The sequence below is a fragment of the Solea solea genome, chromosome 14, assembly GCF_958295425.1.
Source record: "Solea solea chromosome 14, fSolSol10.1, whole genome shotgun sequence".
Lineage (NCBI taxonomy): Eukaryota > Metazoa > Chordata > Actinopteri > Pleuronectiformes > Soleidae > Solea > Solea solea.
Window position 1 is genome coordinate 4003328 of NC_081147.1, and position 72089 is coordinate 4075416.

Below are 72089 nucleotides of genomic sequence, written 5' to 3' on the forward strand. Positions count from 1 at the left end.
TCAATACACGAGTGACTCCATATCCAGAAGAGATCAGTGAGGTGTTTGTGGTTGATACGACAGATACAACTTTGACTGTGAGGACTTTGGCGACTGTGCTCAAAGCTGCCATTTCCAACAAAAATAAGCAGGCAGCTTTCAGCTACATCTACTGTTTTACGTTTTTTAACCTTAATTTTGTCACTTTATTATCTCCATAGGTACAGACCCCCGGAGGCGAGCGTTTGACATTTAGAACAGAATTCTATTAGGATGGGATTTGACTTTAAAATGTGTTTCGAGCACATCTGCAGTGACTCTACTTTTTTAATGAAAGTTTGACGCACTTGGCTCTGCTGGTGTCTACATTTATTCGCTCTCATTTGTAAGACACTGTTGTTTAAAGCTGTGAATATGCAGCGTAACAAGTGCAGCAACATGCTGTTCAATGTGATAATCTAGCTCACAGTGAAAGTGATTCCTCTACACGTAGGACTTCCATTAATGCATCATTCTAATGACTATACTTAGATGTGTCTCTGTGCACTTTCTAAAGCCAGTGTGATCCTTCTCGATTTGCATTTTCCATTATTTCCCCTGTCTGATGCTTTTAAAGTGTTACACACTAGTCCACCATGTAAATTGCTTAAGCTCCCAAGATGAAAGCCTGGAGCAGATCCTTGCTAGCGAGGCTACACTGATAGTCATGTTTTTCCTGCATTAAAATCTAGTAAGACACTGTTGCTGCTTATAAAATGAAAAGCATGCCAGGCCTTTTCTGTAGATATCAAGGTAAGACTTGCTGCGCCTCTGTGGCTGTCAGTGGACTTTACAGAACCAAAGCAGAGATGGCTGCAATGGTAACGTCTCTGCCTGTGAAATAATCCCCAAAGATGTTTTTTGTATCCTTGCTCAATGTAGGATTTCTTCATTACATCTGATACAAGTAGTGAAAGCTAAATCCCTGCTATACTGGACTTTCAAAAGAATAAAATAGAGGAATGAGTTCATGTTGGAACATATGGGACGTTTCCACCGTCTCGGCACGGCACGGTTAATTGCGTTTCCACTAGCATAGTACCAGGTACTTTTTTTTAGTGCCTGCTCTGGCGAGGTTACAAGCGAGCTGAGGCGATACTATGCGTGATGTCGCCAGACTGCCGGCCACTGATTGGTTGGAGTGCCTATTTTTGTAGTCTAAATTGTATTAAATGGCCACCAAGGGACTTTCACTGGTTTGTATGACTATGTATGTAAGTCTATGAGAAAATGAGTCAACAGGTGATTTGATTAATAACAGTAAATATTTTCCTGAGGAATTCAAGGCACATATAGTTTCTCTCTGTCCCTTTCTCTCCTCCTCTCTTTCTGCCAGTCTCTCCTTCACCTAGGCTTCCTTAAAGATGCTTATAATGATTGGTTTCCACCTGTACTGCTGGAGGGAGGAGAGTTGATTGGTTCCTGGTCATTTGGGCAGCCACTCATCCACTAGGAGTTGATTATATAAGGAAGGCCTGAAGAGTCTTTTGTTTGACTTCCTGCAGCATTTAGACCACTTGGAGTCAATTCTGCTTCTGAGGTACTGTACGTGGTGGGAGGAAGGATGTAGGCCAGCCCGGGATACACTCTACCTCCACACTAGATAGCAGAACAGATGTTAGAAACACTAGGCAAGTGGTGGGTGCCACCCTGTGTATGTGTTTTAGAGTAGGACTAGACGGTTTTCTTTTTAGTTAGTCTTGATTAGTGAGTAGTGAGGGCTAGGCTTCATTTTTGGTTTGTTTTGTTTTCTTTGGCACCTCACCTTAGTTGTGTCCTGCCCCGCAGAGGTATTCTTTTTAGTTGTTTACAAATAAAACCTCCCTTTTTTGAAACCCTGACTCATTCCAGCTCCCGATTTGTGTTACTTTAAAAACCACCTGAAGGGTTGTAACACCCTGTGATTGACAGGTAGTACGTCCAATTGGTTTGTGGTTGCAGATGGACTGGAGGTGGACGCAAGGCTTGCTCCAAATATTCATGAAACTATTCCGATTTATTTTAAATGTTCATACCTTTTAAAATATATGATGTTTTCTATGTTTTCTTATTTACTCAGTGTCTTCCTCTTTATCCTCCACATGGTGGTTGAGGGGGGCAAATCCCAGCTGACATTATGTCGAACCCTGGACAATTCCACTCTCTCATTCATACCATGGTCAGTGACCAATTACCCTTATTCTAATCTGCATGTTTAACACGAAGGGAGAACATGTAAACGCCACACAGAAAGGGCCACAGTCAAACCGGGATTCAAACCAGTTACCTCAATGCTACGAGGCAACAAGGCTAGCCATTAGGTTAGGCTGCTATAGACCTGAACTGCTGCGGGAACTCCTGTGGTGCTCTCTCACACTCATAGGGTATGAATATGACATTATTGCATGTCATTAACTTTGTTCTTTTTCTCCCTAGTTAGTGCCTTTCCTTCCTGTCCCTCTCTCCCTCTGGGCTGCAGGATCCTCATCCAGTAGCAAGGCTATTATTATTATTATTATTATTATTATTATTATTGTCATGATTATCATTAGCAGTAGTAGTATGCTATGATTAAAATTGATAACAGTATAATATCCTTTCATTCATGGCATTGTAGTACTATTAAAATGTCACAACCCATTCAGAACTGTCCCGTCTAAACCTATAACTTGATACAAGGGTTATATATCATCCCTCTTCTGTCTCTACCTCGCCTCCCTCAAGCACAGTGATGTCGTGGAGGGGATTTGGGAGTCACCAAAGAGTTGATCAACAGCAAGGGAAACATCAATCTTAAGTTTGGAAAGGTTACTGAACAATTTGGTTGAGAAATGGAGCTCTTGCTGGTTACCCAGTCCATCGCTCTCTGACGCCTCAGCCTGAAAGGTGGGGGTGTTTGTAAATTATGAGGAGGGTCTGGTCTCCTTTTATGACGTAGATTGTGCAGGTCTTGTTTCTTCCACCGCTACTTCAGCCCATACGCTACACATGGTGGGGAACTTGGACTGTAGTGGTGTAATGGTGTATTGGTTTGAGTTTGTGGATTGTACAACAGGCTGGAAATGATTAGAGGAAGAAGAAGAAGAAGAAGAAAAAATAAGAAGGTAACATTCAGTTTGCTATTATCATTGGAACTGGGAGGCTGCACTGCAGTTATCTCAGCAGTGGAGATGTTAGCTTTGCTACAGTAGTCAAACATAGTCAAACATGCTTTGCTGCCTCATTTTAGAAGAATGTTGCTCCATGGGGTTACTAGTGTGCATATTTAATGGTCCCTGCATTTTCATTCAATTTGGCAGAATTTGCCCACCTTTTCAAGTGCCTGTGCACAGCGATGACATAGGAGTACAGTGCAAGGTAATTGCCTGACACTGGGGGTTGATTTGAGGATGGATGAGAGGCAGAAAATAGGACTATCATTTTTTGATTCCCATCCATTCTAGGGCAAGAAGTTATAAAAATTAAAACATTAATTACCAACCAGGAACCATGCAAATAATTTTCAGATAACCAGCTTGTCTTTAATCAACATTAATAATTATTAATTTCTTCTTAGACCCTGACAGATCTTAGACATTACCCTTTTTTAACTTGGCCCAAACCATTTAAAACCAATGAAAGTATCACCAGCTTGATAAATACACTGTAAAACAATCAAAACTAGTTCCGGCAGGTGGGTCATGCGTCCATGCAGTATACTCTTGTCCTAATCTTCTGATGCTGATTAAGAAAATATGATTTCAGGATCTTCACACACTATTGCTAACGATGAAGCGCCAGGGAAGCGGTTTTCTGATAAGCAAAACATACGTATATGCATGCATAGTACTATGCAGGATCCCTGTAACCTTTTGCTTTTATCTGCATAAATATGCATACAATGATGTTTTTTTTTTTTGCATTTTACTTGGATCAGTACAGATATATGGCGTACTCATGGAGATTTTATTACCAAATAAATTGTGGAACGGTATGATAACATCCAACAGGAGTCAGTGATTCAGCTCAGTGAGAGCATTGCTTTCAGCTCCTTTACTGCCATATTGACTTGGCCATAAACTGACCATAAATCCATAGGCATTTAATAATGAGCCCATGTCATCCGCTGACAGAAGCATATGTCTTTGTCTATAGCTCAGGGAAACCAATATGTTTGTTAATGGTAAATACAATCACAAGTATTAGGATGGGCAAGTGCAAGTCATTCTGCTTTGATGCTGACGGTGATAAATTTAACTTTGAGTTGACAATTATTCACAGGTCATAGCATTATAAACCAGTGGCCCCCGCAGCCCCCCCCCCCCCATCCTTTTTTTAAATGTTTTGTCTACAACATGCGCACAATGCACGTAAACATTGTGTTTCTTTCTATTTTCTGAAAAAATGCTTTTTAATGACAGCACTAAACTTAAAAAAAAAGGAAATTCAAACCCATGACCAGTGAAAGGCAATTTCATAACACTGGGACTTGTTGGCAGGCAACAAAGCCCAGCTTGCTGATTGAAAAGTCTCATCAGCAATATGGGAAGTGTCACTGCATTTACAAGAGGAGCCAAGAAGAGAAAAATCCTCCTCGTTGCTTATAATACAGCTTTTATAGCTTCACTCAGTGTGGGTGTTAACACAAAATCCACCAAAGATTCTGAAAGATGTTGACCTTCAGCCCATTTGACATCAAATTGGATGGGTGAGCGCAAATGCATAAGACACGCTCACTGTAACATGGTTGAATTCAGATTAATGGCAAGTGGCTTGGATATTCCAGTGTGAATGTGTGAGGCTTCCAGCAGGCAAAGGTGGAGTGGAAAATGGAGGTTCACAGGGCAGCGCTGAACAGGGGAAGATGGTGGTGACAGGGGCGAGGCAGGGCTCTGAGGGTGAGGAGCAGGTGGGTATGCACAGGAGGACGCAGAGGCACAAGGAAACGACCCAATGTTGTGCTGCATTGATGCGCTGATCCACTTTTATATACTGTGTATATATACATATACGTATACTTGTTTCACTTAACTTTTTTAAAAAATGTTGTATGCTTGTTACGCAACAATGACACCAGAACAAATTCCTTGTATGTGCAAATCATACTTGGCAATAAAGCTCTTCTGATTCTGATTCTGATTGCATGTGTATACGAGATATCAGGTAATCATGCAGCTGGCAGAGAGTGAGGAAGAGAGAGATGCTCACAGACAGGTTTGATGCATAAGGAAGCAAGAGCTGCAGTAGTTGGAACTGAAAAATGGTTTATTGTTGTTTTATCTGCAGGTTATTAAAGTAGTACGGTACTGCTCGCAGCTCCATGTCCTCAGATCCTCTCATTACAAACACTATGAGGGTCAGCAGAAAAGTTCATAGGCTGACTAAGAAGGAGTCATGCCAGGGCAATGAAACTTGGCATGCATTAAATTCAACCTTTTTGTGATACTGCATTGTTTCCTTCCAGATAAACCCACATTTGACAGCTGATCGACTTTGAAAATTGGTACGCGAGAGATTTTGTGAACTTGGACAAAACTTGGCAACAAACATCTGCAGAAATCAAGGTTAGCCCCCAAGGACAACAGTACGCAGGTGAATTCTCGAGGGGTAGGGAGAGGTTTTGATGATGACTCATGGTTCAGACGTGCCATGACCTAAGTAAACATAGACCGTGTTCACCATTTAGTGATGGATGACAGACATTTCACTGTTAATCAGATGGAAAGTGCTGTAAGCATCACCTGTGAAGGAGTAGAGAAGGTTCTGCACTACAAACTTGGCATGTCGAAGGTTTCCGTTCAGCGGGCGCCACAGCTTTTGACCCTTGATCATAAGCACACCAGGCTGGTCATGTCACAGTATAACTTGGCACGTTTGGAAGCAGAACAAGCTGGCTTTGTAGGACATTTCCTCAACCAGAGAAAAAGAAACAGTCCATGCGGTGGAAATATCTGCTGTTGAGAATTTTTTTGACTATCAGGAGGACTGCCACTATTCAAAAAGTGCTATTCAAAGAGCATCCAAGAGCTGCAACACTGATGGAAGAAGTGTGTAGACTGTCAGGGCGATTATGTTGAAAAATAAACCACATCAGGCACAGCCTGTTCTCACTGTTGCCCTCAGGAAAGAGGTACAGGTCCATCCAAGCCCGTACCTCTAGGTTTGCGAACACCTTTTATCCAAGTGCAATAAGAGTGCTTAACACTAAGTAACTCTTCCAAACTGTGCAATATTCTTACACTTCGTACCCGTGCAATATGCACACCCCACATACATCCACTCTACTGTACAATGTACAATGTACTGTATCATATACTGCATATTTCCCTTACTGGCTCCCACTGTAAATACTTGAATACTTTTTTTTTTTACATATCCTTCTAATTTTGTCGAAGGTGTTGGTGCCCTGTTTTGTGCTTCTTCTCTACTCTTATCTTTTCACTTGCACTACTAGAACTGTCCTTTAATCTCGTTGTACACTGTATAATGACAATAAAGGTGATTCTGATTCTGATTTCAATTCTGGCTCAGTACATGTCAGATTTTATGGCTCATATTTTTACTTCTCCCTCAGGTCTCTTGATTTCTAGTGCACTGAAAGGTTATTATGTAATTATTGATCAATAACACACACTGTCTACACTACCTTTTAGGTAATCTGGATTGATACTACAAACCAGTGGCAACAGGTTGAATTGATCTCAAACTGGCCTAGCAAGGATAAATCGAAACGTGGAACATTGGTAAAGACACAACAGACAACTTTCATGTCCCGAGGGGTTCCTGTGAAGTTTTCCTGTTGTGCAAACCTGCTTGAAAAGTCACAATAGACACTGGGTGGATGCTATTCTCTTCGTTGTGTTGTTTAAGGAATATTGCAGCTACTTTGTGATGTAAATCAGGTTTGTCTCTGCCAGAAAAACAAAATCAAAGCAAGACTTCTAGGGGACTGATAAATGCAGAAGGTGTCGTTTGTCTGTCTGTCGCCATTACACTGTAAAATATCTTAAATGCTATTTATGAAATGGTTTTTGAAGTTGTAAACATAAACAACATGAAATAGTATATGACAGGAACCAGGGAGAGCAGTCATCGTTTTCTTCTATCCCTCAATTTTATTCTTCATATTAAAAGCACACCTTTACCAAAACGGTATTTGTTATTGTTTAACTGATTGGGTATTGAATACTGTATTTTCCTTTCACTCAGTTTTAATGACAGATTTGAGGCAAGTGTCTATTTTATCTTTTAGGCAAACATGCAAATACATAGAAGAAAACAAAACATAATACAAAGCCATTGCTATAACATGTGTTGCCTTTATCTTGGAGAGTTGTATCCTCATTTGTGAATGTTACCCAGGAAGAGGAGAGAAAAACAAAAACACTCACTCTCAGATAAGGCGCAGCAAGTGGATCAACAACATCTCATCAAATCTTTTAGAATTGAATATGAATTGAAATGAAGAGACATGTTTGTGTGAAAAGGAAACTTTTTCATCACATTTTTAAGCCGGGATAAGCAAATATTGTTGGTGGTATTGAACATGAGAGAAAACATACTTTTTTTTTTTTTCCCAGGGAAATGGGAGGTACTGTATATGCAAGTACTGGCAGCTCTGAAAAGTAACTGCTGACAAAGCAACATAAAAAAAAGAAGAATAAAAACAACATGACAATATCAGTGAATCATCTCAGAGATGGAGAGATTGTCTGATTGAGTGTTAGTCAATGTTCTGTATCTGTTGACAGGAGCTTGTGACTGAGGTTTGCAATTCCAGAACGTTACTTTTTTAACCTCTGATAAACCTGCCTACTGCAGCTTTACATACCCAGTATGTAAACATTAATGACATCTAATATTATAATATGGAACTACGTACCACTACGACTGGATGTATACTCATCACATGAACATTTCAGACAAAATGGAATTATTGCACTGGTCCATCCAATACCCAACTTTTAAAATGCATAAAATTGTACCACATTGGATTTCTAAGTGGATCCAAGCTATGCACATGCAAACATGCCTATGGCCTGAGGAAGTTGGTAGAAGACAACAGTGCAAAACAACACGGCAAAGTCCACATTGTGCATTTTTCACAGCTGAAGTTAATGGATAGTAGGAAGACTCAAGAATGGTGCTTAACATGCTAACAACTAACAATTGACTATATGCATCATTTCCTGGTTTCGGGTGCCAGCCAAATATACAATGATGTTGTACAGCTGGTGTCTGCAGAAGTTATCAAAAGCATTTAGCAATGAATTATCTAATTTAGCGGAGGCTGTGCACATGAAGGACGCGGCAGTGCTTTGCCGTCGTCTCCTCAGAACACTTTAGATTAAACATCCTTTTCATTTTAGGCCATGTTGAATCACTCCAAACAAATAGTGATTGCTTAAACGACTATTAAAAGACAACGTTAACGTTTTGAGGACGGTGTAACTCAATGTCACAAGAATAATTTTATACACACAATTACCAATAATAAATAAAGACAGGGGTGGAAATGTACTATGTAAATCTCTCCACCTTTCATAGTCTCCTGCTGCATGTTGAAACCTACAATATGTGGTCATATATTTAGTAAACTGATTCTAAAGATTCAGCACAACTAAAATAACTAACTCTTCTTTAATTGGTTAAGTTTGGATTCATATGGGCACAGCTGGTCACCACCATTTGTCCTCTTCTTCTTTGTTTGGCTTCTCTCATGGAAACCAAAAACATTACGTACTTATTTAACATACTCGTGGGAAATATAGTGAACTTTTGCCTTTAAACCTGCCTAATTGTTAGACACTAGACATTTACCAGTCATAAGTACTTGCCTAAAATTCAAGTTTTTTGTGTTTTTTAATTTAAAGCGAAAATATGCACAGGTTCGGTTTTTGGTCACGGACACACTAGATACTAGGGATACTAGCAGCAGAAACATGTGTTTCCAATATGTTCCCTGGCCACACAAAAAGACAAAACAAACACAACTCTGTCCCCGGTGTCTTCTACAGCACCACCATCTGCTCATTCCATGCCACTTCATTGTCAGACTGCCGCTGATCCCAGTCATCCGTCACGTAACAGAAGGGCTGAGCAAAGCAGGCCTCTGATGAAACACTGGGACGTGCAAGTTTCTCTGAGGAATTTGCAAGGTAGCAAATTATGGGTCTGACAGCTGATGTGATTTTAAATGCTGGGGAAGAATCTAATTCCTTCAGGAAGGAATCGGCCTGAATAATGAACGCTACACTGCGGCGTGACAACACACACAATGTGAAGTCAAGCTCAAAGTGTTCGCGCTGACCTTTTTCCCTTTCTCATATATGTCACGACTCAAGAGCTTGTCTCCATTACAGTCCCTTTAACATCAGTTAATCAGTCGAGCTTTTATTCCCTCTGACAATGAAGGTCGTCCAAAGCTTTAGAATATTGAGCATTTATTTCACGAGACAGCTGGCTGCGTCTCAGGGTGTATCTACAGCAGGCGGACTAAATAAAATCTGACAGTGTGTTTTTTTTTTTTCGAAACCCAAACATTGGCTTTTGCTGCCAAACCACGACATTTGCCTTGTGATTGTAAAAAGCGCTGCTGTTTGGGTCTTAATGAGAGTTTAATGGTATGGTATCACTCCTAGCATGCCGTGACACAAACAGAGCAGTACTGGCAGAGCCCCCTGTCAATGTTAGTTGGTGAGTTGCTTGTTAAAGTTGACTCAAACTGACAGGAAGCCCCACTTTCTCTGGTAACTACTAATAAATGTCCAGATGTTTGATGACCATAGTCCTTCTTTCTGCAGTATTAATGCAGTATTTTGTCCACTTTTGTGTCAGTCAGCTGGAGAATAATATGGGTGAGATGGCAGAGAAAAGTGCCCACAAATGAGGACAACAGGTCTTAGTTAAAGGCGACATAGACCGGAAGCTCCAATTAACGCTGCATTTGTGTGTGTATCTAACCCCAAAGTTTCAGAACAAACAGTTCAGCCACTGCTGAGAAAATAGTGTTGTATTGTTTTCCTGGGCTCTGCGAAGCGGATCGGCACTTCCGTATGTTGATGTTGTCATCAGTAAACCTCACCACTCCTCTCACCACCGTAGCGCCTCCTGGTGCGGGCACTAGTCCGGGCACATCCGGTTGCGTACATTCAACCGCAGAAGAAGAACTACTCTCGTTGTAGCTGCTGACATGCAGAGCATCCACCGTGCCAGAGGGGGAGCTGTGTATCTGAGAGCTGGCCTACCAATTACATCACTTCCAGGTACCTGGCCAATCACAGGACAGTGGGAACGCTCTCGTTGGCTGGCCAATCACAACACAGTCCACGTTCTGGGGGTGTGATTTTGGTCTGAAACAGCGCGGCTGACGAGAGCGTCAGTGAGGAGATATTTTAATTGGCTCGTTTGCAGCGACTAGGAGGTTTTTAACCATGAAAACAAGTTAATATATGTAAGTAGACCTCCATAACTAACATATATGTGCGATACAAGCATTCAATGTCACCTTTAATTATGATGAAATATAAGGTGCATGAAACCCAAAATGTAATCTCAGGAGGTGAAATCTGGTAAAACTGGTCAATGAAAATCCATCATACATAACCTACTTTTGGGTTTGGGTACATCAAAATAAAATTAAATATCGATCATTTAGCATTGAAGGGCAACTAAACCCCCTCTTCAGAGGCTAGCTCTGTCCAATGTCTGATTTTAATCAAATACATTAGTAAAAACCCATGTACACTGGTTTACACCAGAGGTTTTTATAATTTTTTTTAATGTTTTTATCTTTAAATATATGTAAGTTTTCTCTTCAGAACTTATGGACTCATCATCATTGATCTGTAATCAACAGCTTTGAGGACAAATAACTTGAAAATGAAATGTGGAGGTAACTTTGCAGGGACTTGAACTTGCACTGAACTGTACACTTTAAAACTTATTATTATGCACACATATACACTCGCTACGTCTCCGCCTAAAGCTCGAGCTCAACACCAAAACAAACAAGCTGTTTTGTGACTCGATCCCTCCCCTCCGACAACTCCATATTTACTTCACGCGGTGACAGAGTGTGACAGTGTCCTTGGACGAGAATTGGAGCTGGTGGCCGGGTGCCTCAGCCCACAGAGTGAAGAGATTAGCCTAGATTTCTTTAAACAAAAGAACCAAGACTGAAGCGTGAAAGAAAAGAGCAATGTCTGGGAAAAAAAAAAGGAGTACAGAAGTTTTGAGAGGCAGATTTTAGGCTTTATTCACCTAATTTTTATTCCTCATGCTCATTATGTTGTAAGTGAGCGAACCTCAAAGTGCTTTGCAGATTAGCCCAACTTCTCTTTGAAAAGAGAATAGAGGGGTTGCAAAAAAAGAGGGAAACAAAGTGTACTTTGGAGACTAACTGCCTCTTTTAAGTCCTTGTATTTTAGTAACACACAGACGATACATTAAAATTAAGTATAACCCAACAATGTCCTTATGTTACCTCACAGCTGCAGTGCATTTCATAGTACAATAAAAACTTGAAAGCACAGTCATTGGTATTGATCCTTAATTTCTGCTGTTGAGTGAATAATGGACTACGGCTGAAAAAAGAAGAAAACAGTTTGGAGCCACCAAACAAAAGAAAAAAAAAACATATGGCTGCTTAAGCTTTAAGAAATTGACAATTTGACAGTTTATATCACTATTATTATTAGACTATTAGAGCAAACTCTTTCTAAATCACCTACTATTCCCACCAATTTTCAAAATAAGATATTTTACATGACAGCAAACAGGAGTTGTTGGTGAATGCCTCATTCATATTTACTGAAGTGACACATTCTTACCAGTTCTTACATATTGTACACTGTAAAAAATAAGCACAGTATCATAGCGATTCCTTGTTTCAGTTTTACATAATTGACACATTCCCTTGTTTCAGGCTGGTTCTCTGGAACCAGAGTAAGTGGCATTGTCACACTTATCATTTTAAACGGCGATGTAACCAAATCTTAAACCACGCAGGAGTGAAAAAAATTAATCTGAATGAAATGTGAATTTCTTTCGACATCTGGATTCAAATAACATAATGAAATAAACAGAATTTGTCTGTCTAGCACAGGTGGGTTTGAATCCAGAACTGTGGTCTAAAGTGCAACTCCTTACCAGCTGAGCAAATAGGGGGCCAATAAATAACACATTATAAAGTCTGAGCTGCAGGCCGTACAAAATCTGACCGAGGCCCGTGATTGGACTTTGGTCAGGCCTAGTTTTGCGTCCAATTAACCTCTGCATGTTTTGGGATTTTGGTGTGTCAAACAGACAGACATTTTTAATTTTACCTTGATACATGAGGCCACAACTTTGATAGATTTTAGAAAGGGTCACTGTCCTCCAAACCTCAAACAACCACACTTCAAATTGCTTATTCACAATTCATCTTATTTTGACTACGCTTGAGGAGAGGTAGTACGTGAGCAAAAAAAACAAAAGGAGATGGATATGGCACCACAGGGTGTGTGTTGTGTGCAGCAGCCCCAGTCACTTCCCTATTAAGTTCATGTGGTTTTAGATAATTGCTTTGTACATTAGGAGGTGTGTGTTCCAGTTTACCTGAGGTAAGGAGCTTGACTTTTTATGATCAAACTGTTTAAAAGGCAAACAAAGTTACACTTCCTGCATATTATGTCAATATAAATCACACAGGTGGGTGGTTGTGTACACACTTGACATCTGTATGAGTTTTGTTCAGCATGGGATTGAAGAATGTTTTACTTCTTCAGAGTGAAGGAGTAAAAATAGTGGAAGTGAAATATTTCTCTATAACTATTTTATTATAGACCTTATGTGTCTGCAGTGTCGCAGTGCATTTTAATTCACTGACATTTAAATACGATCATTTCTAATCCCTGAAGTGCATCGTGATGTATGTATGTATGGCAGTGATGCAACGTTATGGATGCCAGCTGCCATAAAACACCAAAGACAGAGAAGAAGAGGAGGAGGAGGAGGAGGGAGAAAAAAGGTAAAGAAAGAGAAGAGGGGGGGAAAAGCAATGCAACATAACCAATGACAACTGCAGTAAAACACCAGGAAGGGAGAAGACATTTTAAGAAGCAAAGGAGAAAGGGAGATGGAAAGGTAACTATCACTTAGTACCAGTATGATGTAATGAAGTAATTTCTAGCAAGCAAATTGACTTACCAATCTGATACTGGTATAAATATACATTTCTATTGTTAAACTGAGGTTGTGAAATACTGTGTTTGTCTGAGTTGCTGTGAAAGAGCCTGTTTTGTGGGGAGTGTGTGTTTTTTTTTTTTTTTTTACTCTTGGTAATTATGGAAATGCTGTAGTTTCGTGCACATCTGCTCAACCCGTCTGCTCAACAAATTGCTTTACAGGAAACGCTGAAATTAACTGCAGGGGAGTGTGCGCTCATAAGGAAATGCCATTGCAAGTGCTCGTATTTACAGACACACACACACACTAGGGTTTAGTCTGCATTCTGAGACCACTTTCAATGTGAGACTACCTACATATACTTATTCAGTCACAGATCAAGATAAATACAACACAAACACCCAGGTGTGAATGAGATGAGTGGTTAAAATCCCTGATCCAGCCAGAAGAGGCACTGCTGAGTATACGCTTCAACACTCATACACCTGCCTGTCTCCTTTGGCAAAGAGGACGTGGTACACTGGTACACGCACACACACACACACACATACACACAAAAGCCTCCTCAAGTGAAGGACCTTTATGATTTCAGGCAAGGATGAACTCTACGAGCGTATCGAGGTCTGGAGAGAGCGCCTTCTCTCCGTCCTCGCTCTTGCAAAACAAAGACTCCCACACATCTGTACAAACAAAAGCAACAAACCAGCACACACACAAACATGGAGTAAACAGCCTGTGAGACAGAATCACCACTAATTATCTGGAAAGCCCGTGACTGGAATTGCAGAGATATAATGAGTTTTGGGGCTGAAAGCCTTCTTAATCACAGCACACACACACACACACACACACACACACACACACACACACACACCTCATTTGAGTGGCTCAGCATTGCATGTGGAATTTTGTAAATTCAGGTGCCAATCGATTCCAGATCTTTTTTTTTTTTTTTTAAGTTTATGTCACATTTCAGTTTGGGTAAACGGGGCAAATATTCCATGGCAAAAACAACTTCTAATTGAATTTTTAATAGAACATTACAAACATTTTAATAAGTGATATCTAAATTATATTCTGTGCACAACAGGTATCTTAATGTTAAAAAAAAAAACAAAAAAAACAATAAAATTAAAAGTTGTTTTCCATGGTTAATTTTCACTCTGGGGCTTCACATGAAATGCTACCTTGTATCAAAACACTGCTGCTCAGTAGACATCTATATCCACCTCATATGAGAATGTTGCCTCAAGTACTTGTCAACCACATGACTGTAGAGCCCCGGTAGCTGAAGTCACACAACAGAGGTAATGCCCTCAGGCAGAAAGCAATGCTGTTCACCTCTACAGACTTATATAAGTCTCTATATAGGTATATATACATATATATATATGTATATATATACATGTATATACACATATATATATATATATATATATATATATGTATATATAGACCAGCTGTTTTCATCATAAAAGTGCAGAGCATGTTGTGCCAAAATGGTCAGAGACAGGCAAACTGGAGATCAGGCGGCCATACGTCCAGCTTTTTTGGACAGTCCTGATTTTCGATACCCTGCCCGGCGGGTCTTTTAATTCTGAAATCTCAAAAGAGTGTGGCTTTGTCAGGAACAGTAGTCAGGACGCCTGGATTTTGTACTATTTTACGCTGTAACGTTGATGTAAGTACTCAAGGAAAAGTTGCCAATGAAAGAAAATGTTTTCACAGATAAAAATAACAACAAGAGACCTCTTCTATAATGTCGATCATAACAAAAACACTACAGGATGGTTAAGACTGTGCACTTTGCAAGGAATTGTTCTTGGATCTCAGTTGTCAGTTTTTGAAACAATAAATACAAATACTGTAATGAAATAACTTTTTACTGTTCTGTCACATCATATTATTATTATTATTATTATTATTAATTTTTCATTGAATGAGAGTGCATTGTAGTCCGGCGGGGACAGTTTTTGGGAGGCAGTGAACACAAGAAGGTAAACAAACAGGATTTCTTTGTCCCACAGAAACTCATACTGCTTGGTAATCTAAGAATGAATATTTGAATGTTTTTTTTTCTTTTGGAAAAGGTACATGCAGCATGAGCAAGCACTCATGATTTGATGACTCATGATGACACACACATATATAAACTCACTGTCCTTGCCCCTGTCTTTCAGAAACAGCTGCAGCCGAAATCACAAGATATTGCAACTAATCCGACTGCCTGACTTGAGTGTTGATGATATTTTCAGAAAAAAAAGATTCCTTTGTGGAACACTAATGTGTTGCTAAAACCTGAAATGAACCTGTCAGTGAGTATGGGCAACACAGCCAGGTCAACTTATTGGAGATGACAGCAGAGGCAGGCTGATAGGAGTCAAAAGCTGTGAAGTCACAACGTAAATAAAGACTAATAGAGATCTCAAGGACTCATTTACTTCTCACTTCTGGCCAAATTAATCAACTCAAACATCCAGTGATCAGTGATTCAGCTCCATATATCATTTATGCAACACATTGACCCACAATGTGCTCATGAAATTAGACTTGAGACACAAGGAAAAACAGATTTCAGCCATTTCATCTAATAAAATCTACAAATGCAAAACATCTTGGCATCAAAATGTCACAAATCAATCGTTAAATCTATACATTTAAAAAAAAACAACATTCAAAAATGAGCAGGGAAGAACCGGCCGTGATCACGTGCATGCACATTAACAAGCCAATTAACCTAATCTATTAAGAATAAAACAGACATATAAACACAGCACAACCAAACAAAGCCCCGCCCCCAACAACAAGAACATTGGTTCCACTACACAATATAAACAAATAACCTTCTTAAGTCTTTTTGTAATAAACATAAATTGTTCTTATATTTAAAAGAGGTTACTGGATGAAAAACATATAATAATAATATAATTAATTATATGATAGTCTAATGAACTGTAGGACTATGGTGGCAGCTACAGATGCTATGCTAATATATTTTCTTCTGTACCTTGTCCTCAGAAAACCTTTAACTGAAGCTTCTGAACTGCTCACTTTTCTAAACTGCTCACTTTTTCATAAAGGATTTCAAACACCAATGCAAAAAAGAACACATTTGAACTTACAGATGGAGGAAGCAGTGGCACAAAAACCCCCTGTGTGCTGTGATTTAAAATAGCTGATTTTGTCTATGGACTTTGGTGTGGCAGTGCTTTACAAAGCCACACAAACCTCAGTTTCCAGTCTAACAAGGTTCAAGGTATCTTTATTATCAGCAGCGGAACACATTGGCAACATATAAAAAAAACAGACAATGACCTGTGCCAGCAGAAGAAAAGGCAAGAGCACATTCGATAAAACAGGACAAAACCATTTTCATAAAAGTGGTAGAAAACTGACAACTGAAAAACATTTACTATTTGCACTAGGCCTTTACACATATTTCAACAGGTAAATAGGGCTGAGAGGTATATAATGTTAAAATATGCCACACACCAATGAGACCTAATGATTCCGAAGCAAAAATATCCCTTTCCCAACATGGTAGAAGCCCAAATCACTTTTTTTGCAACTGAAATACTCACTGTTACCATCAGGCTTGGCATTCAAATTACAATCATTCTCAGCCACAGTATTATTTTATCAAAGCCTGATGGTGGCTCAGGCATGATTTTTGCACCTGAATCTGCACCAGTTCCTAAAACGGATACTGATCCTTTGTTTTTGCAACATTAATATTTGAAAAGGATGATGATTCACACCAGTAAGTAAAATCACTCGCTACTTGACCATGGCCAGAGTTATCACTGCTGAGGAGGGAATAACTGGATCATCCAGAAATCGAATAATGTGGTGTGGCCATCATGATGGCTTTGGCATTCAGTGTAAGACAAGCAGACAAGACATTTAAGCATTTAGCAGACGCTTTTTTCTTGGAAAGAACTCCACTAGGGTGAGAGTGCAGAAGTGGATCCAAGTGCTGAAGGAGATGGGAGGGGGTAAGGTAACTGCTAGGACAGAAGATGCTCCTGGAAGAGTTGGGTCTTCAAGAGCTTCTTGAAGACGGACAAGGGACGCCACTCGGTAGGTCATTCCACCAGCGTGGAGCGACACACGAAAAGCACACCAACACGTCAGAATGGAGTGTGAAAACCTCAACTGACAATTTTACCAAATAAGACGAAGACACCTGAAGCAGCGCCATTACCTAAATACAAGATTTACAGAGAGCCATGCAAAGGATAAGGAAAGGTTGTTGCGTCCCAAGACTAGGAACGTCGTAGTTACCATGGTTTCCTCACCCACATGCACCGCCTCTCATCCTTTTGCTGTTTTTTCAAGGCGGTGTGGAAGCAGGAATGACGTTTCAGTCACATGATTTTGAAAGAAAAAAAAGTCCTTTATTCACTGCATTTGTTCCTAATCATTTGAATTCATGTATTTTTATTAATGTATTAATAATAAATAATAAAGTGGTACAACTTTTATGCATATTTTAAGTAAGGAATAAAGTATGAGAGGCAAGGTTGAGATGGATTTCTAGTGGTTATATGAGACAAAGGATTTTGAAGATGGAGCTACCAGGGAGGAGGGACAAAGGAAGACCACAGAGAGGGATCATGGATTATGTGAATGGAGGACAGTTGGTGTAACAGAGGAGGACAAGAAGAAGGTAAGATGGCGGAGGATGATCCACTTTGGCAACCCATAAAAGGGAGAAGCCAAAAAAAACACACTAGCAGTAATATAGTATAACAGTACTACAAAACTGGTAATATCTGCAACTATCATGAGACAAACAGCCACTGGTAGGCATCATGACATCGATCACAATCACTTCATTCATCGCCCTGCTATTTCAAGTATTATTCTGCAAGTTTATTTCCCAGAAAATGTATTCCAGCCTGGTGGGTAAAGTAAATACTAATCTCCATTTTGCAAACAAAGCAAACAAACAGTCTTCCTTACCACCGCCCACCTGTTTACCTCACTTCAATCTTTGAGGCTTCCTTCAATCCCACTCCTTAAGAAGTGGTCCTGGCACTTTGTGGGTTCATGCAAATCATTTTCAACAACAACAACAGCCGAGACAACTCACTGCTAATTATGCCATTTATTATAATACGACTTACCAGTCCTATGTTAGTTAAAGTCAAAGCTGTGTGACCTTATGTAAAGACAGCTGGGATTCGGTTTGTGTATGTACATTCACACACGCACACTCTCAGTATGATAAAGTCATTCATGATGAAAAGCCATTGAGTTAGATCTGCCTATTTATTTCTCTCTGCTGTGTGTTTCCGTGTGCATGTGATCATATCACTGGTCTCTTGAGAATGATGCCATATCCATGTTGTTCTTTCATTACTGTGGGCTTATGTAGATTTACAAGGATATTGAGGTTTTTCGAGCCTTAAACCATAGGGCTTAGACAATCAGGCAGATAACTCTCTCTCTTTCTGTGTGTCTGTGGGAGGTTTGCAGTGTAGAAGATCATTCACTTGATGACAAAAGTCTATGACATGAAAGGATGTCAGCTCAAGTAATCTATCTCCCTCTCTTCATGTCCCTCAGTCTCTCATGTGACAGGCGACATTTGCATTGCCAACTTAGATTAAGCGAATTTCAGGCTAGTGACGGAGACACAGCCGGGCCTTCAAGTGTTTTGGCACTTTATTTGCACGTAGAAATCCCCACCGTGTCAATGACAATTATGAAGTAGCAGCATTATACATGGTAAATCGTGGGTTTGCACACAGGGGGAGAACGAGAGGGTTTCTGAATTGTGAATGTGCAAATCCAACCCTAACACACAAGATTCTATCACTCTTGAGTAAACAATGAATGAATAAATGTTTGTTTTTTGCAGCCTTGGAATAATACTTTTATACAAACTTTGAGCAACCCTCTTATGACCATCATGATAATCAGGCCGTAGAATTGTCAAACAAGGTTCAATGAGTGAGTGCTTCTGCCACTTTATCCAAGTTAACGTTCACTTTTAATTTCTGGAAGTTATTTAACCGTTTAGGAATACGGTACTGAGAAGCTGGACGGTCGCTTTCCGCAAGAAGTCCTGAGGGCTACCGTAATTACAAGTATATGGGCACAAGCTGTATTTCTCTGCTTCCCGGTATCCATCCATCTTCCACTTTATTCTCGACATGAGGGTCGCGGGGGGTGCTGTGCCAATCTTAGCCGACAAAGGGCGGAAGTTGGGGTTACACCCTGGACAGATCGCCAGTCCATAGTTTTTGAATTTTATAGATATGACAAATATTCCAGGAGTTACAGTAATGAGAATTACAAATGCCAAATTCTGTCCCAACATGCTTTGGAAAGAGAAGGGTCACCGGAGGAGTCCTTCATTTGTTTCAATACACTGGACCTTTACGTAAAAAATTTAAATCAACTCAATACTGATCAAAAATAATTGTGTTAACCTTTTAACCTACAGCTGAGAAGCCCTATGCACTTGCAAGTGTTTGCAAATAGAAATAACACTGTTAAAATATCAATATCAAGTGAAACATCATCTTTCAATGAGACACTTTAACACCTCATCATTTCGATTTTGCATCCGCAGCTCAAAGACAATATTGTAGATACTCATATAGTAAATGGAGATGTAGGATGGTATAGTACATTATCATACACAGGGGTCATTAAATGTGATTTACAGAAATAAATGATGGATTGGTTGCACTAAGGTAATAAATATGGGTCACAGGAAATTGGAGGGCACATTGTTCCCACCAGATGTGGAACAAAAGAATCAGTACTTTTAGTCAGTTTACACCAATTGATACAGAATGGCTCAGCTTGATACCGTTGTGAAACACTGGCAAGACCAAAATACCCAATCTGTACTGTCCCATGTTTTTGGTACACGTCTGTTGAGGTACCAAGCACAGTGATACGGCTCCTTCAGGGTGGAGCGAAAAACACTGCAGTCCATTCAGAAGGGAACAACCTACAACCTTCATTCAAAAAAAGAGTAAATAGCTACATAATTTACATGAAACTCTGTAGGTTTTCCATTCACACTCATCTTTCACTCGCCAGCACAGCCATCAGGAGCAACTTGCAGTTAAGTGTATTGCCAATGTATGTCCACATCGGCATGTAGACGAGCGGAAACCAGGAATTGAACCCCCAACCTTTCAGATGAAAGAAGATGAAAGAATAACCAGCCCCTACAGTTCCATTTTTTGGCACCCTTCCCTTGGGGTACCAGAGTAAAATGGTAAGGTCAGGACGGTCAGCTGATTGGGTGGCAGAAAAAATGTTAAGCCCCCCTTTTTTGTCCCCCAATGTCGTTTGTTGTCGTCGCACTGGTACGACCCACCGACCCAGTAAAGGTACTCTTCTCAGTAAAAAGAAAGCCTTTGCCATTCCCGAGCATACCCTACTGTACCAAACCAAACCATACCATGATGGAAACACAGCTATTGTGACCTCACGCTTTTCCAGTGGGGAAAACCTACACCATGAGTCTTAGTCCTGCCATTTCTCTGCTGTGGTCCCTGAAACCTGATCAGCCTTCCTTTAGCTCTTAAGCTTGATTATCTTTGGTCCTTTGTGTCACACCAGAGAGAGCACATGGGACTGCAGCTGTGCATACTGACACCTTTAACTGCACAACAATCCCAATAATTACCGTTTGGCTCTGATGGGATAGATGAGTTATGTGAATGTTGTTGTGGAGCTGTGCCATATGTTGCTGTTTAATGGAATTTCCTTTATTATCTTAATAATGCCTGTCCCCGTGTTGCCGGTGATTTACAACCGTATGGCCTCATACATTACTATCAGCAAGTGGGTTCTGAAGCTGCTATAACTGCATCACAGACTGCCCTCCTGGGTGTTTCATCATTATATACTGTATGTACCTCATATATAGCAATTAACAAAGCATATTTGCTGTGTCAGATGTTTTCTCTATAGTTGTTGCTCGGTGCACAACCATTGAAGGTCCATTAAAGTTGTCCATTAGTCATCCTTTTGTTATATCACCCTCTTAAAGAGACTGAATGCCCAGTCAGGCAGCTTTTAGGCTTTTTTTTTTATGCCTACACATTTTTATAGTGTTAGGAGTCAATTGTTTTTCTTTGATTTTGGGGATATACAGCTTGGGACACCTCTCTTGTCCTTCCAGCCTGTATATTTTGAACTCAAATGGGTTTTCACTGCTCGAGTTTGAACCCACCCAATCCAGCTAGAGCTACTTATACAACAGACCTAATTTTTTGAATGTGGAAGTAACTAAGGTTCTGACTTCCTTCCTTTTTTTGTAAGGTGCAATTCTGGTATCCGCTTCCTTCACATATTTGTGAATGGAGCAACTTTTTGTTGTGCAAACACTTTTAATTGAAGGTCAGTTCCATATCTGTGCAATATGAGGAAGTATGAATGGTTGAATGAATGAATCAAATAATGAATTAATGTGGGTTTAAATTGGTATAAATTACAATATCAACAGCTGCTTGGAACAGAATCTCAGGCACTAACAACACTTAATCATAATTAGCTGTGGTTCTACCAGTGGCTCCTGATGTCGCCTTGAAGGTTTAATCGGCGCTTTCACAGCCAAGCCTGTTCCAGATGGAAAAGTATTTAAAACCCAGCATAATAACCAATGTGGAAATACAGTGGTTTAAAAATAAAAGTGTAGCTTCCTGTCTGATGGAGCAAAATGTAAAGGTCAAGGTGGTTTTTGGGACATTTCTGTAACTCTGAAAGTTAAATGCCAGCCGGAGGCTCACTGGTGTGAAAAGTGACTTTATTTCATTTCTGTAGACAAAACAAGGTGGATGTACAACTACTTGCCACCAACTGCATTATTGCTTTTATCAATAAACTTTACGACTAATAAATGTTCATTGTGTACCACCTTTGTTACAACTCATACTATAAAACACACAGCAGATTTACATACACACAAACCAGGGACAACGCTGTTAGCCATTTACTCTTTTTATGACAATCAGCTGTTCTTTCAACAAACACTAATGCACATCCATAATTTGTCAGTGCCTTCTGCTCAGATGATTAACCTTGATGGTAATAATCCACAGCTCAGATGCATTAGAAGGTAAACCTGTGCTGATGCAAGCCATTACTGTGTTTACTTTTAGTCTTTTGCATAATGTTTCAGGTAATGGAATTACACGAGCTTCACCACATGGTGGTGAGTCATTACCGCGGGTTCATCTGTATAATCGCCAACTAATGTCTGCTTGATGTTTTCCCGATTATTCTGTTGTGCGTAACAACTTTCTGAAATGGTCAACAGCATGTACCATGGTTAGCAGTATATGTTTTTTCCTCTTGCATTGCATCGTGTTTACTGCTTTCTCCTCCACTTTGGCTTAGTCCCAGCTGACACAGGGCTAAAGGCTGGGAACACCCTGGATAGGACATGTGTAGTCAGCACACATATACAGATATAGAATAGAAAGCCCACCCAACATAACAGAACCCAACCCGAAATTGATAATGACCTCAAAATAGGCCGTTTGCTCTGTCTCTGTAAATGAATTTAAGAGTCATGCAGACACATGTGCAGGGAAACATCTGCCATCACAGCTGATATGACTGCAGCTTTTATCACACTTGTGGTGCTGTCAGGTTTCATCTGATGGAATCTTTATTAACGGCAGACCTTTTCCCAAATTCCCAGAGAAGCACCATAACAACATGATTACACAGGAGAAAAAGATTTTCTTCTACATACTTTTAATGGCCATGATGGCTCTTTTGCTTGAGTTGTCTTTGTTAGTAAGTTTAAACTTATAGATGCTATTAAACCAAAGTATATGGATTTCAATATGCTTTTGTTGTTGTTATTCTAAATAAACCTTTTATTTTACATTTATATAGCGCTTTTCTAGTCTTGATGACTTCTCAAAGCTGCTTTACACAGTTTTTCCTTTCACCCATTCACTCACACTTTCATACAGCACATCTATGTGTATGCATTTCCTATCACTCATTTTTCATACCCACTCACGTGCTGCCAGCACAGCCAACAGGAGCAACGTGGGGTTAAGTGTCTTGCCCAAGGATACATCGGCATGTACACTAGTGGGGCCGGGAATCAAACCCACAACTTTCAAACTGAAAGAATACTTGATCTACCAATGGGAGAGGACTGCTTTGTTGATACGACATCATCTCTGAATCACCCAATTATTAACCCCTCACATCAGCAGGCCAGTTAATGGCAGGTGCACCAGCAATTATCAGTTTGCTCAAAACAACAGTTCTTTTCAGGGCTAGATACGTTTGTTTTCCCTTTTTTACCAGAAAAAAATGTATAAATTTATTGCAATCAGGATGGATTTTAACAAATAAGTAGTAGATCTACATCTGTTGTTCGCACATCTTGGAAGTGGGATGCGATTACACCCTTTCCAGGCTGATACCTTCTCGCATCAGCCAGGCTAACATGAGTTCTTGTATAATATCCTCTCTTGTAAGGGTTCCCTGGCCCCAAAATGTCCTACAACGCCTGGTTTATGGTAACAAGTGTTAAAGCATGACTGTGTTTCTGCTAAATAATAGAATCAGATACAGAGTATAAGCATCATTGCTATGATAAATATTTAACAGTCTGCATGTTTTCAATCCCATACAGTATCACATGCATTTAAAATGCATAATGTGACATAATGAACACGTGATATTAACACTTATGCAACATTTACATATTCTCATGTCCCCATGAGCACCTATTATAATGCATAAGCGAGTGCATGGTCGGTTTGTGTTTGGATTTCTTGTGTGTTTCTTATCTTGATGACGTAAAAGTGATGTAGCACCACATCCAGTGGTGTTTTTTCTTGTCTGAGATCCCACAGACTGGAATGTCATCTTCATTATTTATTAGTTAGTGACTGTGACTGTGTGGGTGTAAGAGAGGGAAAGATCATCACGCCGATTGAACACATTATGCTCCTGTGCCATTAAACAACATAATGGTATGTTTCATTAGACTGTTTTAGCAAGTTTAATGTTGCACACTGTTGCTCAATCACAGTGTTGAGAGCCACACACACATCTGCCCTGCACTGTTCATTAGACTGTTAGCAGCCAATTTTGGTCATTAAACTGGAGCAAACACTCTTTATATTTTAGCCAAATTAATATTTTTTTCACAAGAAATATGATTTCCAACCCTTTCATCTGATTTACTGCATCGTTGGTGTGCATTCAAGTACAGAGGCTCACTTAATTCTTTTAAAATGTGTGGTTGTTTGCTTAGGCTAGGGATTGTTAATTCAAATAGTTCAAAACCAACACATTAGCTCAACTTTTAGTAACGTTTAGTGTTATACAATTAAAGCCAAACCAAATTTAATTACCCATAACTCTCAGCACTGTTTATCTGAATGTGAAAAATGTTCATAATTTGCAGAATGCAGTTGAATTGGAGTCTCTAAATTGACTATAAATGCGAATTTGGTTATTTCTCTCTGTATGTGGGCCTGTGATAGACTGACCTATCCATGCCCAGCCTCTCACCCAATGTCATTTGGGACCAGCTACGGCTTCACCCATGATCCTCAAAATATAAGCAATAGATAATAGACATATGCTCTAAGGCCTTACCCACAGGGAAACAGCACTTTCCCTATACAATCTCTGTCTTTGTCCTTTTTGTAAACACGGCATCATTTTTTAAGAAAGGTCATCTACACACAACCCTCCAAAATAACTCTAAACGCTGTAGTACATATGCCAAACCTGTATGTGGTGCTGTAACGCTGCCACAGAAAGACAATCTACAATCACAGAAACAAAGATAGAACGAACCAAGTCAGGGCGACTAAGGATTGTCTACATGAAAACACAATGGTGCGGCTTTGAGATTTATTTATCCTGGGATCTGTTTTCTAAAAGCATTTAAGGGCTCCCGAAACGGCAATTCTGTGTCGATCAAAAGGCAATACGATACAAAACTTTTGTGCATTGTCTTAAACTTGTTCTTGTGTGCATGTACAGGCCCTTAGATAAGAGCAAAAACCACATGAGGTGAGCAAGCGAACAGCTAAGAAACTTAAACCTCATCCAGAAGGAGACATTTTAAAGCTTGCGTCTCTACCGTAAAACTGAAATAATTTGACAAAATAAACTATTTCAGCGTCAGTTTATTAAAAAAAAATTCAAAAATGTGCGCATCAATATCAGAATTGATTTTTTTATGCATCACCACTATTCACATTTAGTGAATTACATCATGATTGTAAAATATAATCACTCTCAATCACAAAAAGAAACACCTGGGTACAGGCAACTATTCTACAACTCCTTTTTGTTAACATCTGTTGCAATGTCGCTCAGGAAAATTAAATTGCTGAAATGGATAATAAATAATAAATGAATAAATCCCACAAAAGAAAATGCATTGGTGTATTGGGTTGTGAATTTTCCTTACCCAATATTCAAATGGGTTAATAAATTGCTGGTAATTGTTGACAAGAAATGATAGAAACTCATGTCTTTTTCTAGTTTACATTTTACCATTGTACATTAGCAGCACACATTCTTAACATAAATTAATGCATTAACAGTTAATAAAAATTACCATCCCTAGTGTGGTGGCAAAGGCCCTAAATCTTGGAGCTAAGGGTGGTGTCTGTCTTGGCGGAAGCCTGCTACGTGACTAGTGGGAACACAAAATGTCAAAATGTGTCTGCATTTATGCGTAATTAATTGGTTTGGTCTGGAACTTGCAAAGTTTGTAGGTCTTAATGTGCACTATGGTAGAAGACAGAGAAAATCATTGAGCACATCACTGCAGAGTATGCACCTAGCGTTGCAAACCACACACAGCAGCAGCAAATGCCCTATTTGAGGAAGTTATTTTGGCTAAAACTACCGGCGATTTGCAATATCATCATCACTTCCATCTGACATCAGACCCCTCACCAAATTGAAGCAGTTCCAACCCTCATTTCAGAGGGATTAGTTTGATATATTTGTTCAATAGTGCAGTTTTGTATCCCAAGGGTTGTTATAAAAATTTAAATGGCTCTTCATTGGGGGAAAAAGCTTTTCCAACTCAGTTGTATCATGGGACTTCATGTCTCCACATTCTGCCCATAGCCTCCGCATTGAGAGCATGCACCTGGACAATAGCACTGACCCTTGGTCTAATTTCATCAATAAATCCTCTCTCATGCTAAACTCTCACACAATTTGCAATAAACTTCCTTGCCCCATCACTGGCAACTCTTAAGAGAAAAATAACTTAGCTTTGTTCAGCTACAGCATAGCTATTACAACTGGTTAACTATCCCTGAAAGCCATTTGAAAATAGATAAAGGGCAATCAATTTACTTTTATTATCCCTTCATACCTACCTTCATACCCAGCCAACAGCTCTGCATGGAAGGATGGTGTGTTATACTAGAAATTACTTTATACTAATGTATAACTTGTGGGGAAACTTTACTTTGTAAACAAGACTGTGGTGAAGTGTCTTGATCTAAAACTGAGATTGAAAAATATCAAACAAGATTGATATAAAACCATTTTTGGAGATGTGAGAACATGTATGACCTGTCAGTATACAAGATATTCTAGTACAGTTGCTATATGGGGAACCTAAAGATCTAGAAATGGCAAACTATTACAACCCATCCATCCATTTCCTACTGCTTTATCCTCCACAGGAAGGACTCAGCTGACACAGGGCGATCGGCGGGGTCCACCCTGGACAGTTCATAGTGCAACCCAGTAAACCATAATTTAAAACACGTACACATAAATCTTCAATAAAAGTTTGGGGAAATTCAGCTAATTTGTTTGGGGAGCTAAAAAAAAAAAAAAAAACCTGTGACCCATCTGTGGGTCCCGACCCAGTGTTTTGGAATCTCTGTTCTGGTAAACCAGTAAGCATGCAGTCTAGGAATGAATCAAGTCATTATTTCAACTCAGCCTTTGATTTCATCCAACACAGCATGTTAATGTGTCTCATTTTCCTTCAGTCTGGTGTCGTCCCAGCACAGTATGACTCTGATAACTCCCTGTAAACAAGCTCCCTGCAGTTTGCCTAAATAGTTTCTTCCAGTCAATCATGTGGAACACGTCTAGAGTCTAATTTATACTGTCACTTGACACGTCGGGCAACAGAAGTGACGTATTTTGGACAGATGAAAGTGTCGCTTGACAATATTGACTTACACAGTTTCTCCGTGTTTAAAATCTCTTCCTCTACAATTGACCCAGCAACTTTACAGCAGATACAAATAAACATGCTGATACAAGGATATGTCAGCTGTGTGTAGTTACCCATGAGATGACTGACATCTTTCCCCAAACTAAAAGTTGAAAATGGTGAATGACTTTAGGTTTGGTATAGATAAAATTATCAAAAATGTTTGAAAAAGAAGTCTCGATTACCCTTTAGATGCACAAATGTTTAGTGCACTATCAAATTAAATAAAAATCCACCAGTGGAGTCAGTGGCTTCCCCACTCATCAGCCACATTACCCTACTCCAAACTAAATGAAATCATCCATCTTCTTCATCCAATACAGCTATTGGCAAACAATGACACCCAATAATAACATAAAAATATCCACTATCCCTTAGAAATTAAAAACCAGCTCTATTTCAGTCACTGGGACTATAGAGCGCCAGACAACTGAGTCCAAACCCCTCAATATGGATTCCACGGGGAGGCCATATTGGGAGAGAAAAAGTAGATTTGCTCCAAGGATAATATTCTGTCCAGGGGATTGAAAGTTAAAACAACCTAACTTTTTATTTCACTTTGTTCCCACAACTCCACAGTGGAAAGAAAGTAAGAGAAAGTAGGAAAACACCTGTTCATCAAAGGTTTCAAAATGTAACTTAGTTCAGCTTGAATCTGTCTGTTGGACCAAACAACATTGTCATCTGCTAAAGCAGGATGCAAACAACAAAATCACACAGAGATGTAGCATGCAATGCATACTTTCTGTTGACACACTAAGGTGGCCATACGTCTGATTTAGGCTGGACAGTCCAGATTTGAAATACTCAATCAGGCTGGAAGCTGTGCCGGATGCCGGACACTCAGTTGTCCTTCTTTGTGGAGTTGCACTGGAACACAGTTTAACTTCCAATTCCCAAAGAGCTATGGTCTAACAAATAATTGGCTGAAAGCTATCAAATATGTCTGATATATCATTGTTTAAAAAGGCAAACAAGGCCAGTGAAACACGTTTCCACATAAACATTAAAACATATACGCCACCAATACACTTTCCATGATATCATTTTTTTCAAGAAGCTTGTGCATGTACTAGAAGTTCCTTGGCAACAAAAAAAACCTCCTGGATGCTGCCAGGAAAGAGCAGAAACTCTGCAGACAAACATTTAATGTATTTACTTGATATGATGCAGCTTTAATAATTAGTTATGTTTATTTTTAATCTGAAATGATTCAAAATGTAATTTGCACTGACTGAACAGATTCAATAGAAGCATAATAAAGTTCTAGCACTCTCAACTCAGGGGAAACTGAGGTTGGGAAGCAACATTTTTGAAAAATACTACCCATTTATACTGATAAAAGGTTTGGTTTAAACATTGTTTGGCCTCCAGTATCCTGCCCATCAACAAGCTGGCAGCACTATTAGCACATGTACCAGAGAAAACTAGGCTTAAACTTTATTGTTGTCTTAGCTGGGATACATGTACAATTCCCACCAAATTACACCAGCGTGAGACAAAACAGGCACTGCGACAAAGGAGAATCTCAAAAAGCCAATTAAAGTGACTAATTGATGAATTAACTGGTTCATTAAGACTGTGCTCCCCTGCTGTGGGTCTCCACATGGTGTAGAGGTGAAGGAGGATAAATACCCAGTGGTGGGCTACAACTCACTTTTACAGAATTAATAGTGTCTCCTTTAATTAGTGCCAGAGAAAAGAGATTAGGAGTTCAGGTTTGGTGCAAAGTTTCTTTAAAGTCTTGGAAAACAACAAAAGCAACACGTCCATCCATCTTCTACCACTTTATCCTCCACAGGGGGCGCTGTGCCAATCTCAGCTGACATAGGGCGAGAGGCGGGGTCACAGCCTTGACAGGCCACCAGTCCATCTAAGGGTAACTCTCACACACATAATTGAAACGCCTGATTTATCTCATGTTCCTTCAGTTTTATAGGGTTGGAGAAAAGTAAGTGCTATATTGTGATTCAAAAAAAAATAAATAAATAAATGAAATTACTGAATACAGTGATACAACTTTGGGGTTATTGTCACAAGAAATGTACAATTTGAGTTTGGTTGAAGAAAATCACAATTATCAATATTATCAAAGCACAATACTTAATATACTCAATAATATAATAAATCAGAATTGTGGTGCAAATCGTATCGACACCCAATTATTGTGATACAATCGAATCATGATAATATCATTCCGGCACATGTTTGCATACTGTTATGTTTTCTAACATCTTTAATTTAAAAATTGCATGATTTAAAAGTAGCGGCCATACAAAACCGGCAAAGAAAAATAACACACAGCGGATGAATAAATTAGCAGTACTAGAACATTTATTAACTTTATTTAAATTTTATTTTTGATAAGATGCTTACACATGCAAATGACGTGGCTATTTATAGCTTGTGAATCTTGCCACTTTCACACTGTAATGCACCTTAAAACTAGTAAGAAAAACAAGCCTAAAAAACATGAGAAGACTGGAGAACATTTAAAGTTAAACTTATTACAAGCAAATTAATTATGTTATGTAAGAAATGTGTACTACACACCTGTAGCAAACACACAAACACAAACTTTTGTGTTTCTTTCGAGGCAAACAATTAGAACTATCACCGAAAAACGAAGCTTATTTTATCTTCTTGAAGATATTTTTTTGCAGTGCAGCATTATGGATGCCACCTGCCATAAAACCCCATATCGCACACACACACTTCTTATCGACTTCCATTTATTTGGACAGCCTATGCAAAGCAATTTTCCCAACCTTAACCACAACTAGTTAATGCCTAACATTAATCTTAACCTAACCACAATTTAAATCTAAGCTCTAACCTTAACCCGTTTCTCAGAAATTAGGTTCTGCCTCATTAGGACCAGGTTTTGGTCCCCATGGGGACTACTGGTCCCGACAAGGTCAGTGTTTATGCCAGAAAAGTACAAACACATGATGGACAGACCACCTCATCTGGGAGAACCGCTGAGCAGCAGATTGAAGGCCTAATAACGCAGTCGTGCAGTTCTGACACCGCGGTGTCTCAGTCACAACCATCTACTACTGGCGAGACACACACACACATACCGACATGACATGTCTGTACCCACTCCTCCCACTGAAAGGACATGACAGTGGTGTTCCCCGGATGGGTGGGCAGCATGCGGATGTGACAGTTGACTCTTCCTTCCAGAAAAGACATGACACAGCACAGTGAATGGCACTTTGCAATGATGGCAAGCAGCAGCATCATGCAATCCAATCCGACTTCATTTATAAAGCACATTTAAAACAACTCAGTTGCGTAAAAAAGGCTTGCAGCAGCGCTCTCGACACGTTGAAGGTGTCAAAAGTTATCCTGGCTAACCCCAACATAGAGACTGTTACAGTAATCCAGCCAATTAGAGCAGTGGTTCGCAACCTTTTTCTTGAGGAACCCATCGTTTTTACAATTGTATACATAGAACACCAACCCATACTTAACCTACTATATTTATAATGTATTTATTATTCATAAAAACATGGAACAATTAATGGTTCCATAAACCATTGAGAATTTAAGACTTGATTCCTGCAGGAAGTTTTTTTTTTTTTCTTTTCACATTTAAACATTTCCTTTTGTATTATTATTTTCTTATTCATTTCAGTGTAATATTCATGTCAAGTTTAATAAAATGTAACCCTGCAGTTGTCAAACTAAAAGGCATTTCACTTCTCAATTTTCTAATGTGGGGGTAATGTTGATGTCAGGCGCAGTGCACTGCATGCACAATAATTAGGCAAATTGTATTCCTGAGGATAAAGTTTATTGTTGAAAAAAATACCGTTCTTTCAGTCAATCCAAAAGTGTTAATAAACCTCAAACCTGAATATTTAACAAAGGAAAGGTAAGTTGTGTCTTTCTCCGGAGAACTAAATGAAAAGTGTTTAACCTGCATTTATTCTTCGCCTGCTCTCTTTTTTTTGACATTTCCAGTGAATTCAGGATGTTACTATAGTCATTTCTAAACATTTAACAACATCCATGAACTTTCTCTGTGGTCTTCCTTTTTTCCTCCTGCACGGCAGCTCCATCTTCAACATCCATTGTCCAAAATAAACACCATCTCTCCCCTGCATGTGACCAAACCATCACTACCTTTATCTCCAAAGAAATCTATTTTCTACCGCTTTATCCTCCACATGAGGGTCGCGGGGGACCAAAGAACATTAAATATACAAAATATTAACCACAGATGCAGCAAAGCAAGAACATTTAGTGTAGATGAAAATGTGCTGAAACAATGACTGATGAGTGTTTCAGAGCCCGAGTCCAAACATAAGCCAAATACACCTTACCACACACTTGTCTTGTGAGGTTGAGGAATTGGTAAGAAGCCCTCTTTTGCTCAAGATACACTTATCACAGTAAATAATTATGTAGTACACACTTAAGGGTGCATTATATAATTGCAGGGGATGAATAATGCTTTGTATTCCAGCATCACCTCTTACACAAGGAGGCCATCAGCATTACATAGGGGTCTGTGCCCAATCACATTTGAAATCCCTTTGGAGCCTTTTGGAAATTATGTATGTTATATACATTCATTGTCTACCGTTTTATCCTCCACTCCCAGAGGAGGTACACCCTGGACAGGTCATCAGTCCATTGCAGAGTATATAGAAATACAGAATATAGAAACCAACAACCCTACACTCTCACCATTCACTCTGCTTGTGGGAGACCCAGAGAAAACCCTTGTGCACACGAGGAGAACATGCAAACTTCAATTCCTTAGCTGAACCGGAACTCAAACCGGCAACCTTCTGCTCTATATCCTGCACATCATCCTAATTTATCTATTCATACAACAGCAGAAAATAACACGTTTGCTAAAAGCAATCACAAGACATCACTGCTTGTTTCACAGTTAATGGTTTTTGTGCATTGTCCTATTTGAAGTAACTTTGTGAAAGCAAACTGATGATGAAAATGATCACCTTAATTTGTAAATTAAGCTCAATTTGTGTAATTTGAGTAAAAAGGACTCTTCTGCACACTTTCATCATTTCCGAGGACTGCACGGATCAGCTGTTCATCAGTGGGTCCAATAGCACAACACGTCGTCCTTGTGAACCCGTCATTTTACTTCCATCTCTTCCTGCTGTAAGTCCATTAAAGCTGCTGTTAGGCATGCCCTCTCCCTCCACAGCCCAGTCCACACAGTATCATCACCAGATACATCATTCTTCATTCTCCTCTTAGTTCACAGCAGGCCATGAAACACCATCACCACCAGTCTGTGTCCGCACTTCAGGGGGATGTAAGTACAGTAATTGCTGCTCAGGCCAGATGCCTTTGATCCAAGCATTCTCCCACTGAGTCAAGGCACCAAAGACTATAAGAACTTAAAATCATTGTACTTAATTTGTACATTCTGTAATAATGAATTGTTTTTTCATTGATTTGTCCCTCTGATTGAACTTCAATCAACCTCAACACATAAACAACACACAATTGTAAATAATTCAGTCGCAGTAACTCATTTATGAGGACAGGTCTGTGACGGTTCCAAGTCATCCAGAGCACTGTATAGATATAAGAAACTTCACTTGTTTGACTAAAGTTGAAGATGCGTCATCTAAGAGACTCCTTCAGTCTAAAGTAATTGTGTTCCAAGTCTGTGAACTGAAAAAAACAACTCTTACTGCTCTCACAGCATCATTTTGGCCCATGTAGAAAGACAATTTTAGAGCAGAGTGGCATCAAAATCAAATACAGTATACAGTCCCTTAGGGTTTGTAAAGACAGCACTGAAAGACAGTAAAAGGGCATATATGGCAGTATATACAATGCAATCAGTGTTTTGCGCACAAAAAAAAAAAGTGGATTCTTAAGTTTTACTGCATCAGCAGTGAAGTGGAGGAAGTAATTGCAGGGGAGACAAGCCGCGGTGTTGACTAAAACGGGGATAAAAAAAAAACCCTTGCGAAGCCTTGTAGCTGCCAAAAATGTGAAGAAATTATGCACTCAAACACAACACAGGAATTACTCTTGATTTGCTCAACGGTGTGGATCAAACAGGCAGAGTGTGTCAGACTGTCATGTTTGTTTGTGTTATATAAATAAAAAAAAAACAACACAGCAAATAACTTACATTTTGCTTTTACATTCAATTATTTCTTCTTTTACCCTCCGTTATCCTCAGGCTCCTATTTTCTATGTCTCCTACAATTACATAAATCAGTCTCCCCTCTTACAATTCTCTACCAATTCCCTTTTGGCCCTCCCATCCTTGTATTTGCCCCTTCACACATCAATACCACCTCCAACCACTCCTCTGTCTTGTCCATAGTAATTACATGTCAGCCATAATATTTACTGTACCTCAACCCTGACAAATGTTATTACAGTGTCCGCCCTGCCTTCACTGGCCTCCTGCTCACTGATGGTTATTCTTATCAGTCCACAACCTGTCACGAATCAGTGGAAATTCTTACTGCTTATTTTTATGCAAAGCAAACAACTCTGCAATTTTCTGACGGCGTCTCTGATAATTGGCAGCGACTTTTTAGAACAAGCCACGGAGTCAAAGAGAACGGTGGGAGGAAAACTCAAACAGATCTGGCAGGGAGGAAGATGAAAGACAAGGGAACGGATTAAAGGTCGTACTAACACTGACGCAAACATGAGGGTAATACCGTCTGTATTGCTGTGTCGTATTTCTCTGGAAGGAACTTAAATACATCCACTGTGTCCTTTGAAATATACTATTCTGACGTATTCGGTGTTATAATGTTCACTTGGCTATAATTGTATCGTCCACATAAGGGTTGTGGGGGGCTAGAGCCAATCCCAGCTGACACAGGGCGAAAGGTGGGTTTCACCCTGGACAGGTCACCACAGAGACGAACAAGCATTCACATATATGGTCAATTTTGAGTTGCTAACTAACCTCTGCTTGTTTTTGGACTGTGAGGAGAAGCCAGAGAACCCAGAGAGAACTGCAGAACGTGGGGAGAACATCAGTGACCTTCTTACTGTGAGGCAAAATAACTAGCCACTACTGTATTACCATAGTGCATTCAATTAGCATAAGGCTAGTAGCAACTGATCATGTCACCCGTAACCATTTTGAAACCTCCAGAATCATCATTTTGGCTTGTACCATGTTGATCTTTTTGCAACAGGAAGTTCAGCAGTGTCACCTGCAACCAGCGAGGCTCCCATTGAATACCAGCCGCCAACCACAATGGTGTCCACTCGCATGTAAAAAACATCATGTGCTATTGAAGACCTAGAACTATGACTGATGAAAGTAACTGCCCAGGAACATGTTTGCTGAAGTTATAAATCAAGTAACAAGTCGGCCCCCTGGTGGCCAATGGTACTTCCTGGTCTTTTATGTTGGTTTATGACCAAATACATTCAAGATCAATTCATTTCACGTGTAGATGGGTTTTTAATCCAGACACTTGGGAAGGAAGCAACAAACTATAGTGTGAGTTGGCCTAAAAAGTTCTTTATATTTGTGACCACAGTTTTACCGCAGGTAAATATTTTAAAAAGATGACACTATCCCAAAAATAACTTGACAACCTGCTGCGGGAAATGGACATATGCGTCCTGAACACCTTCAGGGTGCTGTGACGAATAACGTGCAGTGTGTGTGTGTGTGTGTGTGTGTAGTTGGCGCTTCTTTTTTTGGTGTTACTCTGCTCTCTCACATGGATGAGCAAGGGCAATCACGAGTAAATTTGGGAGGTTGTTGCACTGATGCGAATTTGTCCACTTGCCGTCTGATGCTTCCTTCACCGAATGCCTGTAAAGTGGCGGCAAACAGCTCTGAAATAAACCAAATCTCTGTCCACATCAGTCTATCTTCCATGTTTCACTGGTTTGTTGGTGTTTTGGGGCAGGTCAAGTGGAATATGTGTATTATGCGTAGCAGTAACATGTGGTAAAACCTTTGCCTGGGTAGGCAGTGACCTAAAACATGTGCACATTCATTACCACAGCAACCTAAATGAATTTACGGCATGAAACCAAGGACCGACTGCAATATGTGTCATATAAGGAAATCACACAGACACGTTATATGTTCATGATGTGCACAAGAACGAGAGAGCAAGCTCGGAGCTGATTTCTTTTTTTACAAAAATTCAAGTTCTGGTGGCAGCACACCATAATATTTAAGTGAAACATCACATACCGTAAAGCCAATTCCAGTGTTTTAAAACATAATAGATGAAGAATGTTTTTTTTTAGTAGGCACTTACTTTTATAGATGATCTTAATGTACAGTCAGTGATTTTCTTGTAAAAGTCCTCCTTGTTGGCTGTATTCCTGAATTTCATGACAAATCTCCTCTTTTCAGTGGCAATAACAGCTCCTCCATTCTCTCCACAGGTGTGCTCCTAAAAGGTTTAGTTCAACAGCCTTCAGTTCTCCTGCTCATCACAGTCTTAGTTGCTGCACATATCATTCACATGTAGCAGCACAAGCCACAGTGCTGCTCATCCGCCATGGCTTTTGAGTGAGTTGTGTTCAGAAGCTGTCGTTTTCAGGGAGCACTCAGTGGCCAAAAGTTAAATATTTTTTATAAGTAGTAATTCTTGAGGCAAATTATGAACGATGAAACTGAATAAATGTAATCACAGAAAAATACTTGCTGGGCACAAAGGGAAACAAACAGGGAGGTGAGATGAGACACAGGTGAAACAGATGTGGGTAATCAGGGAAAACACAAGGGCAGGAAGTAAAGCAGCATACAGGAAGTAGGAAAATAAAGTACACAAGGACATATGCTACAAAATTAAAGAAGAATCCAAAGTTGCACTCTTATTTTGAAGGAATTTATTGACTTTGAAGTCATCAAGCATTTGCTTTCACTGTGGAGTGTAATGGACGTAGGATTACATAGTGTTGCTCGTACTTGCAGAGCCAACATTGTGACTGAGTTGCAAGGAAATACAGTACATTAATGCTTTGAGAACTTTCTTTGAGAAGTGTGTTACAATGGTGCTGCGGAGTCATTAAAAACAAGGCTTCTGTTGAGAGTGAAAAGTGAGCCTTCAGACATAAGCTGTCATGAATAAAGCCTTTGCAGTGAGGTGAAGTATGCTCGCCTGGAAGCTGTAATAGCCCAATACTGAGATTTGCAAGGCTGTCCTTTAAAATGTCATCATGCAGCTGCTGCTTTGTCTTCTTCCACTTGTGTCTTGTTGCCTGCAGCTTATCTTGTGGAGTTGTGCAATCTCCATATTTTGAATTTTTTTTTTTTACTAGGCCTCTTTGTTTATATGTGACTTTTATTACTTTTTGTGCAGCAATCAAATCAATTCTTTCCAACTTTGAGTTAAGCTCTTTCTTTCTTTCTTTCTTTCTTTCTTTCTTTCTTTCTTTCTTTCTTTCAAAACCACTCAGATAGTTTTGAACATTTGATTTGAGGATACAAGTCAACTATAACTGATGTAAAGGGGGGAAAGGGTTTCAAAAGTTGTTCTAATGACTGTTGCTGCCAAAACTGTATTGTTTTTATATGATTTGATCTCAGCACTTCACATGTCCGGGGATTTGAACCGACAACCAGAAAGTGCCAAAACCAATAGCTTCCTTTTTGGACATGGGCTGCCCAAAACACTTGACCGTCCCTGGGTGGGCTCGAACCACCATCCTTTCGGTTAACAGCCGAACGCGCTTACCAGATTGCGCCACAGAGACGTGGCTAAGGGGTATCCCAGCAATTTGCATGTCCTGGGATTTGAACAGACAACAAGAATGTGCTAAAAACCAATAGATTCCTTTTTTGGACGTGGGCTGCCCAAAACATTTGGCCATCCCTGGGTGTGCTCCAACCACCATCCTTTCGGTTAACACCGAACACGCTAACCAGATTGCGCCACAGAGACATGGCTGAGGGGCATCCCAGCACTTCACATGTCCTGGGATTTGAACAGACAACTAGAACTGGCCAAAATCAATCACTTCCTTTTTGGACGTGGAATGCCCAAAAACATGACCTTCCCAGGGTGGGCTTGAACCACCGACCTTTCAGTTAACAGCCAAATGCACTAACCAGATTGCGCCACAGAGACATGGCTGAAGGGAATCCGCAGCACCTGGAATGCACAATTATGAAGTCAGGTTTCAGTGCTTTGAACTGTAACCAGATTGCGCAACACAAACACATTTCAGATGTGCCCCAACACTTCTTGTGTCCTGGGCTTTGAACCAGCAACCAGATGGTGACAAAACAAATACCTTCCGATTTGGACGTGAGCTGCCCAAAACACCTGACTGTCCCTGGGTGGGTTCGAACTACCAACCTTTCGGTTAACAGCCGAACGCGCTAACCAGATTGCGCCACAGAGACATGTTTCAGAGGTGTCCCAGCACTTCTCGTGTCCTGGGCTTTGAACCAGCAACCAGAAGGTGAAAAAAATTATTTCTTCTGATTTGGACATGAGCTGCCCAAAACATTTGGCCGTCCCTGGGTGGGCTCGAACCACCATCCTTTCAGTTAACAGCCGAACGCGCTAACCAGATTGCGCCACAGAGACATGGCAAAGGGGTATCCCAGCACTTCACATATCCCGGGATTTGAACAGACAACAACAATGTGCTAAAAACCAATAGCTTCCTTTTTGGACACGGGCTGCCCAAGAGACTTTGCCGTCCCTGGGTGGGCTCAAACCACCAACCTTTCGGTTAACAGCCGAACGCGCTAACCAGATTGCGCCACAGAGACATGTTTCAGATGTGTCCCAGCACTTCTCTTGTCCTGGGCTTTGAACCAGCAACCAGAAGGTGAAAAGACCAATACCTTCTGATTTGGACGTGAGCTGCCCAAAAACACTTGACCATCCCTGGGTGGGGTCGAACCACCAACCTCTCGGTTAACAGCCGAACGCTCTAACCAGATTGCGCTACAGAGACGTGGCGAAGGGGTATCCCAGCACTTCACATATCCCGGGATTTGAACAGACAACAAGAATGTGCTAAAAACCAATAGCTTCCTTTTTGGACATGGGCTACCGAAGAGACTTTGCCGTCCCTGGGTGGGCTCGAACCACCATCCTTTCGGTTAACAGCTGAACGCGCTAACCAGATTGCGCCACAGAGAGATGGCAAAGGGGTATCCCAGCACTTCACATATCCCGGGATTTGAACAGACAACAACAACGTGCTAAAAACCAGTAGCTTCCTTTTTGGACATGGGCTGCCCAAGAGACTTTGCCGTCCCTGGGTGGGCTCGAACCACCAACCTTTCGGTTAACAGCCAAACGCGCTAACCAGATTGCGCCACAGAGACATGTTTCAGATGTGTCCCAGCACTTCTCTTGTCCTGGGCTTTGAACCAGCAACCAGAAGGGGAAAAGACCAATACCTTCCGATTTGGACGTGAGCTGCCCAAAAACACTTGACCATCCCTGGGTGGGCTCGAACCACCATCCTTTCGGTTGACAGCCAAACGCGCTAACTAGATTGCGCCACAGAGACATGGCAAAGGGGTATCCCAGCACTTCACATTTCCCGGGATTTGAACAGACAACAACAACGTGCTAAAAACCAATAGCTTCCTTTTTGGACATGGGCTGCCCAAGAGACTTTGCCGTCCCTGGGTGGGCTCGAACCACCAACCTTTCGGTTAACAACCGAACGCCCTAACCAGATTGCGCCACAGAGACATGGCAAGGGGTATCCCAGCACTTCTCTTGTCCTGGGCTTTGAACCAGCAAACAGAAGGTGACAAAACCAATCACTTCCATTTTGGACGTGAGCTGCCCAAAACACATGATCGTCCCTGGGTGGGCTTGAACCACCAACCTTTCGGTTAACAGCCGAACGCGCTAACCAGATTGCGCCACAGAGACAGGGATGAGCGGAATCCACAGCACCTGGAATGCACAATTATGAAGTCGTGTTTCATGGTTTTGAATTGTGCAAATTCAAAATAACACACACAATACTTATGCACTTACACACTTAAAGGGAAGAAGAAAACAGAAGGTAATAAGGATTTCTGTACAGAGAAAAGGCAAACCTTCACACGTTGTGAAAGGTTACAAGTGAGCACACCGGATGCTGTGATGTGATGTGAGAGTTACAGTTATATGTGAATGCTGCCATCACAAAGTTGTTGTCATCTCCACACAACATAGAAGCAAGAAGCTGCTTCACTGTTGCCATCTGTGACTCGTGGTTCTACCTGATGCTCTGGTATTTTTCAAGCTGCTCACCACTCACTGTTAGTTTTAGTTTTCCTTTTTTGTTATCCTTACCTCACTACAGTGCCCTCTGGTTACATCACCAGTGGTTGAAGCTGTAGTAGATAGCAAAGGAGAAACCTGGAGGGTAATTGTGCACACACTGCATTCTGGTCGAGTGATAGGATTATCTGCTTCGAAGCATGAAGGAAATATGCAGTTTCACGCAGCCATAAGACCACAACTCAAAATGAAATTCATCTTTAAAGGATGAACTGCTGCACATTGAGATGCCAACTGTGGTGCATGGAGTACTAAAACTGCAAAGTCTGTCCATAATACCTCTATGCACACAGCATGTTGACTACAATGAACTCAAGTAGGTTATCATTTATCACGAATTCTACAAAGTACACTGCAACCTAACTCGTAGGATTGAGAGACTCTGGCTCAAATACTGCCTATGATTGTACTGCTTTTATGAGGAATTTATTATATTCTTTTTTTGAACACAAGTGATGACATTTTCTTAAAGTGTGTGACTGACAACAAAGTCCCCATAAAATGGCATGCAGTCTTACTCAAACTGTGTGAATGTGAATGTGAACTTACTCTCGTTGGTTTACCTGTCTTCAAACTATCGCCACCGCAGTCTTTATGATGAAGGAAGGAAGTGTAATTTAGCTACAAGAGACAATTTGACAAGAAAACAATGTGCATGAGAGCTAGTGAGAGTAAGGTGGGGTCCTCAGCATGTTGAGCCAAGAGAAGCAGCTACAAGATGCATCGAAGGGCCCCTATAAATTACATCACTCATGCAAAATCACATGTAGTTCACTGATCAAATGTTTGACGCCACCTTGTGTTAGATGCACTACTAATAAGGTAGTAATTAGGAATTAGGTCACTGGAGAAGTAATGAAATGCACTTAAATTTTAAATCATGTTTGTATGTGTTTACTATTGTAATGGGTATTGTGATTGACTATTATGACATTGACTGATATTTGATTCATTTCTAACAGGGTTTTATTGGATCGGGGAGGTAGGGGACCATTGGTGGATTAATCGGCCATCTGCTTTTTATTCTATTGGCCATTAAAAATTCACTATCTCATAACATCTAATACAAATACCATGTGGGTCTTTCAGGAACTCAAGCACATTGATTCTTTACACACTAAACACAATAAATGATTAATGATAGATATCACTCATGACATGTTTGTGTAATTTAAAACTGAACCTCATGTAGAGGGTGTTTTGGTGTGGCCTTCTTCTCGAGAACTCAGCAGAGGTGTGATTGGATCAATTGTTGAAGGGTTGGGGTTGTTTTTCCTGAATCACATTATTCGAGGTTGAATGTATATTGAGAATAAGGAGGCTCACCTCCTCAACAAAATCTGTGTGAAGTCAACATTGTTGTAGAAGAATACTTATTATAGCACACATCCTGTTAGCTGGGCTTCATATAAACCTATTATGTGTAATTTAGTGAATATGTAGACGACGTTTGCAGAACGTTTCAGTCCAAACTGCAGAGAGAATTGTACTTTGAGCTGTTTTAACCTCACAGACCTTATCTGGAGAACATTATTGTATCTTTGTGCATGCATTTGTATCACAAAAATCACATAAAAAACACACATACGCACACACTACATAGCTGACAGCCATTCAGTAACAGCCCCATGTGAGTACACTGCGGCACTCTCATAGGACTTGCCTGCAGATACACACACCAACACACACCTGACTGCTACAAAGCAATCGCTTCATGTGATTACTTTGTGTGTCCCCTCAGGATCCACCCCCATCACACACACACACCAATGTGCACACACTACCATTTTACCCAGAGGAATAATCTCTGAGGCTGGTATTTAGAGTGAGCGAGTTTGCTCTAACTGGATTACTGCAGCCACTCCTGCTGCTGTCACAAGGGAGATAGAGCAGCTTTAGCAATGGAAAGCTTTTCAGTGATGGGAGAATGTCCAGAAGAGGTGGGACGAGGGTGGACCAATCCAACATTGATCCCGAGTCCCAAATCTGAAAGATCTTATTTTAGATATGTTGGAGTAGGATATCTACCAGGCCAGGTTCCCGGAATTCTCGTTTTTCTGAGGGTGAGGGAAAGGAAAAAACTGCATCAATCACGCTCTGTGTTGGTCATGTAAAGAGGTTATCGCTACACGAGGCGGATGGTTGAAGATGTAGCTTAATTTAGCAACCAGTACTTATGTGTAACTCCTTTCAAAAAACCTTTCAAGAGACGGTCTGTTGTGAGGCATATTTCAGAAGAGGGGGAAATGGGGGGTTTTGTGCAAAAAATGTGAGGGGTATTCTGATTCTGTAAATCTTTGTTTGATTGTGTATGGAAAATCACCAGCCCAATTGATGCCCAACTATCAAGACAGGCTTGGGTGGAGTATCCACGTTCTTGATTGCAACAGCAGTGATGCGCAGCGATTATGCAGTAAGCTACAGGGTTGGTGCGTCTTATGTGAAATGTAGAGGCACAGCATGCAGTACCTGCGACGTAGTGCAGTATCTGTTCTGCATATATTTGAATCTATCACCTGAGTGCAATCTCTTTTATTCCTCTGTGGTTTTTTACATGCTGTTGTTCTTGTACTCTGAGTTGCCTCTGGTGAACCAGACCAGCTGCCACTACCATATTGCTTGAATTTATTTGAGCCATGCTCGTGGTGTCGCTTTTGGGAAGGTTGGTTTTCCCACGACTTTAGATGAGACTGGAATGCTCCAGCAGCTATTAGGCGCCATGAAACTCATGCTGGGATAAATTCCATTCATTTGATGGATACATTTCTTCCCTAGGACAAAAACGGACAGGTGATGCAGTGGACACTGCAGTCTGTATCGCTTTTAATTAGTTTCCCTGTTAAATCAAACATTTTCACCCTCTTAGGTTTATTTATGTTACTTGAGTAACATACAGTACTGTAACTCAATGCATTATACCAACCATAGTCTTGTCATATTTGTAGTTAAACAAATACTGTATATCTCCTTTACCTTATGGTGGCATTTATTTGGACCATGGATGTTTTCGCATAAGCTCTATTGTATAGAGATTAACCATTGTGTCATTTTTAAGTGAAACATTGGGAACAAATAGCACAATCTGTATGTTTCGAGCACAATCTGCATGAGAGTGACAGAATGTCCAGTGTATGAGAATTAGTGATATCTGATAGTGAGACTGCAGATTGCAACAAATGGAGGACACTTACTCCTCCCTCTCTCAAGAGTGTCAGGACACTATGGTGGTCTTCCCACAACAGAAAGGATATAAACACTCTGCTGATTATTCCTCCTACTTTGTTGAATTATGCATTGGGTTTATGTGGGCAGATCCATTCTCCTTAAAGCAAGACCTTTGTCTTTAAAACAAAACAAAGGCTTATGGTGTGCTCCATAGTTGTAGTTGAATTTTCAAAGTCAAGGGACATTCCTGACAGGGGAACACCCCTGAACTCAGATTTCCAAATCAACCTCAACAACCCCAACGCGGGATTCTAAGATTGGCTGCCACCATATAAAGACAGCTTATTTGACCATTGATAGCTCTTCTGTTGAATGACAAGCTTGAGATACATTATGTTCGACTTCTCAAATGGAATGCAGTGAATTTGAGGGTGACGTCGCTCCTAGTTACGACTTCCAAGTTCCAATGTAAATTCATTCATAAAGTATCATTACAGAGATATGAAAACCAAACCGTTTATATTGTAAAGCAATTATACACAACATAAGTATGCTCATGGGGGTATATTCCATTTCTGCCAATAAAGCCTGCAACATGTTACACACTGTATATATTTTTTGCTGTCGCTGTCACATTTCAAGAAACAGAGGAAAATAGAGTAAATCTGTCTCCATATGTTCCGCATTTCTACATCAGTAACATTTAAGATCTCATTTACTTGGCTTGTGTTTCACTGTTCCTCTCTGCCGATAAATACTACACACCTCGCAGCATATATATATCACACAGGTGTGCTTCCTACGAGCACAATTGTTCTCATTAAGTTGAAGTAATTGCTCTTCTGATAGTTATCCATTTGGCACAGTTTCTCTTCAGCAGCAGTGGTAAGGCTTCAGCAGAGGGAGCGATCAACCCCCCCCCCCCCGGGATATTTTGAGGAGGAGCAGTGACATTAATCACTGAGATGTGAAAAATACATCATTTCAAGAGACAGGTCTGCAGAAACATATGGTAGATATTGACGAAAAGGGATCCAAGCGGTAGAGGAGGAGGGGCGTAAACAACAAGCAGTCAACAGCAGTGTGTGGCAGTGAGAGAGGAGGGAGGAGGCACTGACGGTTTAAATCAACCACCCTGATTCAGTGCTGCGTTTTTTTTTATTGCACGTTGTTCTCTTGTTCTTCTGCTTGCTCTCAGTCAATCCAAGCACCAAACCCTAGCAACAGAGCTTGGTGGTTGAGTTGTGCTTAATATTTGACATTTTGATTTAAGTATTAAAATTTAAGAAGTAGTCTGATGGCAGACATCAAGAAAAAAGGAGAGGGAAGGTCTGACTAATCTAATCCTGTAATCTGGTACCACATGACCAGCAGGTGACTGACTTCTCAGCTACAGACAGGACCTACCAAGACAAACTGAAAGGACGTTCATCACACACTGCATTCATGTTTGGTTTTAAAGACATTGGAATGGCGATGAAAATGCCAAAAAATAATTCTCTCCCAATGTTATTGAAATAAGTGGTAAATTGGTTTTAAACTCTACTCCTTTCAAAATTCATAAATGGGACAAAATTGGTGGAGCCCTCAGCAGGTCATGTTTTTTTTTAATACTAGTAATTAATCTGTTTGCTCTGTATTATTATTAATATTGCATTGGGATTTGTCAAAATCAAAATGCAAAGGTGGATACTTTCTTCTTTCAACTAGTACGCATTACATTTTTTTTTTTTAAATTGAGATAAAACATTGAATAGGCAGAAATACAACAGTTGGTAACACGTGTCAATAGTGTGGTAATAATTTGTAATAAGAAAGCAAGATACACTATCTTATATAGATAGATATACTATATTATGTCTACAGTAATTATCAAGTAGTACTAGCTCCATATTTTTTTTAAATAATTGCTTTCTATTAAAATGTTGTGTATTCCTTGCATGGTTTCATCAATTTAAAAATAACCGTTTTCCAGCACAATCTTTTCTACCATTACTTACATTATCAAAAAATCTTGAAGAGGATTTCAGCAAATATAATATAAAAAGGTGTTTGTTTTTTTAAATGAACCCAACATTTAAAGATATGTATCTTTATGTATATTAATTAATTTTTAATTTCCATCAACAATAAATGATTGGTCCTAGTTTGTCTTGTTCTGACACTCAAACAGATGCAGACAGAAACTAAAACTTGAACATCAGGGTCATCACTCTCGTTAGTCGCCTCTTTTTTCTTAAGTCTACTCTCGCTTGTGTTTGGTCCCAATCCAGGTCCTACTATCGATCATGACAAATGGCAACCTGTGACAGTGACATTGGCACTACATCAAAAGTCAGGGGATCAATAAAGTCATTAGGATTCATCCAACGGTGACCTTGAGTGTGACAAATTTGACATTAGTCCGTTTAATAAACACAACATGAAGACATTTGAATTGAGGCCAAAACAACAGAGTTGGACTGTGGTTTTAGACTGTTTCAAAATCCTTGTCTTCCATATATATATATATATATATATATATTCATTTATTTTTTCTTTTCAGCAAAGATTGGAAAATGGTTAAATTTATACATTCTGTGCAGAAAAGAAGTGTGGATGTTACTTTATGTTTCCATACGTGTCATATTGACACATTAAAGTGATATAGTTTGCAACTCTAAAGCAAATGTCTCACCTGAAGGTGGAGTGGTCTGTGGTGGTGGCGCATAACACAGTGAGAAAGTAGCAGGCAGTTGTCTCAAGGCCAAATATCAAATGTTTTTATGGTTTGTTCCAGATTTTTAAGGTAGTATGATAATTATTTGTTAAAACTGAGAGCTTCTGATGCAGTCTTTTTATATAAATGATAATTAAGCTTTGAGAAAACAAAACTAATCAGGTGGTTTTTGTGTATAAACCTAACCAGAAAATTGTTATCATTGTGTTATCAATGTAATGTTATCATTTTCCAATTGTCAGTTTGCTGCAGAAAAGTGAGCTCCGACAGGGGCACATGGGCAACCATCCCGGGATTTGAACCGGTAACCCTCTGATTACAAGCCCCTAACTAGACAAATTATGCAGGAATCTTATGATGTTGCAGTGTCACGGTTTTCACTTTTGGGAAAACAATAAATGTCAGAAATACACAATACATTTAGAGAAGTCCAATTTTGTCAAAATTGCACTTGAGTAGACTTGCAGTGCACTTTTAATTTTAATTGTATTGATTATGTTTCTGATTTCAATTCTGCTTGTTTATTGGAATTTTTAATTCCACCACGGTACAAAGATTTGGTCAAATATTAGATAACAAAATGTATTGTCTGAACATGAAAATATTTTTTTTATACACATTAGAATCCTAGAAAGGTCCGTGGTCTGCTTTGACGATGATATTGTAATCTATAGTAAAAGTAGGGGACAGGAGGTTTGCGCTGATGTTTGGCAGAGCTGAAGATGCTGAGATTTTAGTTAGGAGTGACCAGGATGGACAGGATTAGTAATGAGCATATTCGAGATAAAGCTCAGGTTGAACAATTTGGAAATGAAGCGAGAGAGGCAAGGTTGAGACGGTTTGGTCACGTGCAGAGGAGGATGTTGAAGATGAAGCTGACGGGCAGGAGGAAAAGAGGAAGACCACAGAGACGGTTCATGGATGTTGGTGACAAGGTTGATGTAACAGAAGAGGACACAGGGAAGAGGACAAGATCATGGCAGATGATCTGCTGTGGTGACCACTAAAGGGAGAAGCTTAAAAAGATGTTCTATGACCTATGTTGTGAGTTGGCGCTATACAGATACTACTGAATTGAATTGCATTGAACACATTCCATGAAAAAAATTCCATCAGAGCAGTGATAAAAATGTTAAAAAAAAAAATTCCATAATGTCTCAGTCAGTTAACCCAGCACAAGAAGTATAGCTTACTCCAGCAGAAATAAAGACAGCGTATGAGCAGTGGGGAGAGGCTGGACAGCAGTGAATGGTCAGAGGTCTGGCTGTGTTGTGGCAGATATAGTACAGTAGGGACAACAAGCTGTGACTGGCTCCAGACCACTGTCAGTGGTGCTGGACAACAAGCCACAATCAACACCGACAGCTCACTACACTCTCCCTTGTTGTGTCTGTTGCCTCTGTAGCATTTTCTCTGACCAATTTTCTCTCCTAGGTAATCCATACCCAGAAATTGTGAATTGGTTCTTACTCTAATCAGCGCTCAGTGTTGACACTTTTGACACAATTCTGTGTCTTTTTTGGACTCACAACAACAATGGTGGAAGCAGCAGCAGCAATGGAATATCCACATCACAGTTCTTGGGCTTTTAATTTACCAAGGAACACAAAGTAACTGCAAGCTGTGTAATATTTGACAATAAGTCAAAAGCAAGACATCCTGACAACATAAGCATGAGCTGGAGGCACCAACCATGTATACAAGAGTTAAAATTGAAAGACAGGCAGACAGACAAATAGACAAATAGATGGACAATGTCATGAACAAAATGGTAATCCATGAGGAAATCCAAGTGATCAGAGATGTTTGGGGGCCTGACCAACCAAAATTAATCCCTACATGTGATTGTATTTGTTTTTTGTGCAGCAGCTGATGCAACTTGTTTGTTTTAATGTTTTCCTTAACAAACGTACAGAAGAAACTCATTGAACCATGGCAACCGTTGAAACCATTGCTTTTTTGAGTTTGAGACATTTTCAGGCCCGATGTAGACTATACAAAATTACAAAAACACCTCAACGTTCTCCTTGCCAGACATATCAAAGAGAATAAAAGCTGTGAATTCAGTCATCATCGCTGGATATTCTGTATAATAGAGCTTGTCTGGAAGGGCTATTAGAACTGTGTGTGTGACTCGCGACAAAGAAAGCAGCAGAGATGAGCTGAAAGATGAATGTGAAGAAGAGACACCATGACACTTTGGAGATGATAGCCCCTATTCTGGACTTAATTTATTTTTCTTCGGGGTGTCACATCCCTTTTTCTAAGCACCTTTCTTTGACAACTCCTTTATATCTTCACTTTCTCCTCTACCTGGTTCTTTCTTGTATCATTCCTCTCTACCAATCCCTTTCTTTATCACCTCTTAGTGAAAGTGAGAGTTAAACCTCAGAAAAATGCATCTTTGATGCTCATTACCACTTTCAAACTGTAGACCTGTGTCAACAGCTACTGCAATATACTGAGCGAATGGGGGAGAAATAGATAACACTACCTCCTTTCTCCTACTTTGTCTTTTCTGCCATTTCGGCATTCCCTTTTCTTCCCACTCTCCGGCTCCTCTCCATGTCTATGTCTCTATCAGTGTATGTAGTGACATATGGTCAGTAGCAGAGCAAAGGAAACCTCCTAAGCTTTCTGCCACTTCACATTACTACAGTTAGTGACAGAAAGTGACACACACACACACACACACACACAGAGGAGATTTATATTGTATGCAACACACAGGCAGCAGATAAAGACAGATCTGCTGGAATACACACGTTCAAGTGACTGCCAGGTTTAAGTTGCAACTGCATCAGATGGCCTGTGTGTGTGTGTGTGTGTGTGTGTGTGTGTGTGTGTGTGCGTGTGTGTGTGCATGTGACAGGAACACCATATGTTTTCCTGCGCTGGACAGTTCAATGAATAAATATTTGAGCCTCTCTCAGTCACTGGCATCAATCTCCAAACACCTTGGGTCACAGTGAGTGAATGTGTGTGTGGAATAAAGGCATTAGTTTACGCTAACATAGGGTTCACATCAGGGAGAGATGTCTATCACAATCATGTACGCACACACACACACACACACACACACACACACACACACACACACACTGATGTGATTTTTCTTTCTCCCCCATCTCACATCATCATATTCAATCCCCATAAAAGCCATAACTGGAGCCATGGAGTCACTTCATTTACATTTAATTCAAAAGTACATGTCAAGTGTTTTATTTTCCCCACACATTTCACGGCATTTTGAAAATAAAAGGAGAACGTTTGAAAGATAAAGATCCCTTCTTTTTTCTTTCATTTACAAACGTTCCTTAGACCAATTAGTCTTCACCATGTAAAAAACATTGGGCTAAATAGGACAGCCTCTGTTTCTGCATGACCCATCATAATGGTACAAGGTTGCAGGGCAAAATGCTAATGATGAAATCCTTGTCAAAATGTTCGGGGTGTGGAGGTTAATAATTATCTTCCTCCAGTTTAGCATCAGACTTCGTTCATTTACTTAGCAAAAGCCGCCGCCTGTAGTAAAATCAAAACGCCTCTCTTTTTTTCTGCATCACTTATTTACTTCTACTGAAAGTAGAACGCTAACAAGTGACTCACAAGCTCACTGGTCGGTTTCATCACTTTCCCAGTCACATTAACATCCAGGCCTTAAGAAGCAGCATTGCTAAGGAGGACGTATTAAAGCTGCAGTATGTATGATGGCTAAAACAATTGTTAAATGTTGACTTATATACTTATTTTACCTAGCTGACACATCTCTGAGATGAAAATAGCAATTTTCTTTATGGTCTTTGGTATGTGCAAATATGCTTTTTACAAGTTTCCAGAAAAAAAAACATCAAACTGTGACATGCAGCAGCACATATTCTTAAGCTTTCATAGCTTTAAGAAGACATGCAGTTGATATAATTAGGTTTTTCCTTTCCATGTTTCCATCATGTCTGTCTTATGGTCTGTTCCATTTGTACACTGAAAAAAGTGACTTTTTGGTGCAGTAAACTCTATTAGAGTAACTGTCATAATTTCTACCTTGTATTTTTAAGATTCAGTGAGAACTAGAGTTTCTTAAGTAAAAATTAAACATTTTATTAACGTAATACATGAATTATGGGAGAAGAGTAAGTTTTACTTTGGTTTTCTCATACTATTTAAATGTTTAATAGTTGTAAATACATAAACCTAGAAATACTACATAAACTTTACTCTGAAAATGTAGCATTTTGAAACGCATGCACGACGCATGCGCACAGTACAACAGGACTGGCTCTGCTGCTCCGGACGTTACAGGATCACAGAGCAAGTTGTAGCGCGTACGACAGTCATTTCGCAGGTAAGTTATTACCGTTCTGTTAAATGTTTGACAATATATATAAGTCGCATGTATTTTGATAGTTTGACGCAAGATATGTTACTGTTCACAAGTTAATTTAAAGTTGGCATTACGCCACATTGGGCCGTGCTGGCCTGTAAGTGGGAAGGCTGCAGTTTGCGACACTGAAGTAACGTTATGTTAGTGAATTAACGTTGTGCATTGAGAATGAGGGGCAGATAGCCTAATGATGAATGTTTGACTTTGCTGGCAGTTTTCTTTCTTTACTTTTTTTGACAAGAAGCTAGTTAGCACGGCTAACAAACTGCATGGCTGTGCTATGCGGTCTGAAGCCCACAGCATCTCAGCATTCATGTTTTTGTAGTTCAATGTAGCTCAAGTTCTACTAGCAAATAAATCTGTTGAAATGTCATGTATTAATTGCTTTATTTAGCATGGACAAAACAAAATGTTCATTTACATTTGATCGTGATACAGTTTATTTCTTATTAAGTCTTATTAAAATATTTTTCTATCCATCAACAGGAAGCAAATCAGAACCGAAGATTGTTCTCATCATTCAGGCAAGTAGAAAATAATGTATGCATGATGTAATATTGTTTTGTTATTTTCCATTATTCATCCATCATAACGTAATATTAAAATTGTGGCTGCATATTTTAGATCATTGTTGTAATACCACAAATTGTCAGTGGACTTTGTCGACAATTAGAGTTTAGGTCTAGGGAGGTGGAGAAATTCATCAGGGAGAAAGCATAGGCCTCTTGTGATATGAGATGGTCATGCAAAAGATGCAATTGTAGGTCATCAAAACGTTTAGAGCTCATTAAACATTATAGGTTGAAGCTCTATGAAACATCACATCTGCTTGTCAAACTAGGTAAAGTAACCCAAGTAGTAAGTAAGTCCTTCCTACATGTTTTTCTACTTTTTCCTTCAGTTGACTGTTAGAGCTTTACTGTGCAGAAGCAGATGCCATTTTAAGATTTTTAACAAGATACATTTTGTTAATTGTGTATGTATAATTGTTATGTTCATGTTCTTAATCTGTTCACAGAAACAGAGCATTGAGATGAGGCGTGAAACTGTTATCCGCAGCCTTATACTGTACCTTCGCGAGAAGGAAGAGGAACTTTTTGAAGACTGCTTGGTATAGCATTATTTAATCATTAAATAATAATGTTGAATGACACGGGTTAATTTACTGTTAGATTAAATGGAGGACAGCAGACAAAGGTCACTTTGAATGATTCATGCAGGTCTATTATTTGTTTCTCAATAACATTCTTCTTTTTTGTTGTACATCATATGCAGGAGGACAGCCGGAGTGATGTCAGTAACCACATCCTCAAAATACTCGTCGTCCATGGTGCTGATGAGGATCCAGTTGATGTCTCCATCCTTGTTGAAGGCCATGAGATTTTGCCAGGGTGCAACAGTACTGCGAAAGCTTGCTCACTGCTCATGGGACTGATTTATGCCCTTAACTTGGCATACCCTCCCACTTTGCGCTACATTTTTGAAGTTTCCAAAAACTCTTGCTGGAGCTGGATGGCTTTAAACTGTCCCCAAAAGTAAAAACCCTGAAGTTGAAGTTGCTTTCCTAAATGCATGTCATGACTTTGTCATCCTAGAGGAGAAATGTGGCATCATGCATGGACCCTTGTTGAGGACGTAGCATCATATGGACCCTTGTGAAGAAATGCCAAGAATTAGAGTTCCAGTTCATCTTCGTTTACCAGTGGGAAGTTGCCTGTCATATATGTTTTACTTTGTTTGTCAAATAAGGTATCTGTTAATTACAGTAAAGATTTTATCCTCATCTAGAATGTTTAGACACTTTGAGCTGTTCATTGTTAATTGAATCTGTTGATTTTATTTCATGAATGTTTTAATTGCATTCTTAAAAGTGCAGAAAGGTGATAATTCGACTTTATGTTTATTACTGAAGTTGTGGTTGATGGTGCTGGTCTACCATTATAGAGCATTATATTGACAGTGTTCCTAATATTTTGTGTACATTGGATATCTGTTTGTTATTTTTATGTCAGTCATGCCAATGTAAAATTTATGGCTACCCCATAAAAGATTGGGCAATTCAATCCACATTAGTTGTGGATTTACTTTGATGGTTCTTGTTTGTTGAACTGTTTAAAATGAAAATTAAATGGTTTAATTGCATTGTAATTTAGTTGTGTGATATGTGATAAATATATATTAAATGCATAGAGTATTAGTTACATTTATTTGGTAACATTTATCAAAAGAAAACTGGCAATGATTACCTAATTTTAGTGAGTAATGTAACGTAATGGAACCAAGTAAAATCTACTTAATTACTTCATAAAAGCAAATACTACAGATATATAAAATTTACTTAGAATTTTGAGAAAAATGATGTTCCTGCCTATGAAAAACAAGTAGACTTTACTTAATTTGTTTAAATAAATATATCTTAAAACTTGGATGTAATTAAGTAAATGTTACTTAATATCTTTACAACTGTTATGTTTTATGGTGAGTAAAATTTACTTGATACTGGCAAGTTAGTTTTACTTGATATTGCGGCATTAAATTTTACTTGAATCATTTGCGTGCAAATACTTACAATATATTTTTTAAGTAAATCTTATGAGTTGTTTTTTTCAGTGTAGTTGGAACTCACAATTTCCAACTTGGAAAATTGGAGTAACCCCACGTACCCCCAGTTATGTATTCCAGTTAGGATTCCAAGATGGCCCCTATACAAAACACTGCTTCTTTTACCATTAATAGCATTTCTATAGTATTCCTTTCATAGTCGATCAGTCACACACATACTACTGTTTAATTTTTATCTGTAGACATGTTTCTACACTGTGTGCAGCAAATATGTAGAGGTTGTTATCGACTGGTATCGCTAACAACGACTAACGTCTTTATTTGTTTCTTCTCTATGGAACACAATGGTCTTAGAGGTGACTTCACTCCCCACTCTGACTTCCAATGTAAATGGCCTCTCCTCACACAAGACGTGCAGTGAGATCAGTAGAGTAGACTAAATGCAACACCAAATCTTATTTGTGTTCATTAAAAAGAATATTAATATTGTTTTAATGTACAGAAAACATCAGGGTGGTGGTTCAGTGGGTATAGAAAACAGCCAGAGAAAGAGCTTTTCTGCCTGAACTCTATTCACCTGGCCAATCTGACACATTCTAACACCAGCACGCTACATTTCTCTGAGGAAATGGTTGACGTTTGGAAGATGAGATTTTTTTTTTGGCTTCAGAATGTTCCTATCTGAGTGATATAAACTAGTAATATCTGTTTGGCAGCCATGATATGAGCTGGTCGAATCCTCTAAATACTAAAGATGATTTACTATTTCCTTTCATATCCCCTGCAACACAGGATACAATAGGCCATCTTTTATGGAGCGAAAACACATGATGCCATCCCACAATCCCTGGTGGTTGAAGACTGGAAGAAACATTTTATCACACTGAATATTAATTTATACATTTATATTTATATATTTTTATATACACACCATGTAAACTCTATGAAATGTAAGTCTGGTGGGTATCATTGACCCTGGGCTCTCGTTCAATTACTTAATTATGGTTTCATTAAACTATAGTTTTACACATGTATTGTTTGATATATAAAAGAACGGAACTCTTTTTTGATTTTGTATTGTCAAGATTGTCACTGGTTGCATTCAGTGATGCAAGCAGCACTTAATGGGCCTTCATGCATTGTGGGGTGACAGGCCACCAATTATAATATTGTCAAAGAAAATGTCATAAAAAAGAGTATAGCAAATGTAGAACACACCCTGAAAGTTTCATGTAAATAAAACAATGTTTGTTACAGAAGGAAAACTTCCTGTTACCAGTAGGTGGCACAATGACTGGCTTTGTAGGTCTTCATCGTTGACCTACTGGGCCTATAGAAATAATGGAAAAGATGATGAAAATTGCTGCAGTAGCTGTCTGGTTGGGCGTTCGATCTGTGGCTAGTGGGAACACAAAATGTGAACATTTCTACAAAATTAATTATACACACAAACCAGATATACTAAACTAAACTATGCAGTTAACCAAATATAATATAACTTTATAATACTGGGGGAAAACACACTTACTATTCATACTATATATCACACCACAACACACATTAATACAACAGGCCTCAAGTGAAACTTAGATTGACATGGAAAAAGTGGATACAATTTTTTCTTCAGTTTTTCGACATTTGTGTAGGGTTACGAGGTCGCTAAGGAAGGATTTAAACAACAGAGAAAAATAAAGAGAACTATAATGTTTAGGTGTAAGCTTGATCTACCAAAAAAGAAACCCCCCAATGCATTGGTGAAAAGAAAAGAGGCAGCCAGGAAATGCAGTTGCTTGCCACTTTGTTGTTGTCAGAGTTTGGGTGTGTCAAAATTCACTTAAATTCCTTGAGATAAACTTTCCACTGCTTGTGTCATCCATCTAGACAGGTAAGGGAATGCCATGAAAGCCCGGTGGACTGAACTGTTAGTGACTCTATGCACAACCCAAGAGTTTAATGTTTATGTATAGATTAAAGGTTAAGAAGCAGAGAAATGCTCATCATCAATCACATTTTAATAAACCACTATGCTAACCTGCTTATGAATCACAGCACGAGTCAGTCAACATACAAATTATGCAGAAAGGAACATGTTCGCTCCTCAATTAGTCACACATAGATGCTGAAATGTGCTTAATCAACCGGAGTGGCGTTTATTCTTGGAGGAGATTAAGCAAGAAAAGAGTGAGGTGGAAAAATAAACAGGGCTGCAACTAATCTGTTGACTATTTTCTTGATTAATGGATTAGGTGTTTGGTCCATAAAATTTCTGAAAACACTGACAAATGTTGATTGTTGTTTCCCAAACCTCAAAGCGATGTTTTCAAATGTTTTGTATTGGCCACAAACCAAACTTAAATGATTTCTGTGTTATACGGGTCAGAGAAACAGAAAAAAAAAATTGAAGCTGAAAAATTAGAGAGCTTGTTTGAGCGTCTAAATTCATTTACGGCAGCGGCTTAGTTTTCAAGTACATATGCATCATGACAAGGACTACCAAGTTTTTTGACCTAAAGCACAATCATGAACTTAAAGGTTGGGTGGGAGATAACATTCTCTTCCCAAAACACCTGTTGAACAGAGAGGCCTGTAAAAACACCATCCAGTTATTCATCAATGCATCAATCAAAGTAACGGATGATCACCGCATTATTGGTGTCATGACAAAAGTCCTTGTCACTTCATTTCCCATGAGTAGAACGTTCTGAAAATAAGCAAACAACTGCAGAGAGAATCAACTTCCTGTACAAACTGACGTGCATGCCCAGTGCACTAGAATGGGCATGTGAAATATGTTTTAGAAAGAGAAAGAAAAAGAGAATATGTCCTTGTGTCCTCTTCAACAACATCATGAACCTTCGCTGTGGTCTTCCTTGTTTCCTCCTTCCCGGGAGCTTCATCTTCAACATCCTATGTCCAATATAATCACTATGATTATGACCAAACCATCTTAACCTTGACTCTCTCACATTTTCAAACTGCTCACCCCGAGCCATCCCTCAAATATACTGGTCCCTCCCAACAAAAATCTCAGCATCTTCAGCTCCGCCTCCTGTCTTTTAGACAGTGTCATTGTCTCTAAGCCATACATCAATGCAAGTCTCACTACTGTCTTGTAGACCTTCCCTTTCACTTTTGCTGCTATTGTCCTGTCAACACATCAGCCCTGACACTCGTCTCCACCCACTCCACCCTGCCTGCACTCTCTTCTTCACCTCTCCTGTGCACTGTCCATTGCTTTGGAGGGCTGTCCCCAGGTATTTTAACTCATCCACTTGCTCTTCCTCTACTCCTTTCGTCTTCAGTGTAAAACCTGTCTCACTTTTGCTCCAACTAACCTTCACTGAAAATATTCACAATATTTCTGATAGAGAGGGGTTTTCACAGCAGATACCACAGCAGGCAAGTGTACTAGAATATTGCTTTGGACCCTTGTTTCCTATTGTTCTGGAGAGAGAATTGACTGAACATGACAGAAACATGACATACACCCTCCAAGTACCCCACACAGTTAGAGTAAACTAAAACGTCCGACTTGTACCTTTATTTATGGTTGCGGCAAGCGATAAATGTTATCCTTACCTCCAGGCGCACACACAGAAATACACACAAGTCACACACACACACCTTTTGAGTTATCACCAGCAATTAAGTCTATAATACAATTTCAGACTCACCATTAATGACCATCAGTTCTTCTTAATTAACTCTTGTTGAACAGTAACCACTGATTTACATAATCCAACCACTGTGGTCTATTTTGGGGAGCAAAAAGGACAAGAGCCTGTGTGATGTGTTCAATGTCATTGTTGTAATTAGTAAACCCTGGCTCTAAACAGACACACTCATCACTTTCTACGTATTATCACTTATTTGTACTCAATATAAGCCTGTATACACGTCTGGTGAGGACACCATTTTGGCCAACTACAGAATCACCTACAGGAGGGAACCGATCACATACCCCTGTCGCGCTAGAGGCAGGCTTAATACGATGATGACAGAGAGGCGACGTCGACCAGCTATTGTAAACATCCAATTTGGCGGCCACCGAAGAGCAGCTGTCTTTCCACGGCGCTCCCCTAAGCAAAACCCAGTAGACACTGTAAATAGGTAGCCATCGCCCCTAGAACACTACGACATACACGTTTGTTGACACGTTTTCAACAAACGTGTATAGCCCCTTTTCCACCAACATTTCCAGGAAAATGTATTCAAATCATGGCTGATGATGTACAGGGGAGTAGTATAAGAAACTGCACTACATATCCAGTCCAGTAGGTGGCGGTAAGAAGAAGTTGAGGGCCAAATGAGCATGATTACGCCGTGAAATGCGCCCGACAAGCCCGTATCATGCGCACAGTCCCGCCCCTCTAGAACTGCGAGCTGCGAGTATTTCTTTGGGTGAAAGTTTGGGGTTGAGGAAAAGTTTTTCCTCGGGTAATTTCAATGATTGGTTGTAAATATTGTAGTTCTATAACAATGTCATCACTAATTCAGAACTGTCTTGTCTAAACTTATACCTTGATACAATTGTTTTGGTCTCTCCCTTCTGTCTTTACCTGACCTCCCTCTTGTCCTTTCGTTCCCCCCTTTCTGTCCCACACCTCTCCGCTGTCCCCCATTTTTCTTGCACCCCAACCGGTCGAGGCAGATGTCTATGTACAGTGCCTTGAGATAATGTATGTTGTTGTTTGGCGCTATACAAAGACAATGTAATTGAATTGAAGCAATTAACAAAGAACAAAGCATTTAAATTGACCATATTTTGCTCTACTTTCCACTAAAGGAACTTAAAATGACCATGTCGATTTTTGGATTTTTGTCCAAACCTGGCCTGGCCAGTCGGGACCTTGGGCATACATGCTTTATATTTGTGAGACGGTGACTTGCCCTCTGTCTCCTCACTGTGAGTCATTCAGAGAGTGGGAGAGTGCAGAAAGCACAGCCTTGTGAAAGAGTGTTTACATTCTTTCTAATGCCGAAGTCACTGTATAATTGCCTAACGCACTTGAGAAAGGCAGAGGTGAGTGGATGAGTCATCCGTTTGTTGCACTCTGCGGTCTTGCCATTAGCTGTCACAGTTTATTACACACTGGACCTTTAAACACTTGTAGCAATGTTAAATTGGTAAATGAGGATATATAAGGGTGATAATAGCCATCTCCTGGTAATGATTGCAGCTATTTTTAACCTGGGTAACCATATTAACTTGTGGTAGCACCTGGTTTGGATTAAGATCATTGTTTCTCCTCATATTGTCGACATCTCCAAATTACACATCACGTAAAAAGACACCAGGGTGTCATCAAAACACCAGTCCAAGTCAAACTTATCTTCTAGTCCACTGCTTAGCAGACAGCATCATATTTTTTGCCTCAAAAATCAAGTAATCTGGGAGATAAAACGGACTTTACCAAACATTATTCAAGGATGCAGTCTAGTTGTGTGGGAAATTATAATTAAATCTTGCCCGTGGCCCGCTCTTTCTTGTTAACAAAGCATTATTAAGTACATTATGTTTAACATTAAATTGCTTTTTTAGTGTTTAAATTAGTTGTCCATGTTACGTTTTTTGTTATTTATTAATTTTGCATCCTAAGTGTGTTTTTATTACGAACTATGCATTGTTCCGCATCGAAACAACACTTTTACTTTGAAATGCTGTGAAACATCTCTATGAATATTGTAACTGCGACATCATAATGGAATATCACAACAATATTTTGAGCTTATATCACCCATTCCAATTTAATGGATTTCTTTTTTTTAATTGAGTGGCCCCCTCTTGACGACCCTATGCATTTAGTGGCCCCTAGGTCATTTGAATTTGAGACCTCTGTCTAAATCTATATATTATCAATTATTTTTAAGTACGTTTGTACTCATTTGATCATAATTATTTGCTAAGTTTATTGATGTGATATGTGGTATTACAATGCCATACAAAAAGTGCTATATTAATAAAGTTGAATTCATTAATGGATTGATTGATTGATCGATTGAATGATCGATGCCATGTAATAGCAGACCCACTTTGGATCTTCTGCATCTTCTACATCGCAACCACTTGCTGTATTGGTTTGATGCGTCCAATGTGTGAAAACATCTCTCTCTGAACCCACTCACGGGTCCACAGCAGGAGAAACACAGCTGTAAATAGTAAGATGAATGATGTCTGAATTCCATTCAGCTGCTTCAGCACTTTTGTGAAACTGCCCCCATACCACTGCACTGTAACTTTAGGCCACAAGGACACGTCATAACAGAATCTGTGATGGAGGTGAGCAAGGGGATATAAAATGGTGAAATAACTGATAGTGCCTTGCTGTCTCAAGTAAAAAAAAAAAAAAAAAGAGAAATCAAGCCTGTCCACTACTTTTCTCAGTCATAACAGTAGTATGCAAATGCTGCCATTTAACTTAGCCAAAGCTGTTGTTGCAGCAAGGTAGCTGCTGCTGGGTTAAGAGCTTGTGGAGGTCAGAAAGAAAGGGAAGTCCATTATTAATCACACAACTGTGTGGGACCGCATGTCCTGACAATGCCACAGGCCCTCTTTTGGTTGGTAGAGCAGCCTCCCACCCTATGTGGCACTGAGGCAAATTCATTTCTCCTTCAGTGAGCCAGTGAATTGCTCTACCCCAGAGGGAGCATGACTCTGTGCCGTGTGCTCTTACAAAGACGGTGAGTGGCCACAGCTTCAACAGGTACCTCTTTAAACATCAAGGTAGAAACGTCGTGTCATTTGAGGTTCAGACATGTACAAAAGAACAAAATGATCCGTTTCAAAGGGGCCGACTATCAAGCCCAGCTTGAAGTGCTCCACTCCTGAAGAAAGAGTAAAATCATGGATTGAACCAAGCTATAGTCCATTTATAGTTTCATTTGTAGTTTAATTCTCACTCCAGTTTTATAGTTTTCCTCATACATATTTCCCTCATAATCAGTGCTAATGCTACTTCACACAGTACATTTCTAGTATATAATATTATTAGTTAAAAGCAAGTTAAAAGAATTTGATGTTTTGGATGTTTGGTGGGCTTTTTTTTACTGTTAAACACACTGCTGGGATCTTCATTAGAAGTGTAGCATAGATAATATGTCCATCCATCTTTTAACGCTTTATCCTCCACATGAGGCTTCTCAGCTGACATAGGGCGATAGGCGGAGTACACCGTGGACAGATCGCCAGTCCATCACAGAGACGAACAACCATTCACTCACACCTAAAATTAATTCAGAGTGACAAATTTACCTTATCCCCATATTGCATGTTTTTGGACTGTGGGAGGAAGCCGGAGAAAAGCCAATGTAAACACAACTGTGGTTGTATTTCATTTTTGCCGAATTTGCCATAATGAACGTCTAAAATTACTGTCTTGAGTGTGTGTGTAGTGCTGTAAACCAAATTTGTGTTTCTATTCCAGCACTTCCAACAACTGCCTACGCTGCAAACGGAAAGAGAAAAAGAGACTTTCCTTGGTCATCTGGCATGCATGAAGCGTGTGTCTATTTTCCAACAGCAGGTGTCACTGGTCAAGCAAATACAATCCAGTGCATCAACAGCACAGACTGAGTAACACCCCGTAAAGTCGATATGGGAGCATTGGAGGTACAAAGCTATCTTTTCAGCTGAAACACACAGTCTTTCTCCTGGCACAGTGAAATGTGCTTGGAAACATTTAGACTTTGGTAGGTGGAGAAAAAACAAATTGTTTGAAATGTCCCAAATACTAATTTATACAGATTAAAGTGCATTTATCACTTGACAAACGAGATTAAATTGGTACGTGTCATGATGGCTCTGGGTAAAGTTGTTTTGTAATCATCTCATACTTGGTACTGTTCAGTGTTCATATAAGACACACCCTGCAGAGCGGATGCAGATACAACTATCTATTTCATGTTTATTTGTTACATTTATTATGTATTTATTTTTCTCCTATTCCTGCAGAGTTCTGATTATTCCTCAGTTATTTTTATTTTTGCCTCCGTTTGATTCATGTTCCTGACCTCCTTCCTCATTTTCCTAAATTCATCGTCTCCGTTTCATGTTTAATATTTGTTATGTGTTGTTGGGTGTGGGTTGTGGCTTCCCGACTCCGCTAGTCTACGTGCCGATGTGTCCTTGGGCAAGACAAGGGTGTACCCCAGGGTATCAGCTGGGATTAGCTCCAGCAGCCTCACAACCCTCATGTGGAGGATAAAGGAATAGACAATGCATGGGTTGTATGAAAGGTATATAAATAATGTCTGATTGATTTATGTCTTTGAATGTATATAAACAAAATATTATGTATTTGAAAATTAACTTCATATGGGACAGATTGCGACAAGAAGGATCATACTAGGGACTACCCACTACAATCTGCAGTTCAACTGCTCACACACAAACAGTCTCACTATAAATATTGTATATTTCTCTGTCTCTCTCTCCTCTTGATATATCCCTGTGGTAAATATAAATGAAGCAGGAGCAGAGTAGTGCCATGCATACCGATGTGCGCTTAATAAATTATGAACCAGATGTAGAGAGAAAGACCCAGAACTGGCCTGTGTTTCCCTCCAACTATTTCAGACAAACAAAACAATGTACAGCAATAAAAAAGGCAATACCAGTTTTTCTAAAGGAAAGGTCTCACAACACAAACTCCCCATAGAGTGGGTTTTTCAACATTTAATGAAGGCATTTCAGAGCTGTATGTGTGTTTTCTACATCCCCAGTTTTAATGTACAGTTAATGGATGTCCAACATGGTTGCTAGGTGATTACTGGAGCAAAAGCACAACTGGCATCACTGGAACACATGAATAATTCCTCTGTGCATTGCTTTGCATAGCCCTAATAATTGCTAATACACTGCCAGAAAACCCTGCTCTCAGATAAACACTTAATAACAAACAGTTATGGATTAGATTTATGTACATTTGTTGATGACACCTGCACAGACCTGTTTCTTATGGTTACATACGATATGAACTATTATTGATGATGATAAAGCTAAAGTACTGGACAAGGAGGGATAAAGTCAAGGATTACATTTCTGTTTAAATGTGCGTACCTCAAATCACAGTTCACCTTGCCTTATATTAAGTGCTGATTCAGTCAGTATGTTGCTAGGCAACACAGTGGACATTCCCGCTCCCCTCTGTACAGTGAGCTACAGCAGGGATTTGTTGTTGTACTGGTCTGAACAGGATTGTCTGAGGCTTGTCCACGTTCTCCAGTCGCTCTACTCATTCATTACCAGTATAACATATAACCAGACTCATCATATTTTAAGCATTTTCTTTGGAGGTAAACCCTGAATGATTTGAACTTTGAACTTTCTTTCTGCCATTCTGCTTCCAATAATTGACGCAACAGGTTGTGAATGTGAGTGTATAAAGGGTTTGTCTTAGATAAGCCAGTAAATAAGTCACTTTGACTGCAGTATATTTTTATATATACATGACCTGGTATTTCTGATGGGTCCTTAATTGCAACAAGGTGGACGAGCTACCAAAAGAGAGGCTGCATACTGTAACAGCCCACATAGATTAAGTGTGGAACCACTCTCTGCTTATCATAATATACTGTATCCTAATATATAGTCAGTCAGTCATCATCTACCGCTTTTATCCTCTACCAGAGGGTCGTGGGGGGTGCTGTGCCAATCTCAGCTACATCGGGCGATAGGCGGGGTACACCCTGGACAGTCCGCCAGTCCATCGCAGGGCCACACACAGATAGAGACAAACAACCATTCACTCTCACACTCACTCCTATGGTCAATTTGGAGTGTCCAATTTACCTATCCCCACATTGCATGTTTTTGGACTGTGGGAGGAAGCCGGAGTACCCGGAGAGAACCCACGCACACACGGGGAGAACATGCAAACTCCATGCAGAAAGGCCCTTGTTCCAACCGGGGCTCGAACCCTGGTCTTCTCGCTGCAAGGCGAGAGTGCTAACCACTACACCACCGTGTGGCCCCCTAATACATAGTATAACATAGTAAATAAATGTCCTACCTTGCTTATGGCCACACAACTTGTTTCGTGCCCAGTCCCGTCCAAACTCTGAAGCTGACTGTGGTCTCAGGCTGCTGACCTGTCCAGGATCTACCCTGCCTCTTGACCAGCGTCTTTTGGGATTGGTCTCAGCTCCCTCAAAGGATGAGCTGTATTTAACAAAAGAATAGATGGGTGGATATTAGGAATGTAACAGTATAAACGGTATAAATTTGGCAATAATGCAATAAAAAAAAAAAAAAAAAAACACAAACTACAGTGATCATCAACCCATTTTTAACTAAGGTCACTGTCGTCCTTATCCCTTAACCAAAACACTATCCAATTGGACCTGGACCTAAAATAGATGAATGATTAATAATCGTCAAAGCATTTGTGTTCTAACTGGCACATTTTTTTGTGCCAGTCAATTGTGTGTGTTGTAAATCTTCAAATGACATAATTTAGCCAACGACAACAGTGGATTCTAATAAGCGTTTAGAGCCTGGGAGTGACATGGGCATGGTGCACACAGGTAAACACTGGAGAATGTTCCCTCACTAGTAAAATATTGTGCTTGGAGAAGCCAGAAATGTACATTATGGCTATCAGAAAGGGTGAAAAGTTAATTGAATTTAGAAAAAAAAAAAAGGAACTCATTTGCACCTGATCCAGTTCAGTCGAAATGTAATTATCGTGTTGACTAAAACAGAACATTACAGTATATGTCCTTCAGGGCAGGGTTTCTCGATGTTGCAGGGGACCCACTGCCCTGCATGCGCCAACACACCTGATTCAAATAAATGGGTCGTTACCAGGCTCCTGCAGTGCAGCGACGAGCTGACCGTTTTAATCAGGTGTGCTGGAGCAGGGAAACATCTGAAACATGCAGGACAGTGGGTCCCCAGAAACCCTACTTTAGGGTACTAAATTGTACTGGTTGATAAGTCACAACAATTGGCTTTGACGGTGGAAGTAAATTGTCTTTCAAAAAGGTATGGCCCCAGCAAATAACAATGAATAATAACCTAACCTGAAAATAATCTACTTAAATAAAATATGTACTAGTATACTTTTCTTTGATTTTAAGGCCACAGATGCTTATACACATACTTCTACCTAAATTTGAACAATTAAATAAAGCTGAGGTCTTTCTGCAGTGACATTAAAATGGGGAAAAAAATATGTATAATAATAATATCTCTGCCATGAGTATGTTGGTGAAATCAGTGAACAGTCAGCGTGAGCAGCAAAAAACGAATCAGTCTCATTAGACTTGGTTGACATATCATGTTCTGGAACAAAGCTTTGTTGTGGCCATTTCTTTGAGTGTGTGCCGCAAAGGCAAACAAGCTCCTTGAGTAATTGAAAAGAGAAGCAGGTGTACTCCCAGTCACTCCTCTCGAATGTGACAACATCTCCGTGCAGTCTCACCTGCCACAGAGCCATCGTTTGATGTCTTTCTTGGCCTCGAACCAGCTGTGACAAGCTGAACACGATCCATCCACAAGCTCCACTCCGCTCATTAAATCGTCATGCCGCAGTTTTGCAAAGCTACAACCAGGCGGCGTGTTTCCACATGTTTACACGCACCTACACTGCATCAGCACGCACACAAAACAGTCTTTACAGGGGAAGCTGATCCAAAAAGGAACTGAATGGACCAGCTGTGTTTCCTAGCGTGTCATGTGATACCAATGGAGGGATGTCAAGTAAGTGCGTGTGTCCACTTTTGTACGCGAGGTGTTGAATCACACTGAACAATACAGAGGGTAATTCATTTCCTGTCTTATCTTGTGCCTTTGTAGCCACACCTCTCCCAATGAGTGTGTGTGTGAGACCCACTCATTTGCCTCCTGCCGGCCCAGTGCACAGACCTCAATCTCATTAAGGCGCCTCTGAACTTTGTAGAATGTCACGGCCCTGTTACCTGAAGCTGCGGCAGACTCACACTTAAAATGGTTTACTCTACTCTCTGCCACTGCCTGGCAATTAATTTCAGTTAGGAACACGTTTCACATCCGGACAGGTCATATTTATATAATTCCATGTTCCGGGCTTTATTTATTCAACTTAAATTGCTTCACTAACTCACTGCGGACATTTTCAGCCTCATTAGCATTTGTGGGAATGGATGCTTTGAAGGCCACCCAGTGCAAAATACCATTGAAATATTTTCTTAGAAATATTGACTTTTGTTTTTGCAGTGAATTAAGTGAATCTCGGTTCTACTGCATGCGGAACACACTCAGTCACTGACCATTAATCAAACCAGTGACACCCATAACGTGCATGATTTTTATTAGTTTGGCTGACTGAATGTGAATAAAAACAAAGTTCATGAAGTTCACTACATGCACAAAAGAGGACGTTTTCCTCATAGGTCATCTGTGCCAGCAGCTTATTATGACTCATAGTTATGTTTTATTGTTTATGACAGGAGCTGAGCAGGAAGTCAGGTGATGTAGTGACAAAGTCTGGGTTACGAGGAACATGGAGAAGATGTTTAAGCCTCAAAGGTGTTTGCTTTCCCTCACCTCACCTGTCACGTCCTCTCCCATCGTCTTTTCCTTCCCCTCTACACTACACATTTTTACTCCACTTTTTTCCCCCTGCTTGCTTCTGGTAATGTACCAGGTCTGTGTCAGGGGGCGCTGGGTTGAACAGCTGGGTCAGGGAGCGCGTCGCTGTTTTTTTTCTTTTTACCACGATGACTAGGCTGATGTTGGTTCTCCACATCACCATCTCACCCTGAAAAACAGTCTTTTTCAAAACATAACCAGGAGTATTTTGAGGGACTACGGTATGTCCAGTCAAGAGAGACAAAGTGGGTGTATATGTATTTTTATGCTAGTAGAATATTGAAGGTTTAAAGCTTGAAAAAGCCAATAGTCAATAAACTGGCTGATACTCCCTAGGGTTGGGCGATGTCCCCTAAATTGGCAGTTGATTATGTTTACAGTAAAACATTGTGATGGACGATGATATCGCGGGGATTTCATAATCTACCAACCAAGCTAGCAGACCCCCGAACCGTAGTAAGGAGACCGCTACCTCCTTTAGCTCGGATTAGCTCGTTACGGCAAAAACACATTAAACCATGGGACTTCATCTGCGTTGAAGAACAGGCACACATTACTTTATGCTCCACCTACGTACCTTTCTGACTTCACGCAACACTCGGCTCAACTCGCCTCGCCTCGCCACGGCACAGGAAGAAACCCTGGTGCTCTCCAGCGACTGTGTTAGATGGAGTCTATGATCCAGAGATGTCTGACACAAAAATCAAGCCGAACAGTGCCGAACTGTAGATCAGTTAAAAAGACTGTACAATCGTAAAAACGTGAGTTAATCTCCAACAATTACCAGGGAAATGTCTAAAATCTCAATATTTTAGGATTAGTTTGTGTCTGAAAGGGTGGGGGTGTGGCATCACGTTGGTGGCTCTCCATCCTGATGTCGGTCAGCCAATCGCGATAGACGTTGTCCATCGGCACAACCCTAATACTCCCTTCTCCCCAAGGGGAAAAAATATCAGCAATGAAGAAAATATCGGTGTAATGATATGCCAATTTATGGGGTAAAACAACAAAATTGGTCAATGTCTACATGCACTTTAAAGACTTTCATACATATATTTGTGACCTTTTAGGTCTTAATGGAGTCAAAAAAAAAGTGTTCTGCTGCACAATAATCAAGCGAGACAACAAAACAGCCCTTCCCATGATGCTTCCCTTCATAAGTAGGTATTTTGTTACTGTTTTGATTGAGAAAACAAGAATCTGTATGAGTGACACGACCATTGTTTTTGTGATCGACAAACCTGTGGCTACAAAACAAATCCTTCATTTTCACATTTTATCATTTCATTTCAAGATGTGCAATCTTGCAAAACAGTCATGTTGTGTATGTGTGGTCATAACCACTGTTTTCAGTCCATATAGGATTTGTATTTGCTGCAGTTGTGTAACAGCTTATTTTGTATGAACACCTCCACACTAACTCACCTTCACACTACATTGTGGCTTATTTCCTGTGAATAGTTGTGTGTGTGTGTATGTGTGTGAGAAACTGAGCCTCTTACATCAGGTTTTCACCTCAGATCATTAATCAAGCACATTTACCTTGATAAATGTGACTGACAGTGTGACTTTGGAGGAGTTGTTCTTTGCTGATAAAATACAGGATGTCTTTTGGGTGTGTTGTGTTTTTCAGTCATTCTAAACAGGTTAACAACTTGCGATAAGAGGTTGAAGTCATCGCTATGCTGATGATAAATCTTTGTGTTTAGAAGAAAGAACACTTATCCCCAAGCACGTATTCCTTCACTGGCCCTTTTTCCTTCACTTTGCTTTTGAATTTATTTATTTTAAGGGCCACACCATCATCGCTGCTTTGCCAAAGCAATCGCTTTTTCAGAGGAAACGTGCCATGTGCAACGTTATGGCTTTAAAAGGCGGAGAGACAGCCTATATTTTGTTGACAAATCTGTTGAGAGTGTAATTTGTAACTGGAACTGGACAGCAACTGGAGCCATAAACTTAAAAAAAATGAGAATGGCACTTTACAGCAAAAGGCACACAGCATTCTTAGTGAGAAACATGCATACCCCAACCTTACCATCCAGTGGTGATTGCTCCAAGACAACAGAAGCTCAACTTCTTCTAAAATGTTGTCAAATATGTACTGTGTACTAGAACATGTGTTACTAGATTGACTAGTTACTAAGACAGATCATCTTATGTGATTTCCGTATTCACCTGAATCTCAGCTTCAACCGTTCTCTATGGGACGGCACAGAATTATATTCACTGAGCTCGACAGTGATTGGACAAATGTGACCTAAACGTCACTTCCACAGAACCTCAGCATCAACGACAGTGAATGGGGAAGTGGGGTAGGCTTGTTCTAGTTCATTCATTTTTGTCAACAAATGAGCTTCCATTGGTTCGAAGACCGACAACCACCATCCCAACTGAATTTCTAACCCTAACCTACTGTATACCCAATACTAACTAACCCTAAAGTCCTATCCTTCTAAGAGCCCGGCCAAAATGTCCTCACAAACACAGATTTGAATCCAAATTTGTCCTCACATCCTACTCCAGACATGAACACTCACACACCTTATGGCCTATATAAAGTTACACAGAGAAAGCCTGAACACACACCTAACAATCACTTTGTAACCCTGCACTGACCATATCAGCTGACTCCACATGCATACATGTAGCCTCTGCACACACACACACACACACACACACACACACACACACTCACAAGTGCTTTAATAAAATCAAAATTAGCTGGGATTATGTTTGGGTGCATTGGATTGTTGGGTTTTAAAAGCCCAATGTGTAACTTTTAGTAGGGTTTATTGGCAGACATTGAATACATTACCCATTAGTATGATTGTATAAGTGTGGAATCTCTTTAGAATGAAAATCTTCCGGATTTCTTAGCCTTAAGGTCTTTGCACACCAGAGTTGCGACTATCCGGATGCAAACTACTGTATGATGCACCCTCCCATGCATATCAAGCATGATGCAAAAACAACTAATAGAATATAAGGAGGGGGAGGGGGAGAAAAATTGCATCACGGCGGAATTTACGTGGTCGGTGTGAATCCTGTGTTTATAGGACACATGTTCCCAACGTACTTTAAAACACATCCGGTGTGCAAAGGCCTTTAGGATGAGCTTTTGTGTGGACCTGGGAATGTGCAGCTTGTTCTTCTTCAACAACTTTCCCCATGAAACCCAATGCATAATACAGGAAGGAAGAAGAGGGCAGAAGAGTGGAGAGCGAGAGAGAGAGTTGTGTTGACATCCTTTCTGGAACTTAAAGGCCATTGTAGTTCCCTGACACACTAGGGAAAGGGAAGATTCACATGAAAACGTTAGAACATGTGCCAAATTAGCTATTTTCCTCTTTACAGCACTCTCATGGATTTAAAGACCGATGTCCCTGGATCTGTTTGAGCTATAAAGGACAAAAACAGATCGAGTGAACTTATTAAACGGTCTTTTCCAGTCACTGCTGATCCTAGAGGAGCTGTACACCAAACAGTAACAGCAGCTAGCGAGCTACTTTCCTATTGATGACTCCCATGCTCCTTTTAGTGAATTCCGGTCCCCCCCATTTGGTAAAAGATTTGAAGTCCCAATGTGCGAGACAAACTGCTACAAGTACAGCTTTTTCCAAGGTCTATTTTTTTCTTTTAAGAAAGCCAAAGTCACTTTTTGTTTTTATTGAAGCCCTGTTTTCAGGTTTGGACCTAGTCTAAGCACAATAAGTTGCCCCCGTGTATGAAATGCGCCGTATAAATCAAGCTGCCTTGCCTAATTAGCAGTAAAGACAAAGTAGATAAAATATTCATGATATTTTTTTCAGGTGGCCAAAGAGTGTGGTCTTGTATTCTCTGAGTAAAACCTCTCTTTGAAGCACACATCCATGTTTTATTGTCTTCTACATAGTATTTTTTGTCCAAAACAATACTGCAACACTGACCGAATTAAAGCTACAGAGTTGGGCTACATGGAACATGCCCAGTGGAGCATGGAGTATAGTTTGCAGGGTCACAAACACGGGTGACATGACAAGAGCTTGGCAGACTTGCAGACACGGAAAATATGAATCTGGTCTAAGAAGCGTATCTTCTTAGATGTCCACACAGTTAGAGGTCTTACCTGGTCTTCACATGGGTGACTTACTGCTTAAAACAATAAAATGTTTTTTTGCTTAATTATATTTTATGCTGTGAAGATGGCCGCCTTCATCTCAGCTTACATAACTTATGTGTGTGTGTTTGTGATGTCACATTGTTTATGAGCCTGTCTGCAGCCCATTATAAGTTATTTTAAAGTCAAGGCCAGTGTAGGTGAGTCACAATGGGACGTGCGACCCTGTAGGTGTTGACAGTGCGGATGACAACCCAACATGCTATTGCTTTGGACGTTTTGTATCCCACTCCCATTACTTTCTCAACCCACGCTGGCTCAGTGGAGATGTGATTACCGGCCTCTGCAATTCGCTTGCAATCTGTAGCGGAAAGGACAAGGGCTGAGGATAAATAATTGATGAAGATGAACTGTTTGATGGACTGACAGAGTGAATGCTTGGACTCCTGCAGAGACAAATGAGAGGGAGATGTATAGAGAGAACACGGAGAGCCTTTGACCCTCGGCTGAGCTCCTTTTACCCTTTGCGTTTGTGTTTATTTTGGTGTTATTTTTCCTTCAACCCTTTTACCTCACCTCATGTCTTTTTCCTTCTCTTTGCCTTTTCCCGCCACACTGCACCTTTCCTCTGTTCTGTTCCCTTGGAATGGCTCCAGTGATGTAAGGTATGGCGACAGCTATTGAAACCCTAAGTATTAAGTTGTTTTTTGCAGCATGGGCCAATATCCACAGCTAACCTGACAATATAAGGTGCAGAGACAGAGGTAGTTCAACTTAAGGGGACGAAGTATGTCTATTTTCAAGACACATGTCTTCCAGGCATGGATAACAAGGATGCAGCACAGACATATACACACTCAGTAGTCTGTGTCTACGAACCCACCCACACATACACAGAGGGAGAGTACAGTGTGACACAGCCGCTGTCAAGCCGTTCACACACCGAAGAGGCCAGAGCAGTGGAGGACAACACCCAGACAAAAAAAAAACATGCTCTCTGCAGACACATCTGGTCGACTTGTTCTTTCTTCAGTTTTGAAGTGTGGTTGCATGAAGTACAAGCAACCCTATAGGGTAAAATCTCCCTTCCCTCAACAGTTGGAAGTCTGGGTGAACCCAAGGACGTTGTTTTGGCACACTTCAGCATCTCAGAAAAAAGGGAACCAATCACAAACCCCTAGTGCACTAGAGGCTAGTTTAATGTGACAACGTCAGAGAAACAACGTCCAGCAGCTTTTGTGGTCTTCAGATTCAACTGCTTCCATTTTAAGCCACTTGCAAAAGTCGTTAGATGACATGTTTTCTGTTACTCTGCATCTGTAATCTGTAATCTGATCTCACCCTTGTAAAAAAAACAAAAAAAACAAAGCACTTTGCAGATTGTAGGCATGTTTTATTGTTTTCTTAGTACGTTGCTGCAGAAAGTACTAATAAAAAAACATAATATGCATATAAAATAGTGTCAGTTTTCGAAGGAAATGAAAGGAATTGTGTGCCGTATTGAACTGCATTGCATCACATGTCATTGGGTTAAATTACATTGTGCTTCCGAATTGCACTGCATTGCAATAGGAGTCAATCATAATAAATTCCATTCACAGTGGAAATATGGGATCGTTGGCAGTGCATCAACATGAGCCGTGCGCACGGCTCTGGCCTCAGCGAAGGACGTGCCCCCCCTTTAGTTGTGTAGCTGTGCGTCTGATGTTCTGCAGCTACACAACACTACAGAGATGCTGTTTTCATTTAATATTACCCTCACACAGTCAATAAGGAATAACATGTATTATTTCAACCCTGCTTCTAAATAGATTTACGTGTATTCTTAAGAAAGAGGATGGTTATGAAAAGTGACTCAGCCAGTGTTACAGAGCACTCTCTATTGAGGATGATATATACATATATATGTATATATATGTATATATATATATATATATATACATATATATATATTACACCTCATTACTCTTAACCTGGTTGCAGCTCTGGTATATATATGTGTATATATATATATATATATATATACATACATATCTATATGTATATATATATGTATACATACATATAGAGAAAACTACTGCAGTAGGGGAAGCGAGGAAGAGGAAACACAAAAACATACAAAATCTTGCTGTTGGACTATGTATCTTTGGGATGAACTCTCTGTTCTCTACACATTTATGTTTATTTGCACTTTCTCTGTGTTTGCTATTGTTGTAAAGGTATGCACTCGCGAGCAAACATGTTTGTTTTCCGTGGATGGTTGTCTGTTTCTCCACCAGCATGGACATGGCTCCATGGCTCCATGGCTTGTGTTCGCCGGCTCCAGTGCAAACAAATGCACATGGCCAAGAGAGGGTAAGGGAGGGGAGAGCTTTAGTAATGAGTTTTTACAACAGTGAGGATAAAGTGGTAGACAGTGGACGGATGGTGGTGTTGTAAAAATAAATATTCCAAAACTCTAGGGGGAGCTCCGTAGAGAAGGCTGAAAAAGTGACCAGATTTGGAAAGCTTTGCTTTAAAATAAATGTAAAAATGTTGTAGGGAGTGAAAAAGTACAGACTAAAATACCTAGATAATACATTTGAAAATTGCATTATTATTGCATGTATACATCCAATTGGACCCACCCTGGACAAGGTGTTTTGTGTACACACTAGACATCCAAAAGAGTGAAGAATCAAATATTCTGAAGGTAACAGATGTTAGAAAGAGACAATTAATGGTCAATCAGAAAATGCCCTATCACAGGCTGAAAGGGTGCATATTGCAATCTTGTGTAATAAAAGCAGCTACATTTGATTCAATAAATTGATTTGTCCAATTAAATGGTGTTGTCAATGGTTGAAACTGTATTCATGTATATGTACCGAGTATATTGTGAAAGCTTGGTCCTTGAACTGATTTCATCGGTTAGGGATCAGGTACAAAAGGGACAGTGGTGCAAGTTGCTATGGATACTAGTATGAAAGTAAGACTT

General features: G+C 39.9%; 10 non-coding genes across 10 annotated transcripts; all 10 read right to left on the reverse strand.

Annotated features, from left to right (window-relative positions):
* Positions 1 to 36991: 36991 nt before the first annotated feature.
* Positions 36992 to 37066, reverse strand: trnan-guu (transfer RNA asparagine (anticodon GUU)). The gene has a single exon. It is a non-coding gene; the product is annotated as a tRNA-Asn (tRNA).
* A 577-nt stretch (positions 37067 to 37643) lies between these two features.
* On the reverse strand, positions 37644 to 37718 carry trnan-guu (transfer RNA asparagine (anticodon GUU)). The gene has a single exon. It is a non-coding gene; the product is annotated as a tRNA-Asn (tRNA).
* A 112-nt stretch (positions 37719 to 37830) lies between these two features.
* Positions 37831 to 37905, reverse strand: trnan-guu (transfer RNA asparagine (anticodon GUU)). Its single transcript has one exon. It is a non-coding gene; the product is annotated as a tRNA-Asn (tRNA).
* A 113-nt stretch (positions 37906 to 38018) lies between these two features.
* Positions 38019 to 38093, reverse strand: trnan-guu (transfer RNA asparagine (anticodon GUU)). The gene has a single exon. It is a non-coding gene; the product is annotated as a tRNA-Asn (tRNA).
* A 113-nt stretch (positions 38094 to 38206) lies between these two features.
* Positions 38207 to 38281, reverse strand: trnan-guu (transfer RNA asparagine (anticodon GUU)). Its single transcript has one exon. It is a non-coding gene; the product is annotated as a tRNA-Asn (tRNA).
* Positions 38282 to 38394: 113 nt separating this feature from the next.
* trnan-guu (transfer RNA asparagine (anticodon GUU)) lies at positions 38395 to 38469 on the reverse strand. The gene has a single exon. It is a non-coding gene; the product is annotated as a tRNA-Asn (tRNA).
* A 113-nt stretch (positions 38470 to 38582) lies between these two features.
* Positions 38583 to 38657, reverse strand: trnan-guu (transfer RNA asparagine (anticodon GUU)). Its single transcript has one exon. It is a non-coding gene; the product is annotated as a tRNA-Asn (tRNA).
* Positions 38658 to 38770: 113 nt separating this feature from the next.
* Positions 38771 to 38845, reverse strand: trnad-guc (transfer RNA aspartic acid (anticodon GUC)). The gene has a single exon. It is a non-coding gene; the product is annotated as a tRNA-Asp (tRNA).
* Positions 38846 to 38958: 113 nt separating this feature from the next.
* Positions 38959 to 39033, reverse strand: trnan-guu (transfer RNA asparagine (anticodon GUU)). Its single transcript has one exon. It is a non-coding gene; the product is annotated as a tRNA-Asn (tRNA).
* A 111-nt stretch (positions 39034 to 39144) lies between these two features.
* On the reverse strand, positions 39145 to 39219 carry trnan-guu (transfer RNA asparagine (anticodon GUU)). Its single transcript has one exon. It is a non-coding gene; the product is annotated as a tRNA-Asn (tRNA).
* Positions 39220 to 72089: the final 32870 nt, after the last annotated feature.